Source organism: Suncus etruscus, chromosome 11, assembly GCF_024139225.1.
Source record: "Suncus etruscus isolate mSunEtr1 chromosome 11, mSunEtr1.pri.cur, whole genome shotgun sequence".
NCBI lineage: Eukaryota > Metazoa > Chordata > Mammalia > Eulipotyphla > Soricidae > Suncus > Suncus etruscus.
In genome coordinates, this window is record NC_064858.1 from 95,323,217 (window position 1) to 95,395,305 (window position 72,089).

Genomic DNA, 72,089 nt, shown 5'->3' on the forward strand with positions numbered 1-72,089 from the left:
CTATTATGAAAAATAAAGCAATTTAAGGTGCCAGTTGAGACTGGTATTATAAAATCTGACTCAGTAACTAGTTTCTCAAAAACAAAGATGATGCTTTATGTGGTAACCAGATTTCAAAATGATATCACTTGTCATAGTTGTTAAATAAACTTAATGAAACACATTATACCTCCATGGCAATAAGCCAAATTTAAGCAAAAGCCACTTCCCCATTTGTACAGAAAAAATTTAGGATGAAAGGAACTTAGTTTCCAAACTTATTATCAGTAGAAAAACACCATGAAACTTGTACATTCCCAAAGAAGGAATACATATGGCCAAAACAGGCATAGGAGAAAGTGATCATCTTCACTCATGACAGGGCAATGCAAACAAAATCAGCAATGCAAGTGAGAATGGGAAATTATTCAATGTATTAAAAGTTTTACAATGGAGGTGTTGTGTTGATTTGGTTTGGGTTGGGTCCAAAGATTAAAAGAAGCCTTGTCAGAGGAAAAGGTAGAGAATTACATAAACACAACACAAACACTTTGATGTCACTTGTCTTGCTTTTATGTTCAGTGTGAATGAGTTTATTAAAAAAAAGGAAAAAAAAAAAAAGGAAATTGGGCCCGGAGAGATAGCACAGTGGTGTTTGCCTTGCAAGCAGCCAATCAGGACCAAAGGTGGTTGGTTCGAATCCCGGTGTCCCATATGGTCCCCCCGTGCCTGCCAGGAGCTATTTCTGAGCAGACAGCCAGGAGTAACCCCTGAGCATCGCTGGGTGTGGCCCAAAAAACAAAAAACAAAAAAAAAAAAAAAAAAGGAAATTAAAAAAAAGAAAACACTGACTGCAGAAGTTAAATTGGAAAATGGGTGGGCACCATGTAGACTGGCAAGCTTAAAACTTATTTTCATTAGGTTGGAATAGGGCTCAAAAACTGATCACAATTCAACTGAATTTCCAAATAAAGAGTTTACTTTAAGAAATACCAGGGGCCGGAGAGATAGCATGGAGGTAAGGCGTTTGCCTTCCATGCAGGAGGTCATCGGTTCGAATCCCGTCGTCCCATATGGTCCCCCGTGCCTGCCAGGAGCAATTTCTGAGCCTGGAGCCAGGAATAACCCCTGAGCATTGCCAGGTGTGACCCAAAAACCACAAAAAAATTAAAAAAAAAAAAAAAAGAAAAAAGAAATACCAAAGAATTTGCTTAAGGAAGTCAACAAACTATTAAAAATTCATATTTTAGGCTTTGTAGATTAGAGAAGAGTCTCTGCCACAACAATTCTACTCTGCTGTGAGGAACAAAAGACTTGAGGTGACTGTCCATTTACCTGCCCCTATTGTCCAGTCTGTTTTTTCCCTGTGTTAAAGTTAGAAAAAGGTAAAAGCTGGACCAGAGTGATAGTTCAGTGGGTAGAGAACTTGCCTTGCATGTAGCCAACCTGGGTTCAATTTCTGGCATCTCATATGATCCCCTGAGCCTGCCAGGAGTAATTTCTGAGTGCATAGCCAGGAGTAAACCCTGAGCACCACTAGGTGTGGCACAAAAACAAAACAAAAAGGAAAAGGGTAAGAGAGAAAAGAGAAAATAAGGTGAGTGGAAAGTCTGATATGAAAGAAGATAGTGATTTGAGTCAGGAAAAATTAAAGTATCATTCACACAGAGGCCAGTGAAGGACGGACATTTGGAGGTGAAGGAGAAATAGAGAAAGACAAAATAATAAATTTTGTACACATGTAGAAAATCTAGTGTTACTTTTGAAAAAAGCCACAAAAAATACTGAGGGTTATTTATAAACAAAAGGACTTAAAAATTAAATTTGATCGATTTTCCCCTATGAAGTAAAAAATATTTCAATTAAGGTACTGTTTAAAAATATTTTAAAACAACATGTAAAAACACAACAAGGGCAATAGTTCAAAGGGCTAGTTTGCATGATTTGCATGCAGAAGATCTCAGGCTTGAATCTCCTAGCTCCAACCCCCTGCATGACTGGTAGCAGCCCTTGAACACTGCTAAGGTGGCTCGAACACCAAAAAAAAGGGGGGGGAGGAGTGGAAAAATATTCAATGAGCTAAGGCATGCTTTACATGCCCAAGTTTAATCCCTTGGTTTATTAAATATTATATACAACAAGATATTTAATCCCCTAATACCATATGATCTCAAGCACTACCAAGAGAAACCTCTGAACAACAAGCCAGGGAGTAGCCCGAGTATATATATATATATATATATATATATATATATATATATATATATATATATATATATATATATATATATATATATATATATATATATATATATATACACCCAGTGTGATTCCTAAAACCAAAAACCAAAATGAAAGCAATATGCAAGAAAAATCAACTTAAGGGGCCTACACAATAGCACGATGAGTAGGGCGTTTGCATTGTAAGCAGCTGACCTAGGTTCAATCTCTGCATCTCATATGGCCATATGATCCCCAGGCCTGCCAGGAGTAATTTCTGAATGCAAAGCCAAGAGTAACCCTTGAGTACCACCAGGTGTGAGCCCAAAAACACCAAAAACCTACCAACCACCAATAAAAACTGGCTTGGGAAGACAAAGAAAAATGAAGGATGCAAAGAAGAGTTCCAAAGAGCACACTGACTATTTGGAGGCATCTAGAAAGAAAAGAGCCTATTTTGCTATACTCTCAACCTCTGACTCTGAAATTTAAAGCACTGGGTTTAACCCATAGCCTTTTGGTCTTGCTAGAGATTTCCTGATAAACATAACTCAGCAGACACATGTCCAACTGTGGTAGCTCTACTTATTTCCTGGTCCTTCAGTCTACCCTAACAGGTGATTACTACCTAACAACCACTTTCCTTTCCAGAAATTACTAACTCTGATATTCTTCCCTGATACCATCAGCTTAGTGAATACCCTGGTTTTTTATGACAAAGGTGGAAAAGTAAGGATGAATCCATTTCTTGGTTCCTTATTGGTCAACCTTTCAATTGAGAATTTCACTAAAAGAACCTCCAAATCAAGGAAGTCCTCTGGCACTTTAGTTGTAATATGACTGAAATATGCTTTTCAGATCTGGTCTTTCAAAGAAATGAAAGTGTGAGAAGAAAATAAGAACTACTAACTATTGGGAATAATTCCATTTAAGCAAAAAGTGAAGTTTTCCCCCCTCCTCTGTCCCCTTCTCTTTCTTCCTCCAAAAACATTCAACAGCCTCTTTTCAATCCATACCTGGCTTTACATATCACTCACATCCAGGAAGTTCTTCTTTACATTCAACTCAAATCCCTTCTGCCATAGTTAAAACCCTTTTCCTCAGTGGAATTCAAAACAGCTGGTTCCCATTCTCTTTATGGCAACTCTTCTTAAAGATTCATAGGCTTAGAAGGACGTCCATACCAACTTTACCTAAAGCAGTTTCCTTTTCTTAAGCTACCTTTCCTTTCTTTCTTAATATTCTCTGGAATATTTTCCTAGAATTACCAATAAACAGCTTTCCAGATGGTATAGAATTGACACATTAAAAAATTGCAACAGCTGAAGGAAGACAGTTCCTATGCAATTACTCGGGTTACCTGAACTATTAAGTCAGTGCTTTTGCAAAAGATACATGAATTTGAAGTTTAGGAAGAACAAAGACTAGAACAGGCCACCTATTTTCTTCCAAGAGAAGTAGGAATGATCAAACTTTGGCCAACTGCCTACAGCTCTGCTCAAGAATACTGCCTTTTGGTGTAAGCAAGGTGAACTGTGTTAGAACTTTGACAGATAACACCTTATATTGGTTTCTCAATGACATTTGTGACTTTGCCTTCCTGACATTACATATCTTAAACCGTTTTTACTCTAACCAGGGGTCTCAAAATCGCGGCCTCCGGGCCGTTTGCGGCCCTGAGTACAACATTTTGTGGCCCTGCCCTAAAGTAATCTTTTTATGTTTTGTTTTGTTTTAGTTGTTTGGGTCACACCCCGCAAGGTTCAAGGCTTACTACTGACTTTGCACTCAAGGATCACCCCGACTTTGCCTCCTGCGGCCCCCAGGTAAATTGAGTTTGAGACCCCTGAGTCTAAACCATGTTTAAAAAGGAAAATGAAAAACTTGGAGCAATACAAAAGATCTTCAGCTGATTTTTTGGGGGGAAATAACATATGTTCTTGAACATCTGTACTTTTCCAAGCTATTTTTTCCCTATTATTGTCAAGAGAAAAGAAGTTTCGTGGAATATTTCTCCACAGAGGCACAAGTCTACAATATTCCCTGTTGATTATATATAAAAGACACAAAATATTAGTTTATTAAAAGCAGCTTCAACCATTGCTGTACAAAGCAGCTCTCCGATGGAACAGATTTATGAAGTAACAGCTGAAAGGTATGCAGATCACAAGATACATGACAAATGTACTTTATTACATGGATCAGAAATACCATATGTACTAGCAGTTACTGTACATTGATACACAACACCCAACTAAGACTATTTAAAGGTTTTTCTAATATTGAAAACTATAAAGACAATGTGAGAGTGAGAAAGTGTTTCATAAGATAGCATAATGCCAAGACAAGTCATCGCTTTAAGAAATTAAATGCATTCAGCATATTAATAACTTAATGTATTATGAAATGATGCCATTCTTTAAGTTAAAATGTGAAGGACTGAACCCTACTCCTTGGTTAAGGCAGATGTTTATGGCATTTTTCCATATATAAAGTGGAAGATTTAATAACATTAACAAATTGAAGAGTCTACTGTTTTTATGTCTACCTAATAAAACTTAACTTTGTAATTAAATGTGCCAGAACATTATATAGAGCTTAATAATCATGATGTATTTCAGACATGACATCTTCCTGCATTTCTTAGTTGGAAAGGTCTTCAGTAGTTTTGAGTCAAATTGCAAATACAGCCAATACAATCCACTTTGTTGCATTCCATACAAGTCACCTTCAACCTAAGCTTGATAGAATAATACTCCAGAGGTTGCTGTTCATCTCCCAAAATCTTAGATAGAAAGTTCTGATTCAATGACAGTCTGTTTCTCTGAAGCTTCCTGCATTCATTTTTAGACTCTCATCTTGCTCACTCCTTCAGTTACATGATTTGTGGCAAAACCTATCCTTCCAAAGCTATTTCCTCAAGTGAAAATAGGGAGTAGGAGGTTACTGACCATGTTGCCTGATTTTACAGATTATATAAAGTAGTATAAGCAAAACATTTAACATAGTAAGCACTTTTCTGTTGAGAAAAATAGGGGTAGAGGGATAAGGAGAAGCCTCAAAGGGCTAGAATGCATGCAAGCATCTGGAGCCCCAGATTCAATCTTTGGCATGGTTGTCTGGGAGAGAACATATTATGTACGGCCCAAACTGCCAGATATGGTTCCCTTCCCAAAATAAAAAGGTCTACAATAAACTTTGGCATGAGATTATGTAAAATTTTAGTTTTTGTTAGGAGGCACGAAGTTACCTTGCTGCCTGGAAATAGCAGTAGCCCTTAACCTGGCCTGAGATCCTTATGCCAATTCTGCCAATTCTTCTTATAAATCTGGCACAAATATACAGCAATGGAGTTCTTATACAATGGCAAATTAAAAAAAAAAAAAAAGAATTCTATGTTGGGGGAGGAAGAGTCTGAGATATACGAGGCCAAGTTTAATTCCAAATGGTACATGACTTCCAGAGCACCAATACAGGTGATTCAAATAACTACTGAACCTTGACTGCTAAGATTAGTAAGCATAAAAGGGAAGATAATACTAATACCAAACTCCTAAGACTCCTAGGTGAATTAAATGGATCATTACTTTGAAAGTTAAAAATGAAGTAACTTAGACTGGACCCGAAATCAAAGTAAGCAATACAAGAAATAACTTTTGCTTCCATATTTTAATTTTAAATATAATTTCTTAAAAAAAAAAACAGAAAGTGAAAATATATTCGATTCCTAATATGAATTATCCACTCAATCTAATTCCAAAAAGATTTTAGAGCGTGGCTTGAGCTCCATCTTGTGGTTCTATAGCAATTCTCCAGTAAGTATCAGTCAAATAAAAAGATGACAGATTTTAAAGATGATCATCTAAGAGATTAAAGAACTATGCTATAGGTCTCAACTTGTATTTAGAAATAAAGCAACAAAGAAATGATCCAGCCCTGCACTAAATTTAGAACACCAATTTAAAATTTCTTCATGATTTGAAGGAGGGAAGAATTTTGCTATAGATGTAGTACAGGAACTTAAGAGGAGCAACTCACATACTTGGGCAAGAAAATATTCTTTTCTAGTCATTATACTTAAGTATGTGCTTTCCAAATAAACTTTCTGACAATGATTTTCTTAATTTTATTTATTTATTTATTTATTTTGGTTTTTGGGTCACACCTGGCAGCGCTCAGGGGTTGCTCCTGGCTCTATGCTCAGAAATCACTCCTGGCAGGCTCAGGGAACCATATGCAATGCCGGGATTTGAACCACCATCGTTCTGCATGCAAAGCAAACACCTACCTCCATGCTATTTCTCCGGCCCGATTTTCTTAAATTTTTTTTTATTTTTTTTTATTTTTTTTTCCTATTTTATTTTCTTAATATTTTTAGTTATGTTAATTTTGAAGTTAAATCTTTACTGGACAATTTTGATGAGGATCCACTTAAGATTGCCAATCTTCGAGAAGCCCTAGATGAAAACCTGAACCCATAGGACTCAAGTAAAAGGACATCAGTCACAGAAAATATGAACATAGCAAATAGAGCGATAGTACAGAGTAAGGTGCTTGCCTTGCACACAGCAGACCCTGGCATCCCATGATCCCTGGCATCCCATATGGTCCTGTGAGCACAGCCAGAAGTAATTCCTGAGTGTCAAACCAAAGCAATCCATGAGCACTGCCAGGAGAGCTTCCCTCCCCCCAACAAAAGTAAACACATAACCCTGGCAGTGGTCTCTGAAAATCCAGTTAAAAACATTTAACAGAGCAGTATTAGTTATGGGCTATAGACAGATCTTACTATCTTGAGATAGTATTTTTATTTTTTTATTTTTTCATATATTTTTATTTTTTCACTGATATGGTACATGATGTTAATTACTTTGCAAAGGTTTTTTCATCTTTACCCACTTGATCATGATGTATGATTTTTTTTTGATGTTCTATATTCAGTTTGCTAAGATTTTGTTGAGGAATTTTCTATCAATATTCATCAGGGAGACTGATCTGGTGTTTACTCTTTTGGTAGTATTATTTGTCACATTTGATTATCAGCAGGATACTCCCTTCGGGGAGAGTTAACGTTTCTTTGACATTTTAGAAGAGTTTGATGATCAATGGCAGTAAATCTGATCATTGAATAAATCTCACCCCTAAGCCCATCCCAAATTTAACAAAGTTGTCAACATTTGATCAATGGCAGTAAATCTGATTGTTGAATAAATCTCACCTCTAAGCACATCCACCCCACATTTAACAAAGCTGTCAACAGTTGATCAATGGCAGTATATCTGATTGTTGAATAAATCTCACCCCTAAGCACATCCACCCATTTAACAAAGCTGTCAACATTTAAATGCCAAGTATATAACATTACTAATCTAGACCAGGATCCTCAAACTATGATCCATGGGTCACATGCAGCCTGCGGGTGCTTTTGCCACAGCTGCCTGTCCTGCTTAGCAGCTAAATCATCCCAGGCCCTCAGTACACATGTCTAGAATGTGTGCTACACTCCACGAATCAGGCAGGGTTTCTCAAACTGTGGCCCCTGCGGGACACTATTGTTGGTAGTTGTTATTTATTTATTTATTTATTTATTTATTTATTTATTTATTTTGGTTTGGCTGGTTGTTTTGTTTGTGTGTGTGGATTTTGGGTCACACCTGGTGGTGCACAGGGGTTACTCCTGGCTCCGCACTCAGATGCTCCTGGCAGGCTCAGGGGACCATATGGGATGCTGGGATTCGAACCATGGTCCATTCTGTAGTGTTTTTGTTTGTTTGTTTTACTATAGTCTAGGCCTCCAAAAGTCTGTGGTACAGTGAAGTGGGCTCTGTTTAAAAAATTTGAAGACTCCATGGGGCCAGAGTGGTGGTACAGTGGTAGGGCGTTTGCCTAGCATGCGGCTGACCTAGGATGAACCACAATTCAATCCCCTGGCGTTGCCTATGGCCCCCCAAGCCAGAAGCGATTTCTGAGCACACAGCCAGGAGTAACGCCTGAACATCACCGGGTGTGGACCAAAAACAAACAAACAAACAAACAAAAGAGTTTGAGGACCTCTGATGTAGACAATTCTTACAGTGGGGATCAAAAAGTATAAGTAACCGGTATATTTAGGCTGATACTATCAACAGTTTATTGTTCCTTATAACAATAAGCAGATATCTTTAGTGACTTTATTTCACACATAAACATTATATACTTATTTCCTTATTATTGATTACAACTATATCCAAAGGCAAAAATTAAAGATCACGAGTGACATTTATTTTCCAACTCACTTTTATTAGCTTCTTCTGAGATAATTATTCCAAGTGTTTAAAAACGACCCACTAAGTAAGCTGAAAAGCCCATTACAGAAATATTTAGGTTTTTTTTAAGTATCAAATTTTTTGTTGTTTTGTTTGGGGGCCACACCCAAAACACTCAGGGGTTACTCCTGGCTATGTGCTCAGAAATTGCTTCTGGCTTGGGGGACCCTACAGGACTCTGGGGGATCAAACTGTGGTCTGTCTTAGGTCAGCCGGTGTAAGGCAAATGCCCTACCGCTTGTGCCACTGCTTCGGCCCCTAGGTATCAAATCTTATAGTAAAACTCCATAAGACTGTCCTATTGTAATTGTGTGGCAGTTATCTGTGAAATTATAATTCCTATAGGATCTTATACTTTCTATAGATAGAACTTTGAAGGGTGAAGGGTGGAGTCCCAGTCAGTGTTCAGGGCTCCACAGGTGACTCAAGTCAGGTGGCCTGCAGTTCAAAGCAAAGGCACTAAGATACAGGGGATAAACCTGTCCATCCAAGGGTCCTGTGGCCTTCAGGGTTGCACCAGGGAAACTAGGAAGACTACAGGCAGGAAGAGAACCCTGGCTGGGTGCAATGCTATGCACTCTACTATCCTGCAGCCTCTAGATGGCACTTTGAACTTGGTTTTCCTCTAAAGTAAACCAGCTCCTGAGTTTACAGATAGTGCCACACAAAACAAATCCTGAGTTATTCCTTGAGTCCTTAGCACCAGAAAAACGTCATGGCCAACATGAGGAGCACATACAATAAGTATGGTTGTTACAGTGAACATCTGCTGTTATTAAAGTGACATTTCAGAGAAAATGCTGTTTAAATGGCTTAACTTAAAAAAATTAAAAGTGGGGCCAGCGAGGTGGCGCTAAGACAAGGTGCCTGCCTTGCAAGGGCTAGCCAAGGAAGGACCGTGGTTCGATCCCCCAGCATCCCATATGGTCCTCCCAAGATGGGCAATTTCTGAGCGCTTAGCCAGGAATAACCCCTGAGCATCAAATGGGTGTGGCCCCCAAAAAATTAAAAGTGGTTAAAATTAGTAGACTATAACCATACAAACTAACAAAAATTTTAATACAAGATTTTCAACAGAAATTTGTAGCACTCTATTATTCAGAATACTGATCTCAAAGAGTCAAAGTTAAATAGGTCTCTTTACTTCAGAAATAGTTTATTTGACTTCAGGTTTCTTTACTTAAGTATGGTATACTAAGGTTCCCTGACTGGATGGCATGAGAAATTTGGGGACCACAGCAATAGCACAGTAGTGGTAGGGAGTGTGCCTTGCAAAACAGCCAACCCAGGGTGGACCCAGGGTTTACTCCCTGGCATCTCAGATGGTCCCCCGAGCCTGCCAGGAGTGATTTCTGAGGTCAGAGCCAGGAGTAACCCTTGAGCGCCGCTGGGTGTGGCCCAAAAACCGAAAAAGAAAAAAAAAATACTAAGGGGCCGTAGTGATAGTACAGCAGTAGGGCATTTGCCTTGCATGTGGCCAACTCAGGTTTAATCCTCTGAATTGAAGATGGTCACCTGTGCACCTTCAGGAGTTATTCCTGAGTGTAGATCCAGGCAAGTTACCCCTGAACACAGCCAGGTGTAGTCTCCCCATCCCCAAAGAATATACTGAACTAATACTTTTTGTGAACTTTAAGTGACTAGTATTTTCCAAAATTACATGTCCACAAAATTATATTCCTACTAGGCACTGAGAAAACTTGTGTCTAAGGAACATACATTGTTACAGCTATTTGGGGATATAAATAAGAGAAATTTCTGGAAAATATATGGGATCCACAATGGGGGTTTGAGGAAGATACAAACTCTAGTGCCTAGTTGCACTTAGGGATCATGCCTGGAGGTGCTGGGGAGTAGGGGGACCAGCAAGTGTGGTGCCAGAATTCAAACCAGGGTCATGGCTACAGTCGCACACTACACATGTGCCTTAAAATTCATACTCTTTGGGGCTGGAGAGATAGCATGGAGGTAAGGCGTTTGCCTTTTATGCAAAAGGTCATCGGTTTGAATCCCGGCGTCCCATATGGTCCCCCATGCCTGCCAGGAGCAATTTCTGAGCATGGAGCCAGGAATAACCACTGAGCACTGCCGGGTATGACCCAAAAACCACACACACACACACACACACACACACACACACACACACACACACACACAATTCATACTCTTCCAAGTCCAAGAGCCAAGATCTTTCCTGGCAGGATCAGGGGACCATATGGTTTGCCAGGGATTGAACCTAGGTCAGCCACATACCAGCCAAATGCCCTACCTGCTATACTATCTCTTCAAACTTGAAACAAGATTTGTTTTTATTTTTTATTTTTATTATTATTTTTTTAATTTTTATTGTGACCAAAGTGCATTACAAATCTTTCACTGCATCATTTATGGTACATAGTGACAGTGAATGAGGGGGATTTTTTTTATTTTAAAATAACCTAAGTTTTAAAATCAGAGTTAGCTCAAATCTGTCAGTATGTGGTTTTTTTTTTGGTTTTGGTATTTTTGGGCCACACCCGGTGATGCTCAGGGGTTACTCCTGGCGTGCTAAGAAGTCGCTCCTGGCTTGGGGAACCATATGGGATGCCGGGGGATCAAACAGCTAGGTTAGCGCTGGCAAGGCAGACACCTTATCTCTAGCGCCACCGTGCCGGCCCCAACATGTTTTATCCGTAGTAAGAACAAAAAATTACATGCTAATACTTGATAGAATTTTGATATCTAAAAATCCTTGTACATTAGATAGTATCCAATTACAAAATCAATTAGCTTTCATTCAGCAAAGAAAATCTTTTATTGAAGCATCCAAAATAAATGTGAGAAATTATGAATTGAAGAAAAAGATCAAGTTAAAATGAAAGACTTTACATTTGGTAGAAACTGAAATCAATGTACTATACATTTATTGAAAAACTGTCCATATTGCATTCTTCAATTTTTTAAAGGGCTACCAGGCCAAACCCTTAGCTGCTTTCGCTTTGCTTCTGCCTTTCTTTTTCTCTCGCTTTGCCTTCAGTTTTTTCCTCTGCCTCTGGCTCATCCATATGGGGTATTGTCCATGCTGGTCTAGAAGAGTCTTTTTGTTTCTCTTAATTTCAGTCTCCATTTTCATATCATCTGAATGAAAAATAGAAATGCTATTAACAGTCATGAATGAAAAAAAAAAACAGTCATAAAGACATATTAATACATTTAGAAAATAACCTAAAGGCACAATAGAAAAAAAGTCATTATTTCCTAAATATGAACAAACACTCCAGAAATTCCTTCTAGAGCACTCAATGGTATCACACCTGCAGCTGAGTATTCCTACAGCCATATACATATAGTGGTAGAATGCCAATGCTGGCTGTGTGCTTGGCAAAAGAACACTGACTGCTGAAATCCTGTTCTTAAAAGCTCTGTAAATTATAGTACCTAAAAAAATGGAATATGAAAATAGAAAAAAATAATTGGGTATCATCTATTTCCAGCTTTTAAACTGGGACATATCCCCACATGCAGTTACATGTGGGCCAGAAAAATACCTTACCTTTAAAGAAAAATTTCTTTAAGATTTATTATCATTAAATGCTTGATTATATATCTATTTAATAAATTTGTATACTTAGGTCACAATTTGCTGAGAGAAAGGGGGTCATGAGGAGAAAATATTTAATCAGATGCAATCTATTAAGTCACTAAGAAACGTTCAAAGAATGTCATACTTGTTTTTTGGTATAGGAAGCCTAAAAGAAACATTTTGGGTATATGGCTTTAGTTACTTCATTAAAAAGGGGCATGATTCTGGAGTTTTTTGATTTTGGGTCAGACCCAATAGTGCTCACTGCTTGCTCCTGGCCCTGTGCTCAGTGATCACTCTGGTGGGCATGGGGAACCATAAAATGTGCTGGTAATTGCAACCAGGTTAGCCATGTGCAAGGATGTCTTACTGTCTTATTCACTGTCTTACTACTATGGCTCCAGGGAAAAGGGTATGTTTCGGAACACATGTGAATTAAAAGATTTTTTTTTTTCCGGCAGTAGCACTCAGGGGTTACTTCTGGCTCTGCACTCAGAAATCGCCCCTGGCAGGCACGGGGGATCATAGGGGATGCTGGAATTTGAACCACCATCCGTTCTGATCCTACTGTGTACAAGGCAAATGCCCTACTGCTGTGCTACCTCTCTGGCCCTATTCTTCTGTTTTAAGTACCATGCCATGGTGATTCCTATAAATGTCCTATCTATTTCCCACCCCCACCCCCAAATTTTTTGGGGGGTCACACCCAGCAATGCTCAGGGTTAACTGCTAGCTATGCACTCAGAAATCGCTCCTGGCAGGCTTGGGGTACCATATGGGATGCTGGGAATCAAACCAGTCTGTATCAACTGCACACAAGGCAAATGCCCTACCACTAAACTATCTCTCTGGTCCCTAAAAGACTAATTTTCATATTTGGACCAAAGAGATAGTACTTGCCTTGCATACAGCCAACTAGAGTTCAACTTAGGGCATCAAATAAGGTGCCTTGAGTAGCTCAAAGTGTGGCCACAAAACAAACAAAATAAGATCTTTCTTGAATTAAGTAAGATAGCAGTCAGTAACATGTGTATCCACAACCTCTACTGGATAGGACCATAGAAATAAAAATAAAAATTAGAAATAACTGGTCACATCTAATAAAGTGACCTTGAGACAGATGAGCAAAGACCTGGGTACATCCTTATTCTTTTTCCACATAGAAAATCATAGAAAATAGCTTTATTAACAGAAGACAGGTGAAGAAGTGCAGTGAGGTCATGTTATGGCACGAGGTTATGTCAGAATGTCCCACCTCTGCCATTATAATAGGATATAAATCTTGCATGATATTTATTGTCTGACATTATTCTGTCTTTCATCCAATACAGTGTATATCCCAGTAGGATGGAAATAATTTCTCTGATATTCACCCATTTCTAAAGTAACTACAATAGTACCTGGTATATTTTAGCCATTTAATAACCAATTGTATTATTATTTTCAGATGGTCTCTAAGTTCTGGGGGAGTACTACAAATATGTCCCACACTCACATTAAGTTTACAACATTCTGCTAAGGGAAGAATAACCAAAACAAATTATAGCTTAAGACAACTGGTATTTTTAAGAGAAGTACCAGAACTATATTAAACTAAATCTGATACATTGTGATACAAGACAAAACAATACGCTTTTTTAGCATAGAAACAATATAGTCTAATTTATAATCTAGTAAAGCACATTGGTTAACATGTCAAAAACAAATAAGAGAGCAGCATAATGACCAGGATAGTTTCTTCTGATAATTTGGATACACTCAACCAGTATTTTAGAAATGGCCTAAGAAACTGGGTGGCTTTGAGGGATGGTTCTAATAGAGCCTCTAGTACTGCTGGCCACCTGCTTGAGCAAAGCTCTATTCCAAGTGGCCCATGGCATCCAAGTACTGCCAGAGATGAGCCCCTATATATATATATTTTTTTTTCTAATTGTGTGGATAGCTTAAAGAGGGGGAAACACATTGGGACCTCAGTGATAGCACAGCCAGGTAGGGTGTTTGCCTTGCACAGGGCCAACCTGGATTTAATCTCTGGCATCTCATATGGTCCCTGGAGCCTGCCAAGAGTAACTGCTGAGCACAGAGCCAGGATTAACCCAAGCAAAGCGGGTGTAGCCCCCCAAAAACAACAACAAAAAAATAAAGCGAAGGGGGAAAAAAAAGGAGAAACACCAATGTTGTGAAAAAAGGTAACCATTAAATGGAGACTCCCACATTTTGCTCTAGAAATATTCTAAACAATGTGTGTCAGACATTTCCCCCCAAAAGAGATAAGAACATTCCTCTCTGAGGATAATAAAAGAAAAAGACCTATCGGTTTCTGATATTCAAAATGTCCCACAATTAAATTTCCTAGGATCCATCTAACACTCTGCAAGAAAACAGTAAGTCCTCACTCTCCCAGAAATTTCACCACTTTAGTGCAGCACCTAAAGAGTCATCATCACACATTAGGAAAAAAAACTTCTAAAATGAAAGGAGAAAAAATAAGAAAGAATCCAGAAACTTTTCAAAAAGAAGTATATAAACTCACCTTTTATTTCATCTTCTACTGCACCTTCAGTCATCTGGCAACTTTGGGGTACCACCACAGTTGCTATCTCTTGAACATCTTTCATTAAAACATCAGTATCTACTTTAAGAATACTTTTAAGTCTGCTGAGCTCTTTGGGGGCATTCTTTTTTCTTTTTTCAGCCCGCATTTTCCTTTTCCACTTACTCCGCAAGCTCTTAGCCATCTTTTACCTGGAGGATTAAAAAGCATATGCTAAAAAACAAATATTTAGGGGCTGAATGATAGCACAGTGTGTAGGGCTATTGCTTTGCATGCAGCCTACCCAGGTTTGATCCCTAGCGCCTACCAGGAGCGATTTCTGAGCGCAGAGCCTGGAGTAATCTGATGAGCGCTGGGTGTGGTCTAAAAATCCAAAAACCAACCAAACAAACCAAAACAAAAATATTTACCTAAAAAATAATAGCAAGTTGAGGCCAAAATGGTAGCACAGAGGTAGGGCATTTGCCTTGCATGGCTGACCCAGGACAAACCTGGGTTCAATCCCCAGCATCCCATATGTTCTCCTGAGTCTGCCAGGAGAGATTTTTGAGCGTAGAGCCAGGAGTAACCCCTGAGCATCACAGGGTGTAGCCCCAAAACAAAACAAAACAAGCAAGTCCTTAAAAAATAAAATTAAAAAAAAAGTCTTCTCTATCCAACAGCAACACATGCAAAGTAAATCCTGTGACTGTCCATTTTTTACATTGGCACAATCAACTTATGTGAAGGTCAGCATGATAGTCTCTAATAAACAATCTCAAAACTACTTCCCTTATCTACAACACAATAAATCTCAAATCAAATGCCCTGTATCAATGACAAACCATAAGTAAATTCTAAAGGATTTTGGAGATTTCAAACACAATCTAGCCATTTTAATTTTAATTCACCACTTGATGCAAAGTATCATCATTTTACAGTTATGAAATGGCAAATTACAAAATGTTCGTATAAATGCCTTTTAACATGTCTTTGGATTTTTCCCAAATCTATTGAACCCCTCGCTCATTACCTACCCCATCAAGTTAATCTAGGTTCTCCTTGTCATTTCCACTCTGGCTTTCTCTTCCTCCTTTCATCCCAGTCCTAAATCCTTTCCAAAGTGGTTAGCTTGTGCTTTCAAAAACAAGAGCCTTTCGTTGAACTTATTAATAATTTCAACATGTCTATTTCAAACCTAGATTATTTGTGACCTGGATTCTCCCACTTTAAATTTTTAATTCAATTTCATTTCATACTTCATTCAGTTACATCTAGGAAAAAATCCAAGCAGAGTAGGTTAAAAAAAAAAAACATTAAAAGGCTGGAACAGGGCCAGAGAAAGATAGTATAGCTAGTAGGGCACTTGTTTGCCTTGTAAGTGGCCGACACTGGTTTCATCTCTGATATTCCATATTATTACACCGCCAGGTATAATTCCCGAGTCCAGAACCAGGAGTAAGCTCAAAGCCTCACCCGTATGGCCCCCAGACCAATAAATAATAGTAATGATAATGAAATAAAATCTGCAAGGACAGTGAGTTAAAGACGTCATTTCAATGCATGGTGTGTGGGCAATCATGTGTGTGTGCTCCTGCTTTATAAATCCCTTTCACAGCTCTATAGGTCGGATACCCCAATGCCTAGCGTTTGGAAGATAATGAAGGTTACACAGGCATGACCAGAGAAGTAAGATTTGGGGGTAAGTCCTCAACCTCAGACGTTCCCCTGTCTACAAAAGTCAAGCTCTACGAGGGGAAAGGAGAGAAGGCTCGTGGTAAGCAGCCTTGGGCGACAAAGGGTAACCTGAGCTGGACATATCAGCAGGAGAGAATCCTTGAGCACACAACGTGGGAGGCCCAATGACAGCCATCAAGACCACAGGGAGCCCCTTGTTCTGGGAAAGATCCTGCATCTCTCACCAGGACATAAAAGCATGCTTGCATAAGAACCAGGAGAGGAGCTCTAGGAGCACTGAGATCAAGTCCAAAAGTCCCTCGTCCCCACAGCCCAGGGAGGTAAGGAACATACCAAAAAAAGATCTCACAGACTCAGACCATACGCCACTCAGGATACCCACGCCACCGGACGTGGTGGCACTTCCTGCTTCCGGTGCGCGGTGCACGCAGGGAGTGACGCACTTCCTGTCCTCCTGGTGGGGATGCCGGTGGGCGTGCCGCCATACTTCCGCCCGTGTTGACTCCTCCTTTTTTGGGAGGAGAACTCGCTGGAGACTCCCCTCCGGGATTTTGCTTGCAACTTGGACTGCATTGTGAATTTGGGCTGGTAGGTCGGGATAGTCTCAGCGAGCGACCCTGGCTCAAGACGCTGTCAGTCAGGTAAGGGGGGCCAGAGGCGACCCAAATTTGGGGTCGCACCCTTCTTGCACCGGCCATGAATGCATGTCCTCGGATGCTCTGCGGATCTCATGGTCTTCTGGCTGCCCAATTGAGCGGCTCTAAGTGTTCCCATCCTAGATGACAGTTTTAGGAAAGTACACAGCAGAAAGTACTAATTGAGTGGGAGGGATCTTTGGGAAGGATGGGGTGTTTTTAGAATAAGGGGTGCGGTGTTGGGTTTATTGTGCTTGGAAAAACCATTACAAAAAGCATTGCAAACTACAGAATCAAAAGTTTTAAAACTTAATCACAAATAAAGGTTACCAAATTCCATGTAAATACTTGCAGTGTATTGTCAATTACACCTCAAAGCTGCAAAACCCACCGAAAACTTTACTGGGGTGTGGGATAATTAATGAACCCAACGGGGGTGGGGGGAGCTTGCATTGCTCGAAATGAGTAAGTTCCATAACCACTTAAGCATCTTCAGTTGTAGCTCTGACCCCCCCACCCCCCATTCTCCAAACCTTACCTCCTTTATGGGGATGTGGTCCTGGTGGTCCCCAGCCCTGTGGTATGACTGAGCTGCCAGCCTTGCTTGCTGAGCATCATCAGTAGTGGCCCCAATCGCCTAGATCCACTGCCTGCCACCCCCTCCACACACACACACAGCTTAAACAATAAATGGCCTTGGCATGCTTTATATACTTGAAATTCTTAATTCATTCTCTCAGTTTTACACTGAGTCTGCACTGTGATACATAGTATGCTGGGAGACTACAAACCCTGCTGCAGCAATAAAGCTTATGGGTCAAAATGGGCATGGCTTCATCACCATCACAAAAGGAGTTTCTGGGACTGCAGTACTGAGGAAGGTCTGAATACCTAATAGGAATGTGACAGCTGCATCTGAGATGTATACTTTACTTCCTGCACTTAACAGAGGGGGCTCCTGCAGAGAGGCATCTCTAAGGAACCAATGATCTAAATAATCATAGAGTGATTAGGAAGATTCCTAGAACTCATGTGGCAACTCCATGACACCCCAGCAATGTTGATAAAACTACAAAAATTAGCCAGAAATACCCACAAAACCACGTTTCCCACCAATGTAGTTCCAAAAAGGCCTGCAACTAGCTACTGATAACATTAATTCCCGAATTGAATCCAGATCTGCCTAAAAGGAAACAGACAGGGCCCACAGTGCCCCCTTTCTCCCTATTAGTCAATAAAAACAGTTCTCAGATAATGCTTTTTGTCTTTTCTTCCTCTGCTATATGCTGTATCTTTCATGGACTGTTACCTTGACTAGTTAATGTCACCTGAATATTTCTAGAATCTACATATTTTCACCTTCTTTTGCACTTATATATCCCTTTCTATCCAAGTCTGTTTCTGCTTCTAAGTGTGTGCCCAATTTATGCAAGCACATAGCTCTTTATACTCAGACACATTCAGGAATGTATATAATTTTTATGGTAAAAAAAAAAAACTCATAGAATTCACCAAATTGTATTGCTTACAGCCCATTTGTGATATATTATACCCCTAGTTTTCAGACTTACGTGATCTTAACGTCTCTTTATAGTCTAAGAGATGATAGTACTTATGACATCAAAAAGTAAATGTTTGGGCCTGGAGAGATAGCACAGTGGTGTTTGCCTTGCAAGCAGCCGATCCAGGACCTAAGATGGTTGGCTCGAATCCCATTGTCCCATATAGTCCCTCATGCCTGCCAGGAGCTATTTCGGAGCAGATAGCCAGGAGTAACCCCTGAGCACTGCTGGGTGTGGCCCCCCCCCCCAAAAAAGTAAATGTTTGGGGCCAGAGCAGTAATGCAGCAGTAAGGTGTTTGCCTTGCATGTGCTGACCTAGGATGGACCATGGTTCAATCCCCTGGCATCCCATATGGTCCCACAGCCAGAGGCGATTTCTGAGCGCATAGCCAGGAGTAACCACACTGGGTGTGGCCCAAAACCAAAAAATTAAATTTTTTAAAAATAAATATTTATTATTTGGGGGAATGTAGGGGATACACTCAGCAGTGTTGGGACCATATGCAAAATAGTGCCAAGGATCAAACAGGGGGCAACTAGGTTATGTGCAAGGCAAGCAAACACCTTATACCATGTACTGTGGTCCCAATGTTTATTATTTTTAATTTTAAATCTTTTCCAAACCAGAAAATAATTTATTGAAAAGTATCATAGTTTTACATTTTTTAAATGCCAAGTCTGACAGGATTTTAGTCATTTTAGAATATTCTGCCTTTGGACTGGCAATAATAGTCATAACATCAAACATTTATTTATAGATAATAGCATCTTATTCCTTCTAATAGCCCACTAAGGTAATGCCAAGTAACTTAGCTTGGCACATTCACATCAGCATGTTGAATAGCAAAGTTTCTAATATCAGAAATGTTATACAATGTGCCATGTGAAAATTAAATATAACATTATGCCATATCTAAACTCCCCAGAAAAAAAAGAACCAGATAATAAATTTGTACTACCTGTTTCAGCATAATAGATAGGGAAATCTTATTTGGGTTTTTTATAGGCCAAGTTGTGTAATCCAAAAATACTTTTTTTTTTTTTTTTTGCTGGGTGTGGGACCCACACAGTGATAATCTGGGACCTATCCTAGGTCAGTGTTGGTGCTTATTCCTGGTGGAATAAGCCCAGGGACCATGCCATTATGCCATTACAATGATCTAATGTGTATGCAAAGTATGCATTCTACCCCAGTGAGCTCACCAGCCACCCTATATGCAAATTCTTACATTGGAGACTTTGTCTATTCAGACTGCCGTAACAAATTTTAGAGATTGGGAAATCAGGAAGAATAGAAATTCTGTCTTGGGAACTGAAATCTTAAGACCGAAAGGTTTAAAATGAAGGTGCCAGAAGGCTCAGTGTCCTCCTGACTCAGGGACTTTATTATGACTCTGTATGTCAAGGATGAATAAACTCTGTAAAATTTTAATGAAATTACGTCATTAGGATGAGCCCCAATCAATGACTGACATTATAAGAGGATGGCATTGGACAAATAGAGACCCTATGAAGACACAAAGAAAAGATGACCATCACAAGGCAAAGGAAGAAATTAATCTTGTTCATACCTTGGTATCTGACATCTGACTTTTTTTTTTGGTTTTTGGATTATATCTGGTGGTGGTGCTCAGGGGTTACTCCTGGCTCTGCGCTCAGAAATCGCCCCTGGCAGGCACAAGGGGACCATATGGGATGCTGAGATTTGAACCACTGTCAGTCCTGGTTGGCTGCGTGCAAGGCAAACACCCTACCACTGTGCTATCTCTCTGGTCCTAACATCTGACTTCTATCCAGAATGGCGAGGAAATAGTATATGGCACTTTGCTCTAGCAGCTTTACCAAAGATAATGTAAAAATTTCTTTATTTTGACAATGACAGATTGTTTTAGTATTTAATTTTCTCTGAAATGTAGAGCATGGGGTATCATTATGTGTTACGTGTGTGCATATGCACACCCAATGTTAAAAGTAACTTATTATTAACCTGCCTGGTAATGTGACAAAAAGTTATAAACCAATATTTGGACTATGAGAACAGGAAATGATGATTAGGCTGTAATGTTATCTGTACATAATAACACAGTGAGGGAACCTGTCAGACTTTCACTGGCCTCTAGTACACTACCAAAATTTTAGGGCCCGGAGAGATAGCACAGCGGCATTTGCCTTGCAAGCAGCCGATCCAGGACCAAAGGTGGTTGGTTCGAATCCCGGTGTCCCATATGGTCCCCCGTGCCTGCCAGGAGCTATTTCTGAGCAGACAGCCAAGAGTAATCCCTGAGCACCGCCGGGTGTGACCCAAAACAAACAAACAAAATTTTAAAATAAAATGTTTATTTACTGGGGCCAGAGAGATAGCATGGAGGTAAGGCATTTGCCTTGCGTGCAGAAAGACTGTGGTTTGAATCCGGCACCCCATATGGTCCCCTGAGCCTGCCAGGAGCCATTTCTGAGCATAGAGCCAGGAGTAACCCCTGAGAGCTGCCGGGTGTGGCCCAAACACCAAAAAAACAAACAAAAAAAAGTTTACTTACTAAAACATGCCAAGCTTTATGCCAGAATGTATATACCCTACCAGAAAATGAGATAAAAAACCATCAAAGACAAATTGATACTCTTAATATAATAAAAAGGGTTCATTTGCTGAGGGGTGGCCTTCCAAGCACTCAGGGACCCTGAGAATCAGTAATTCTCTGAAAAATCAGCTGTTCAGTGCTGAGGATACAGCAATGCTGCTCAAGCCTTGTGATGCTAGGAACCACCATTGTCACACCTAGTAGTTCTTAGAGGCCTCCCTGCATGTTTTACTCAGTCCTGAAGCTTTCAAACACCATTTGGGTCACCCCTGGCAAGGAAAGGGGTTGGGATCTAATGAGGCATAGCACGTGCTAGGCTTGGGCTCTACCATGAGCTGTCCTGTTCAAGTCTAGGAGAATATTTTTAATTGCAAATGAAAAAACAGCAAAATGATGGGGCTGGAGAGATAGCATGGAGGTGCCGGTGAGGTGGCGCTAGAGGTAAGTTGTCTGCCTTGCAAGTGCTAGCCAAGGAAGGACCGAGGTTCGATCCTCTGGTGTCCCATATGGTCCCCCCAACCAGGGGCAATTTCTGAGCCTGGAGCCAGGAATAACCCCTGAGCACTGCCAGGTGTGACCAAAAAACACACACACACAAAAAAAAAAAAAAAAAAAGAAGAGAGAGAGAGAGAGCATGGGGGTAAGGCCAAAAACCAAAAACAAACAAACAAAAAAACAGCAAAGTGAGAATTGAAAAGTAATTTCGATATCTCTTAACTGATAGTAAATTAAAGATAGAGAAATGAGTTGCCATAGTTAGGAAAGATTATAATCTTACTTAACAAGTGAATTTAGTACATAGTAAATATGCTTAGGTGTCCTTTGGGGTACTGGGGATTAAACCCGGGTCACCCACATGCAAAGCAGTCGAAAGGGATTCTAGGAATAGAATCCCGGCTCACCAGTGAGACTTCTGCTAAAAAATGAGCTACTGGCCTAGTCTGCTATTTTTATTATTGTGGCAGGCCAGTTGAGTTGGGCAGCAGTGAGAGGGGCTTCCGGTTATTCGATAGAATGGGAGCGAGTAGTCGGCGAAGAGTGGGTACTCAGAGACCCAGACGTACTCAAGAGTAGTCGGAATTGTCTGATTTGTGGGAGTTCTGCTTCATATTTAAGCTAAAAGTTATCAATAGTAGGAAGTTGGGTAGATCAAGTATAACATGTGTTTTGCTATATAACATTCTGTCTCAGCATAGTCATTAGACAATGATCTAAATGTTATATGTATAATGAAAGTTCTTTATCATCAGTTTCATTGACCATAAACAGACATCAGAAAAGTACTTATTATTTCCCCTTGGATATGATTCTTGGTAGTCAACTATTAATCGACAAAGTACAACCCATTGTCTATTAAGTATTATGCCAAAGAGCTATTGTAAAAAGTGGGCAGATGTAATTAGAAGCCCAACACACCTGTAGCCTACACAATACTAAATAACTTACTAAAAAACATAATTTATTCTACTAGCTTGGAAAAATATTATCGTAGATTATTTCATCAGCTTACAGTAAGGAAGGTATGTTCCAACAATTCTTGTTTTAATGCAAGGAACAAAAACTTAGTTGTTTTTTTTAAATGTACTTGGTATTGTTAATTTTCATACATTAATGTTTAGTAAGTTCATGGTTACTATACTGCCAAGTGCTAATCTAAGGCACAATTGGCTGGAATTCAGCCATCATGCCTGTAAACCAGGACTACAGTAATCATATTATACTTTACTAAAAATTTAGCCTTATTTGTAACAAATAGTAATTTGCACAAATAGTAACAGTATTTGATAGCTCAAATACACATTACATAACAAAGAACTCACAAAGGTATTTAATAATATTATTTTGTTTGTTTGTTTGTTTTGTTTTTGGGTCACACTGGGCAGTGCTCAGGGGCTACTCCTGGCTGTCTGCTCAGAAATAGCTCCTGGCAGGCACGGGGAACCATATGGGACACCTCGATTCGAACCATCCGCCTTTGGTCCTGAATCAGCTGCTCACAAGGCAAACGCCGCTGTGCTATCTCTCCGGGCCCCAATAATATTATATTTTAAACTTTATTTCTTATTAGCTGCTTCCAAAAGTCGCAACAGATGCAAGAACAGATTGATGATATCCAAGTAGAGATTGATGGAAGCTAACACATACTCTTCAGGGGAGAGCTTGTGCATTAGTGAGTGCGTGTCATAGATGATAAATCCACAGAACACAAGGGCCCCCAGAGCAGACAGGACCAACTCCACGGTCTCATTTTGCAGAAATATCTAGACAAGAAGTTAGAGAAATCAGTTTAGAAGAGCAGTCCTCAGATACGTGAGTTATATATACTACCAATATATTTAGTAACATTTTATATGCCAATGTTGAAAGTAGACGACAAAACAAATCACCCTTCTATGAAATCACCTCCTTGACTCTGAACAGGAGCAGTCCAAATATAGAATACAGAAACATGTTTCTTGTGATTTTCAGTGTCACCTGTCAAGCCCAGTGCTTCATAACGTACAAAGTATGTGGTCTAGTACTAAACGAGCCCTCAGCCCCTAAATATTTCCTCCTTAGAATTACATGTTATTTGTTATCAGTCCAGTGACTGATAAATTAAGACCAATTTTTTCAACGATAATTCTATATTAACATATAGATGTTGTAATTATTGTAAGTAAGTGTCCTATCATAAAAATACCTCTTAAAGCATTTTTGTATGTTGGCATGGCCAAATATATTTTGTTACCATTCTAAAACAACTTACCCCCAAGATTCCTGACAAAATTAAAATCCACAAAGCAGCAAACAATCTATGAAAACAAAATAATAATGATTTAGAATATGCTTCCTTACAGAAGTCACTGTGAAACCTTAAGCATTTTCTGAAAATCTATATCCATCCTATTATTTTCCAAAGCATAGTGAAATGAAAACAATGAACTATGTAGACCAGTGTTCTTCAAATTTTTTATAGTAGTTGAAGAGCACTAGAAATGACAAAAGCTATGAAACATTTATTTAGCGGTATACGAAACTAACTTCGGTATCAAAACTATCATTTTTAATTTTTTATTAGAATAAAAAATATATGAAATTTCTATTAAGTGTCTTAATTCAGATAGCTATGCAAATAAAGAAATCTACCTATTTTGAACCAAATAACAGTAGCAAGTCACTATAGCTATAGAAATCCATGAAAGTTCTACTTATTCGAGGGTTTCATTTTTTATTATCCTATTATTATTTTTGGTTTGAAAGGGCCACACCTAGCTGTGCTCAGGACTTACTCCTCACTCTGCTTAGTGGTCACTCCTGGCTGTGCCGAGAGTTGAGCTGGGGCTGGCCAAGTGCAAGATAAGGTAAGCTTCTTACCCCTGTGTTATATCTTCGGCCTCTCAATTTTTTTTGTTTTGGGGCCACACCCATAGGTGCTCAGGGGGTTACTCCTGGCTCTCGGCAGGCTGGGGAGAACAATATGGGATGCCAGGATCGAACCCAGGTCAGCTGAGTCCAAGGCAAACACCCTACCCACTGTGCTATCACTCTGGCCCCATCACAATTTTATTTTGCATGTAAAGAGCATGATATGAAACGGTCAAAGAGTCAGTCCTGTTATATTTTAAACCCCCAAAGATTACTGGAAGCACATTTGATACGTTAGGCTACAAAAAATTTAGGGACCACAATTGCCCTATAATTTTTTTAAGTTTTTGAGCCACACCAAGTGGCGCTCAGGGGTTACTCCTGGCTCTGTGCTCAGAAATCACTCTTAGCAGGCACAGGGGGATCATATGGGATGCTGGGATTCGAACCACCATTGGTCCTGGATCGGCTGCTTGCAAGGCAAATGTCCTATTGCTGTGCTATCTCTTTGGCCCCACATTTGCCCTATCTTAATAAAAACACACAATGGCCCCTATGGCACCAAGCAGCATAGACCAGTGATTTCTAAGACAGAAAACAAAGGAGGTGAGCTCTAAACTGGTTAGAAAGTTTCACTGTCAGGGTCAGTAACCCATATGGATAGTCTTTTAGTTTGTTTTCTTGAGTTGAGACAAGAATTGGAAGGTCAGAAAGAGACCGCTATACTCTGCAGGGCAATGTTCTGAGTGGAGCAAGCTAATAAGAGAGCTAGATTTGGCTCTACTTGGTGACATATGCAGAGTTACACCTGAGTCTAGCTGAGCTAATGGGGTGGGAAAACAAAATCAAGAAGCAGTATGTAGAATCCTCAAAGCTCAACATAGACTGAGGAATAGATGATACCAAAGTAGAAATATCTCCTAGGGCTTTGAGTAATTTGTGGAGGATACTGGCTCAGTAATAAGACCAAAGTAGCCCTAAACTGAAAGATAACAGAACTTATATTTAAAAAAAAAAAGCCTAAAATATTCAGTGTTCTAGAGTATATCCTTCCTAGAAAAAATGTTTAAGGAAAAGTAACAAATTATATTACTTCATCAGTGGAAAACTTCCTTGTGATGACATGTCTGTAGTATAGCTGTGGCTGGAAAATAGTGGCTTGTATACATAGAAGACGTTCAGAGATTTTGAAAAGTCAAGAGGTGGGTAGACTTAATAATGTGGTTTAAAATTAGGACCAGAGTGATAGCACAGTGGTAGGGCCTTTGTCTTGCACGCAGCAGACCCAGGACAGACCTGGGTTCAATCCCAGGCATTCCATATGTTCCCAAGCCTGCCAAGAGTGATTTCTGAGTGCAGAGCCAGGAGTAACCCCTGAGCACTGCCAAGTGTGCCTCCCCCCGCCCCCCAAAAAAAGTCTGAGGGTGATTGATCATAAAAGGGAATCTGAGAGGCAAGGGTTAATAGGAAAGAGTAAAAAGGGTAAGGCACTTGCCTGCCAAGCTGCAGACTTTGGTTCGATCCTCAACACTACATAAGGTACACTAAGGACCTCCAAGAGTGATCCCTATACCTTTCAGGGTTAATTCCTGAGTGCAGAGCCAGAAGTAACCTTTGAGCATTGCTAGGTGTGGCCAAAAAATAAAAACAAACTAGGCTTGTTTTTATTTAACCACTCTGGCTATCTCAGGGACCATGATGTGCCAGGGGCCAAACCCAGGACCCCAGTACTATCATGGACTGGATGTTCACAGAAACATCTTGAGCACTAGATTTTTACCAGAGAAATAGGGATAGCCTTTTTTAACAGCTCCAAGACCTGAATGATTAAATTACATTCTATTCTTAGAGCATGCAAGCCCAGCATCTCTTTGTTTAAGTTTGTATCTTTTTTTTGTTTGTATGTTTGTTTGGGGGGCCACACCCAGGAGCAGGGCTCAGTTCTTGGAAAGTGAGGGAGGCTCCTATATGGAGGTGCTCAGTGCCAGGACAAACGTCCTCTTTCAGCCAAGTGAGCTCTCTCTCCCACCTTCATGCTTTTAAGAGGGAAAACAAATGGCAAGTCACTTCCTTTCTCCTCATAAGTTTTGGCCCTGATAGTCAGAATATTCTCCTTATCCTCCAGTCGTAAAAGGCAGTATCTAAAGCTAATCATCTAGTACTTCTCCACACTGTACTACTATTAAGATACTTCAGAGTAATGAGGATATAACTTACCCTGCTCCAAGTCTACTGAAATCTCTCTTTGATTGTAGAGTATAGGTAGTCAGAACAAGAAAAACTGCAGTAGTCAGCATAAACGCTTGCATAACAACATGTACATCATAGAAAGTAACTGTCAAATGAAAACACTCATTTTAAAATGCACATACACTCAACATCAAACAGCCTTTTGCCATTTAACAGAACTATTTTGTCTCTACTTGTCAGTAAAAAAAAAAACTGATGCCTGGAATTCAATCATGAATTACTCAATTGTGAATTCCTTTGTAATTTGGGAATTCACTGTGATTCAATAAATTGCTTCAAAAAACTGAAAGGATTTAGTGTTAAAATATTAGGACAACAAATTATATCTATGATATAATTAATTGGCGCCTACATATTTAGTCATTCAAAATAAGGCTATCACATTGTTAAGTTAAAGTATTACCTATATGGCTGGTTATAAGTTTGGGGTTTATGACGGTGATTCAACCAGCCCTGTCTCAGCTGCAGTTTATCACTTGCTGGTTCAAATATCAAACTGGATGGCACTGGTTTCTGGAGCTCAATGGGAATTTCTGTATTTCAATAATTCTAGTAATTACCTAGTTAATTAGACTAAGGAGGGAGAGTGAAGTTATCTTATCTGCCACTCTACATAGACTAGAAACTAACTCTAATTTCTTTATGCCCAAATCTATATGTTTTATTGATACGTTATATAGTATGCACAAATAATTTTTAAAATTCCTTTTATTATTTTGGGCCGGGCGGTGGCGCTGGAGGTAAGGTGCCTGCCTTGCCTGCGCTAGCCTAGGACGGACCGCGGTTCAATCCCTCGGCGTCCCATATGGTCCCCCAAGAAGCCAGGAGCAACTTCTGAGCGCATAGCCAGGAGTAACCCCTGAGCGTCACAGGGTGTGGCCCAAAAACCAAAAAAAAAAAAAACAAAAAAAAAAACAAAATTCCTTTTATTATTTTAGAATGCCCATCTGGTGTGACTGATTATTATTTTAACAGGATGCTAAGAACACATCCTCTTTCTAGGAGGTGCTTTGAAACCAGAATTTATTTTTGAATTTTTTGAATTTTTGAAATTTTGAATATTTGAAACAAAATTAATTTTTATCTTTTTTTTTTTTTTTGGTTTTTGGGCCACACCCATTTGATGCTCAGGGGTTACTCCTGGCTATGCGCTCAGAAATCGCCCCTGGCTTGGGGGGACCATATGGGACGCCAGGGGATCGAACTGCTGTCCCTCCTATGCTAGCGCTTGCAAGGCAGACACCTTACCTCTAGCGCCACCTTCCCGGCCCCCCAAAATTAATTTTTAATGACCTAACTAAACAAGCTCTTTCTATACCTATTGTTCCTGAGTAACTGTTACTTTGATCACTATTGGTCACTTTGATCACTTTAAATTGGAAAATAGTTATGGCTATGTTTATAAATAATAAATACAAATAAAAATACTCATTCCTATCATTTTTCTCATTTCTTTCTGATTTTGGACCATACCTAGGGTATGGACAGGTTTGCTCAGGTACCATATTGTGCCCCAGATATCAAAATGGGCATACATAAGTTTGAGCTGTTTGCCTATAGAGCGTTACAATTTACTTTTTGTTCCTATTTTAGGAATTTTTTTTGGCATGCCATATTTTTAAAAAGGAATGTTTTACTCAGCTGTATTCATCTTTAAATCTAGCTTTATTGGGTCTGGAGCAATAGTATGGAGGTAAGGTATTTACCTTGCACATAGCAGACCTGATCCCTGGCATCTTATATGATATTCTGAACACCACCTGAGCAAAGCCAGGCATGGCACAAAAATTAAAAAAATTATTCTTGGGTCTGAAAGAGATAGCACAGCGGTAGGGTCTTGCTTTGCAAGTGGCCAATCCAGGATAAACTGGCTTAAATCCCAGCATCCCATATAGTCCCCCGTGCCTGCCAAGAGTGATTTCTGAGCGCAAAGCCAGGAGTAACCCAAGTGCTGCCAAGTGTGACCCTACCAACCAAACAAAAAGGATTATTCTTACTAAAAAAGCACAATTTAAACTTACCAATAGAGGCCAACGTCAGAGATTCCAACAGTGTCTAAGAAAAAGAAATTAAAAATTACTTAAGTTGGGGCCAGGCAGTGGCGCTAAAGGTAAGGTGCCTGCCTTGCCTGCGCTAGCCTTGGACGGACCGAGGTTTGATTCCCCCGGTGTCCCATATGGTCCCCCAAGCCAGGAGCAACTTCTGAGCATATAGCCAGGAGTAACCCCTGAGCATTACCGGGTGTGGCCCAAAAACCAAAAAAAAAAAAAAAAATTACTTAAGTTGGGGCTGGAGAGATAGCATGGAGGTAGGGTGTTTGCCTTGCATGCAGAAGGACGGTGGTTCAAATCCCGGCATCCTATATGGTCTCCCAAGCCTGCGAGGAGCGATTTCTGAGCATAGAGCCAGGAGTAACCCCTGAGCGCTGCTGGGTGTGACCCAAAAACCAAAAAAAGAAAAATTACTTTATACTAATCAATGTGGTTCCATAAATATAATTTTATTATAGATTTTGAGGCATTTGGGATACATACTGAGCCCTCCATAATAAAAACAATATACTGATAATTTCTGTTCTAATTCCATCATTAGATTTTTCACATCTGTAACACAAAATATATAAAAGTAACATACAAATTTTCTCATGCTGATGAACATTGTAATTGCCAAATGTGCACATTTATAAACACCTAGCACACGAGCACAGTAAACAAAGTGTTAATTCTCCTTTTTCCTAGGACCAGTTGTTTTATGTGGATACATTCAAATTAGATTCCACCCATCTTCGTTGCTGGATCTTATCATTGTACTAGTCTAGTCGGCAGAATGAGGAACAATCCAAAGTAGGAAGCCTACCACAAATGGCAGGGGAGTACAGTTAGGGCAGAGAAGAGACCACCATGACAATGACAGTTGGAAATGATCACTCTGGACTAGCACTGGGCGATGAAAGGACATAAATTATTGGCATGACACCTCTTCAGTAACAATATTGCAAACCAGTGTCTAAAATCGGGGTGACGTTGGTAGGGTGTCTGTCCAGAGGCAGGCAGAGGAAGAGTGTGAAAGGGAAACTTCAGACACTGGTGGCAGGAAATGTGCACTTGGTGAAGGATATTGGACACTATGACTGAAACTCAATCATAAACAACTTTGTAACTGTGGAGGAAAAAACTAAACAACTATTATTTGTTTGTTTGTTTTTGGGTTTTGGGCCACACTCAGTAGAGCTCAGGGGTTACTCCTGGTTCTGTGTTCAGAAATCACTCCTGGCAGGCTCAGGGGATTATATGGGATATCAGGGATTGAATCCACATCTGTCTGGGATCAGAAGCGTGGCCTACACTCTACCTCTCTGCTATGACTCTGCCCTCTCCAAACAACTGTATTATTAATGACCTTCTAATTATGGTGTTTAAATAAATTAAACATTTTTAAAAACAGAACAGTTCTGCTCTCCTATCATTCCACTCTGCTTTCACTTGGGTAAAATCTGGATACAGTAGTGAGATTTCTTACACTGGGCAGTGTTTTGTGACTGCCTATATCATAGCAGATGCCCACAAATGTACAATGTCATTAGGGTTCACATTAAAGAGGTCTTGTTTAAACTACTGGAATTTTATTAATCTATTCCACAAATAGCTGAACTCATATTCTACGTACAAGATTAAAGAATACTAAGCTTTGTCCTTCACCTTCTCTTTCAATTATCATTACTTTATATGTTAACTACAATTGATTTTAAAGACTATCATGAAGTCAGGAGCAACAGTGGTAACTAAATAATCATATCCCAACAGACATACTTCCTAGAACACATTCTTTCCTGAAATCAAGAAATCAAAGCCAGGGCAAAAATTGTATTAAAAGTTATAAATAAACGCCAGAGAGTTGGTAAAGAAGGTAAGATGTTTGCTTTGCATTGTTGACCTGGGTTTTACAACAGGCACTGCTTATGGTCCCCCAAAGTCTACCAGGAGTGACACCTGAACCCAGAGATAGAAGTAAGCCCTGAGCAGCATCACATATGGCACAAAGATCATTAAAAAATTATATATATTTAGAAAATGTGAAACCACTGCTATATTTTTATAATGCTATTGGGAATGTCAGGAAAATTGTAGCAAAGATGACAATTTTTTTTCTCAGCTACATGCTTATACTACATTTCTGACAATCTATGGCATCTATGACATAGTTTAGTTAAGAAATCTTATTCTGGAGTAGAAGTAAGATTAGGAAAACATCGTAGCACTTCTAAAAATACCCCTTTTAAAATATAATAAACATGACTCTGAAGGTATAAGATACCCTTCACCCTTCCTTAGCTTGACGAAGGAGGAAAAAATCCTGTGTAAGTGGCCTGAGTTACCTGAAATGTATTTTATATGCTTCCTTATTTGTTAAATAAAACTTAGCTATAGTTAAGATCAATAATTATAATGCTAACTTATTGCTTTATTGTGTGCTCTTCTAAGTGGTCTCCTTCCTGAGCTAAAATTGTTTCATAACTTTTACCCTGCTAAACTAAAAACTGGCTCATTCTCTTTTCACAAATCAATCCTTGTTTTACTAAAAGGAGGAAAGGGTTATAGAGTTGAAGAGAACTCAATATGACCCTGTTTACTTTTGCACCTTCTGTTCTTCTAGGACACAGCTGTTAGCACCAGATGTTGGCATCTAACCCAGATTCTTTGTCATTTAGAAATTTCAGCTCAGAGAATGAAGCAATGACAACTGAAGTGTTAATGAACTATAAGAGGGCCTTATGTATAGGGCAGCTGGGAGGGAGAGATGAGATTATAATGAGAAAAGACAGCCAACCTTTGCTGTTAGGGTTCTTAAAACAGCTTCATTCCTAGACTTCCTTTTGTTCTTGAGTCTTGCTTTGGTGAGTTGCCCAAGTCTTACACCCTTACCTCCCTCCTTGAGATAACCTCAGTGAGGTAACTTGGGATGGCAAATTGATTCTTGTAAAACCAAAGAGCCTAAGATTTTTTTTAGAAAAACTAAATTCTTTAATTGAATCACCATGAGATACACTGAACCTAGGGTATATTCCTAGGAGTAGAATTGTTGGGTCATATGGGAACTAAATCTCTATAAATTTTTTTTGTGGAATATCCATTTTGTTTTCCAGAAAGGCTGGACCTGTTTCCATATCCACCAGTAGTGAATCAGAGTCCCTTTTTCCCCACATCCATGCCAGCACTAGTTATTCTTGTTCATTTTGGGTTTTTTCCCATTACTTTTTTAAAAATAATTTTATTTAAGCACCATGATTACAAACATGTTTGTAGTTGGGTTTCAATCATAAAAAGAACATTCCCCTTCACCAATGCATCTTCTTCATTTTAATGTGTGCCAGTCTCTGTGGTGTGAGATGACATATTAACTGTTGTTTTTATTTGCATCTCCCAGGTGATGAACGACGTGGAACACTTTTTCATGTGCCTTTCGGCCATCTGAATTTTTTTCTTTGAGGAGATTTCTGTTCATTTCTTCTTCACATTTTTGGATGGGGTTAGATATTTTCTATTATTAAGCCAAAGAGCCTAAGACTTAATTGAATAACCTTTCAAACTTCTAAAATCCAGAGCATTTTTTCAAAGTGTATGAATATAAATTCATTATCAGGTATTTTCAATTTTATTGTAGTAAAATGCATTTTAATCTGATAAAGGATTTAACGATAAATACTCTTAGTATTTGTTTTTTGTGTTTTTGTTTTGTTTTGGTTTTGGGTTTTTAGGCCCTCTTGGCAGTGCTCTGCGCTCAAAAAACGATGAACCACATGCTCGGTCTCAGAGCTCTATTCAGAGTAATTTTGCTAATCAGGCCTTATCCCCTATAGACGGGGTAAATGTTTCTAACTATGTACCCTATCAGATGGAAGAATTAGATCGGTTTAAAAGAGCATGTAAAGAGCATGGGCCAAAATTGCCATACAGTGTGGAGTTATTAAGACTTTGGAGTCATAACTCATCTTGGACTTTGTATGATTTTAAAAGAATCACTGAAATATGCTTGTCGTCTAAACAGCGAACTGAATGGGAAATGTACTATTCCGAAGGCGTAAAAGCTAAATTATATAGCCCGGATGGTATGAAAAAGCAAGTGGCAGGTGTTACTCTATCGTATGAATTATTGATGGCAGAAAATCAATTTGCAAATATTCAGACACAAGCAGCTTTACCTAAGGAAATCTTAAATTTAATTAGGGAGATTGCATTGTCATCATGGGAAAAAATTGATTCTAACAGCATTGGTAGAGGAAACTTTTTAAAAATTACCCAAGGCCCTTATGAGTCATTTGCAGAGTTTGTAGGTAAGATTAAAGATGCTCTGAAGTTACACATGGAAGATAAGGAGACGAGAAACTTCCTAGTAAAATCTTTGGCCTATCATAATGCAAATTCAGCCTGTAGATTAGTATTGAATACATTAAATGAAAAGTCAGATGTGAATGATTACCTTTATGCCTGCCGGAATGTCTATGTGGAACCCCAACCCCCACCCCACTCAGACTCAGTACAAACCTTCCCCCCTGCTCCTAGCAGGCTCGGGGGACTATAGGGGATGCTGGGAGATAGAAACAAGGTTGGTCCCAAGTAGGCCGCTTGCAAGACAAATGCTCTACTGCTGTGTTATTCTCTGGCCCTTAATATTTGTTCTTATTTTTTTTTCCTAGTGTAGTTATTTTTCTAACTGCACTCACCACTCTTTGTAATGAGCCGGTCCTTCCGGCCCTTAACTCTGGGCATTATAACAATAATGTCTTTTATTTTCCTTAAAACTCATAGATCAGTGAGATTATTCTATGTGTGTGTGTCTCTCTCTCCCTCTGGCTTATTTCAGTCTTATTTCAGCTGGCTTATTTCAGCATAACAGATCCATGTATATTGGAAAACTTCTTGACTTCATCGACAGCTACATAATATTCCATTGTGTATATGTACCACAGTTTCTTTAGCCATTCATCTGTTGAATTAATATCTGTTCTTTTTGTTTGTTTTTATTTTTGGGCCACACTCAGTGGTGCTCAGGGGTTAACTTCTGGTTCTGTGCTCAGAAATTGCCCCTGGCAGGCTCGGGGACCATATGGGATGCCGGGGTCCGTCCAGGTCAGCAACGTACAAGGCAAATGCCTTGCTGTTGTACTAGAGCTCTGACCTTTACATTTTTAGGTCAGATCCCAAAGCCTTACTGGATGTGAGAACAAATATATTTATTCTAAATATATATAAAAGAAGCTTTATCAGGTCACTCTGGTCATATTCTAAGATTGTGGTTTTATAAGTGATGATTTTCAAACTTATCTCAACAAACATGATTTAAAGTTGAGTTGTTCCAGCTGACTTTTAAAACAAGTAAAGCACAACAGTGGAGCAAAATGGCATTTTGGCTGTCATCCTTGTGCAGGAGCCATGTTAATCTTCTCTATTGTTCCAATTTTCATATATGTGCTGCTGCAGTGAGCACGCAAAATGGCATTTTAAAAGAATAGAGTGATAAGATAAATAATATAGAGTGATAAGATAAATTTGAATAGTTACAATTTTCAATATAAGTTCATGAAGTTACACCTAAGAATATAATTTTTCCCAAGAAATCAACATATAAAGAGGTTGAAAATATTATGAGTATATACTGTTTTGATATTTTTAATTTATGCATGTGAAAATTTTATTTCAAAAAAAAGCTAACTATCCAGCCAAAGATAGTGGCAAAGTCAGGTTATGTGACTCTTAATGTTCTTCCCACTACATCTATTTTATATTTTTTGTTTTTCCCATTATATAAAATAAGTGAATAGAAAATCAATTAAAGGGCCGGCGAGGTGGCACTAGAGGTAAGGTGTCTGCCTTGCAAGCGCTAGCCAAGGAAGGACTGCGGTTCGATCCCCTGGCATCCCATATGGTCCCCCAAGCCAGGGGCAATTTCTGAGCGCATAGCCAGGAGTAACCCCTGAGCATCAAACGGGTATGGCCCAAAAAACCAAAAAGAAAAAAAAAAGAAAATCAATTAAACTAAAGTATTAGATATTATGAAATATGAGAAATTACTAGTAATTTCCTAAACTTAAGCTAATTTTGATGATTATGCTTTCAATCAAATAATAATAAAATCTGAGGATAAACATCAAGGTAATAAGCATTATGAAAATACTCACAAATCCACAAAGCAGGTACAGATTCAGGGGATGCTTATGTCTGTTTAAAGTCAACGCGAAAATCAAGCCTATGGATCCGAACGTTGATGCCAATATTAGAACAGGACTGAAAAGATACAATGCAGAAAGACATTTTCAATTGAAAATATCGAAATTTAGGGGCCGGCGAGATGGCGCTAGAGGTAAGGTGTCTGCCTTGCAAGCGCTAGCCAAGGAAGGACTGCGGTTTGATCTCCCGGCATCCCATATGGTCCCCCCCCCCAAGCCAGGGGCAATTTCTGAGCACTTAGCCAGGAGTAACCCCTGAGCGTCAAACGGGTGTGGCCCGAAAAACCAAAAAAATAAAAAAATAAATAAAATAAACCAGAAGTTATCTTATTTGTAGGAATTAATAAAATTTTGAGCACTCTGGTGTAAAATGTTAAAAGTTAATTAAAAAAATGAACAACTTTTTATTCATATGCAGTAGTTGAAACAATTCAAAATTATGATTACCTCTCCTGTATAAATGTCCGCATGCAGTCAAAGTATAAAAATACTGCAGTTGTTGCCGTAGTTAAAAGAAATTGTAGAAAAAGGATGCTGTAGACTTTTCTTAGAAATGCTGGAAGAAAAAAACACATGACTTTTAAATATCATAGATAGAACAAGAATTATCAAAGAAACAATTTTATATATATTCATAAATTTTCATACATATAATGTATTAATACCAAAATAAGAATCTTTCAAAATAGTTCAAAATATCTAAGTTAGGGACCAGGGAGATGAATTGACCCAAACTGAACTGATACACAATTCAGTTGTAGCCAGGGATTAAGCAGCATGGCATTGTCAAGTGTGGTCTGGAATGGCCCCCATGTTCCTTGAATCTTGCTTTGGGGAGTCTCCTCAAAAGTAATATGAGGGGCCGGGCGGTGGCGCTGGAGGTAAGGTGCCTGCCTTGCCTGCGCTAGCCTAGGACGGACCGCGGTTCAATCCCCCGGCGTCCCATATGGTCCCCCAAGAAGCCAGGAGCAACTTCTGAGCGCATAGCCAGGAGTAACCCCTGAGCGTCACAGGGTGTGGCCCAAAAAAACCAAAAAAAAAAAAAAAGTAATATGAAGGGGGCTAGAGTGATAGTACAGGAGATAGGGCATTTGCCTTGGACGTGGCAAGCTTTGATCCCAGCATCCCATAAAGTCCCAGAGCCACCAGGAGTGATTACAGAGCTAGAAGTAATCCCTGAACAATGCCAGGTGGGGCCCCAAGACAAAAACGAACCAAAAAGTATGAATAATTTTAATGGGGCCAAATGTTATTTTATCATAGCAGCATAGAATACAAAATGTTGAAAACATTATAGAGAAATATTCCATGTTGAAACTGAAAAGCTGTACTCCAAACCACATGGTTCGATTAAAATTTTAAAGATACCTTAATTTCCTTTCACAGCAATAAAAAAAAAATAGATAAAATTAACTTTACTCATCTATCTTTGTATTTTTCAGTACTTTCCCCTCTCGTTCTAAATAATAAATCATTCCAAAATATTTTACTATCAATATGCTTAAATCAACTAAAAGGTTTAATGATTTAAAAAAAATCTTTAAATCTTCTGATATGCAAATATCATCAATAAAAACCTACTACCACCAATTTCAGAAATTAAACTGTATATTTTATCTTCTCCAGAGCCAACAACTTGTGCGCATCGTTTCCCCCAGCTCCCACTGATATTAATCACCTTTCAAGATTCGTCTTTCCTCATTCTGAATTTAATGTCTCTCATTTGCCACAGGACTCCAGACATAATTTTGTTGTTATTATTTGGGGGGAGGAGGGCTAGGTCGATATCCATCTGAGCTCAGGACTTTTTCCTGGGTCTGTGCTCAGAAGATTATATGTGGAGCCACCATTATACCTGGGTCAGCTAGTGTGCAAGGCAAGCGTCCTACTCGCTGTGCTCCAGCCACTGGGATGCTAGTCAAAGCATTCTATTCTCTTAAAAGTCTATAAAGATTCAAAGCTCCTGGAAGACGAGAGCTAAGATGGCCAAATATAGAGAACTTTTGTTTACCTCCAGTGATCACAACAAATCTTTATCAAACCTTGAATTAAACTACATAAAAACTGACCTGTAATGAATGGTTTCCACTGCAAGGAACAAAAGAAATAGCACCCAGATCAACTAGACATAAAAAAATGCCTTCACTGAGAAAGAAAACCTATTTTCAGGTAACTCACTGTAATTGAGCAGCAATTTCTAAGGTGTACATTATTCCCCTAGGGAGGGAGGAAAGGTGGGTGGAGGGGGAGTTACATAGAATACCCCAAACCTATGATCCAATACTTAAAACAACTGACAAACTATAGAATATAAATAAGTCAGGAAGAACTCTGGAACTCCCAGAGTATAGCTAGTGAGTTAGCAAGGGGACCCCACTAAAAGCTATGTTCTCTTGCCAATTTAGAGTGTATACTCTGTCGCCAGCTAAAACTGAAGCCTCAGGCCAGAGAGATAGCATGGAGGTAGGGCATTTGCCTTGCATGCAGGACAGTGTTTTGAATCCCGGCATCCCATATGGTCCCCCGAGCCTGCCAGGAGCAATTTCTGAGCATAGAGCCAAGAGTAACCCCTGAGAGCTGCCAGGTGTGGCCCAAAAACCAATAAACAAACAAACAAATAAAAAATAAAACTGAAGCCTCTTAAGCCCACCCTATGTATGTAAAAGTGGCCTGATGGTTGCCATGTACCAGCAACTTTTAAATTCTTTTTTTTTTTGGTTTTTGGGCCACACCCGTTTGACACTCAGGGGTTACTCCTGGCTATGCGCTCAGAAATCACCCCTGGCTTGGGAGACCATATGGGATACCGGGGGATCGAACCACGTTCCATCCTACGCTAGCGCTTGCAAGGCAGACACCTTACCTCTAGCGCCACCTTCCCGGCCCCAACTTTTAAATTCTTAGTTGCTACCTTGACCTGTTCAAACTCTTAAAGCCTAAGCCAATTTCTTAGCAACCAAACTCCAGGTCACCTGCCTACATGAACTTTGGAGCCTGGGTCAAAGGTTGGCATCAATCTATAGCTGTGAATTCCTCAGGGTGTTGTGGAATACCACATATTCCGGGGAGAAAAAAGGCTATCACCCACACTGAAGAATGAGGACACCAGCCTGGAAAGAACACAACTGCACAATGCGGAGCGCCTAGAGACTATGCAGCATGCGTAATAATGTTCACTGAACAAAAGAGTGCTGATAAAAATCTTCCACACTCTTGCAGAATATTTAAATAAATTAATTAAATAATTTAAATTAAAGAACATTTAAATATTCTTCCAGGATATTTAAAACAAAACAAAACGAAAAACATACTAAAGAAAGGATCCATGCACAATTCAGAGAGCTCAATATGAAAAGGATCATGGTACTAGAAGGGCAAAGCCAAAAGTCAAACCAGTATAGAGATAGTATAGTATAAGCTTAACAAACATATAATATAAAGACCAGTATATACCATTCCAAAAGACCAGCAAAACGAAGAAAATTAGAAGCGAAAACAAAAGAGCCACAACAGTTGCACTATTGGGGTTCCAGAAAGGGATGAGAAAGATACAGACCACTTATTTGATATTTTTTTGTTTTTTGGGCCACACCTATTTGACACTTAGGGGTTACTCCTAGCTATGCACTCAGAAATCGCTCCTGGCTCGAGGGGACCATATGGGATGCTGGGGGATCGAACCATGGTTCCTCTTAGGCTAGCACTTGCAAGGCAGATGCCTTACCTCTAGCACCACCGCTCTGGCCCCAGAACACTTATTTGAAATAAATACTGACCACTGTCTTCTCCAGTCTGAAAACACTATGTTTGCAACATAAGCCCTTAACAAACTCATAAAAAACTAAAGGGGTTTGAAACGTTACCAAGTTTTTAGAAGGAATCTTTTTGTCCCTAGGAGACACCCATGCATGAACTCTTGATTTTAGATTCACTTTCTTTGTAACCTGGTTTAGAGTTGGGGGTTTTCTTTGTTCTTGGCTTGGTTTGGTTTTAGGGCCACTCTTAGTGTGCTCAGGGATCAGTCCTGGCATGCTCGGGACCAGATGGGGTACTGAGATCAAACCTGAGTCAGCTGCATGCAAGGCAAATGTTCTATCCACTGCACTATTCTGTTCCAAGCCTTGCTAGATTTGGATCGAGCTGCTTTTGCTGCCTCTCAACAACTGACAGATGAACTACACAAAATAACTGTCTTTAGAACTCAGATCTCTTTTCAATAGTTAGGCCAATGATGTAGAATTTCTTGGGAGATAAATGAAATAGAAATCAATACCTAAGCACTCCCTGATACATTGAATCAATGAGTGTCAGAGATTCTCAAATTTGTCCTATAGTCTGCTTTTCAAGAAAAAAAATATACTTGGGCCCGGAGAGATAGCACAGCGGTGTTTGCCTTGCAAGCAGCCGATCCAGGACCAAAGGTGGTTGGTTCGAATCCCGGTGTCCCATATGGTCCCCCGTGCCTGCCAGGAGTTATTTCTGAGCAGACAGCCAGGAGTAACCCCTGAGCACCACCGGGTGTGGCCCAAAAACCAAAAAAAAAAAAAAAAAATTATACTCAGTGCCCCCCAAAAATTGACCTTGTCTAACAAAAATCTAGCTTCTTGAAGCAAACAAAGCAGTCCCATTTCTTTGCATATGAAGTTACTATCCTCTCTCCTCTCTCTCTCTTTCTCTCTCTCCCCCTCCCTCCCTCCCTCCCTCCCATCCTCCCTCTCTCCCTTTCTCTCTCTGACCCAATGACAACAATGGGCAATATCACCTTCTTTCAGAAAGACACATAACTTGAGCAAACAGGAGAGCATTAACCTTATCAAGAGATCTGCAGCTGACTTTCTTAAAAGGCCCTATCTGACCTTGGAAGATCATTTCCAGCTTTTCCATTTTAAAAATAAAAATGTTTTATTTAGGGGCCGGATAGCACAGCGGTAAGCATTTGCCTTGCACACAACTGATCCAGGATGGACAGTGATTTGAATCCTGATATTCCATATAGTCCCCCGTGCCTGCCAGGAGCAATTTTTGAGAGCAGAGCCAGGAGTAACCCTTGAGCTCTGCCGGGTGTGGCCCAAAACCCCCTCAAATGTTTTATTTGCTGCCATAGCTGCAAGATATATATTTTAATTTTGATATTATATACTTTGTGTAATTTAAACCTAACCCTAAGAGATAGAGTCTTTAAAAAAAAATTTTATTTAGGGGCCTGAGCAGTGGCACAAGTGTACGGTATATGCCTTGCCTGTGCTAGCCTAGGATGGACCAAGGTTTTATCTCCTGGCATCCCATATGGTCCCCCAAGCCGGGAGCAATTTCTGAGTGCATAACCAAGAGTAACCCCTGAGCTTCACCAGGTGTGGCCCAAAAAGCAAAAAAAAAATCATTATTCAAAAAAAATTTTATTTAAACACTGTAGTTATAAGGTTGTTCATAATAGTTATTTTTCCCCACAAATAAAGTTGTTCATGATTTTACAGTCAGGAACATTCACTAGTGTGCATTTTCTGACATTAATGTCCTCAGTTTCCCACTCACCCTCCCTGATGCCCTCTTCCCTCGCACACACCACCCTCCCCTGCCAACTTCTGGGGCAGGCATTTTACTTCTCTCTCTCTCTCTCTCTCTCTCTCTCTCTCTATATATATATATATATATATATGTATGTATGTATTTTACATATATATTATATTCTTATGTACACATATTCTTAATTGATAGTAAAAGCTAATCCTTAACATTGTATGGAACTTTTTACAGTTCAAAGACTGTTTATACAGAAAGATATCTGTATATCTGTGTACATTTGTTATTTGTTTGTTTGTTTTTTGGCCACACCCGACCGTGCTCAGGGGTTAGTCCTGGCTATCTGCTCAGAAGTAGCTCCTGGCAGGCACGGGGGACCATATGGGGCACCGGGATTCGAACCAACCACCTTAGGTCCTGGATCGGCTGCTTGCAAGGTAAACACCGCTGTGCTATATCTCCGGCCCCATCTGTGTACATTTGCGTATGCACAAGTACATAAAAAAAAAAAAAAACAAGGCACACTGAGGTATTAGGTTCTGAAGGTAGTAGTAGACTAGAGGGTGGTTTCTATGTTTGGTTCTATATGTGCAATAAAATGGTGATTTTTTTTTTTATGTTTAGTTATTGGGTTTGTTGCCATACACAGAGGGAAGTGCTCAGGCTTATTCCTGGTTCTGTGTTCAGGAAGGATGCTGATTCAGTGTTTTGCACAACCGCCATTTCCTGAGTCCTTTGCCTGACAATTGCAGAACTAGTACAACTGCTACTCTCAGCCCTAAATTCTACTCTCATCACTTTCTTTACTTCAGATAATCACAATCACTAATCTGGCTTACTTATTTAGGATGTCAGCCCCATCCATATGAGAACTCTTTTTATTTATTTTTTTTGGGGGGGGGTTTCGGGCCACACCCATTGAGAACTAAAACTTTTGTTTGTTTTTGCTTGGGAGCTGCAGTACTCAGACCTTTCTCCTGAATCTGTACTCTGGGATCACTTTGTGGCAGGGATTGAGAGACCATATTCGCCAGGGAATGAATCAGCCACAGGCAAAGCAAAGTGCCCTGCCCTACAGGACTAAAATATTACCTAATTTTACTGGGTAACTAATAAACTTCCAATGCAGTTCTGCAAATGAAGGGAAAGACCTCCATAGAGCTAAAGAAATACACATTAAAAGCAAGGTAATGTGTCATTGTCACAATACACCAGGTCATATTTGTCATGTGTGATGTTCAGGGGTTGCACATTTGGTTGTGCTTGCACATTAGTGGTAAGGGTCCAAAAAAATATTTAAGTATCCTTAAATCCTGGAGAGTCAACATGTTGTAATCTCTTCAGGGAGTAATCAGACTTCAAATGCAATCGATATTAGTTTTTAAAGTGATTTATTTTCTAATGTCATCTTCCTATACATTTATTTAGGAGTGACATTTTAAAAGCCTCTAGGGCTGGAGAAATAGTACAGGTAAAGGCACTTTTCCTTGCATGCAGCTGACCAGTTCAATCCCCAGCATCTCACATGGTCTCCCGAGTACCACCAGGAATAATTCCTTAGTGCAGTGCAATGGCATAACCCCTGAACACTGCAAGGTATGGCCCCTCAAAACAAACAAAACTCCCTAAAAGCCTCTGGACTTTCTTTCCCGCCTCACCCCTTTCATTTGGTGGTTGTAACCACTGTTGCAATGTCCATGGTTGTAGACTTTTCTGCAGTGCTCACAGACCAGGTCTGCCAGAGATCACACAAAGCTGGCACACCAAGCCATATTCTGTATCGTTTTTTTTTAATTTTGTATGTGTGTTTGTGTGTTTTGAGGGCCACAACCAATGATGCTCTGGGGTTACTCCTGGCTATGTACTCAGAAATTGTTTCTGGCTTGGGAGACCATATGGGATGCCGGGGATAGAATCACGGTTCGTCCCAGGTCAGCCGCATGCAAGGCAAATGCCCTACCGCTGCACCACTGCTTAGACCCCTAAACTGCTGCTACTTCTTAAAGTAAAAAGTATATTAAATGAAAATTAAAAGTTGTGAGCCGGAGAGACAGCATGGAGGTAGGGCTTTGCCTTGCATGCAGAAGGACGGTGGTTCGAATCCCGACATCCCATATGGTCCCGAGCCTGCCAGGAACTATTTCTGGATTTCTTTTTTTGTTGTTTTGTTTGTTTGTTTGTTGTTGTTGTTGTTTTTGGGCCACACCTGGCAGTGCTCAGGGGTTACTCCTGGCTGTCTGCTCAGAAATAGCTCCTGGCAGGCACAGGGGACCATATGGGACACCGGGATTCGAACCAACCACCTTTGGTCCTGGATCAGCTGCTTGCAAGGCAAACACCGCTGTGCTATCTCTCCGGGCCCCTATTTCTGGATTTCTGATCATAGAGCCAGGAGTAACTCCTGAGCGCAGCTGGGTGTGACCCAAAAACAAACAAACAAACAAAAATAAAAGTTGTAGAAAAGAATGTATAAATATAAAATCTATTATTTTATATATATTTATTTTATACATAAAACATTATATTTTATATATAAAATAATTCTAAGTTATTTGTATATAAATAATTACATATAAATATATAATAAATATGTAAAATAATTCTAAAATAATTCTAAATCTTTGGAATATAAAGCTACAGTCTACAATAATGTTGATTTGAAAACTACATATAACATGCTGCTAAAGCAGATTAGTTTAATAAAATATATGTGTTCCATTTTGTAATATGAATTATAAATGTGGTCAAGATAAACAGATATTATTTATTCAGACACTTTTTCGATTTATCATTTTTTTCATCAATTAAACTTTGAAATTTTTTGTATTTGGGGGGTACAGTCAGTGCCACTCAGGTGTTACTCCTGGCTCTGCATTCAAATATCACTCCTGGCAGCCTCGGGGAACCTTATGGGATTCTGGGGATTGAACTAAGGTTGGCTTCGTGCAAAGCAAACACCCTACCCACTGTGCTATAACTCCAGCCCAAGCTTTGAAATTTTAGTATTACAAAAATCTTAATATTACAAAAGTATTTCCCAGAAAATGTACACACTGCAAACAGTTTAATTTGCTTCTGCCAAACACTAGGGCATTTTTATTTTACATTTTTATTAAGGGACCAGTAACAGACAGAACCACTTTAAATATATGTGTAGCCAATGTAGATATCAGACCAATTTCCATAGGACTTAAGAAAACGACACCTGAATACTTTAAATATTATAAATATATGTCTATACATTTATAAATTTATAAATACTATAAATGTTTATTGAGTTTCTGGTATTTCATTCAGCACTGCTGGGGCTGGAGTGATAACACAGTAGGTAGGGCATTTGTTCTGCACGCAGCTGATGTGGGTTCAATCCCATATGGTCCCCCAACCCTGCCAGGAATGACTTTTTGAGCACAGAACCAGGAGTAATCACTGAGTTCTACAGTGTGTCCAAAAAACAAAAACCCCAGAAAATATTATTAACACTACTAAAATGATGTATCTTAAAATAATGAGATATATGGAGTTAATAAATGTAAGAGAGTCTATATGCAGATAGGCAAAAACAGCATTCATTTCTGAATTATGAAGTCTGGTTTTTAGTCTTTCAGCCTCATCACAAAGAACTTTTATTTGAGAAAAGTGTTTTGAAACTTAGCTTTCTATAAAACATGTGTATATAATCTTAAGAATTGTGATTTAATAGGGGAAATAACAATATTATTACAAAAAAGTTAGCGTTCTTGTATCTATATCAGTCCTCCATCTCATATTTCACTTCCTGTTGTGGAAGGGGTAGTCAAACGGGCCACACCCAGTGAGGCTCAGGAAGCCATGCAGTGCTAAAAATTAAAACTGAATCTCTCTTGTGCAAAGCATATGCTCCAGCCAGCTGAGCCATCTCTCCAGCCTCAAGTACCCCCCCCCTTTTTTGTTTTTGAGTCACACCCGGCAGCACTCATGGGTTCCTCCTGGCTCTATGCTCAGAAATCGCTCCTGGCAGGCTCGGGGGACCATTTGGGATGCCAGGATTCAAACCTCCGTACTTCTGCATGCAAGGCAAGCGCCTTACCTCCATGCTATCTCTCCGGTTTGTTTGTTTTTGGGCCACACCCGGCGGTGCTCAGGGGTTACTCCTGGCTGTCTGCTCAGAAATAGCTCCTGGCAGGCACGGGGGACCATATGGGGCACCGGGATTCAAACCAACCACCTTTGGTCCTGGATCGGCTGCTTGCAAGGCAAACGCCTCTGTGCTATCTCTCCGGGCCCTCGTGTACCTCTTTTTTAAACACCATTTCCTACACTCTTTTACAAATAAAACACTGCCTTTTTCATACTCCCCTCCCAACTTATTTCTCACCCCCACACTCCTTACAGGTGGCCTTCATCTTGCCAATATCTACATTTATTATTTTTGTCAGTTCACCAACTTTATATATACTTACACGCTGGTGAAATTATCCAATACTGTGCTTTTCCTTTCAGTTTTTCACTGTACACAATCCCTTTCATCTTCCACAGTGCCATGAATGGCAACATTTCATCTTATTTTTTTTTCCAGTAGCTAAGAAATATGCCACTGTATGAATGTGCCACAATTTAATTCAATCCTTTTTTTATGTGCTTTTCAGTTACCTCCATATTTTTGATATTGTAAATATTGCTGCAATAAACATTGGGGTAGGATATAACTTATAGTGCAAGTGTGAATAGATCCATTACTTCTTGCTTTGTTCCAGTTTACAAAATTTTACCTCCTTCCTAAAGTGCTTCTAAACCTCAAACATTAGAATATAAATTGCTATCACACTTTGGCTATTGGTTAATCTAACTAATACTACAAGGACAACTGTGACTTTTTAAAACCTTTACTTCTACTGCTTTGGTATATAATAGAAAAGACTTGGGCCCGGAGAGATAGCACAGCGGTATTTGCCTTGCAAGCAGCCGATCCAGGACCAAAGGTGGTTGGTTCGAATCCCGGTGTCCCATATGGTCCCCCGTGCCTGCCAGGAGCTATTTCTGAGCAGACAGCCAGGAGTAACCCCTGAGCACCGCTGGGTGTGACCCAAAACCCAAAACCAAAAAAAAAAAAAAAAAAAAGGAAAAGACTTGCCTTTTTATTTTTTTAAATGTGGTTTATTTGGGTAAAAGATAGTTTAAGGGGCTAGTACTCAAGCTTTGCATGCTAGATGCTCGGGTTTGATCCCTGGCATGACGTGGTTCCCAGAGTACAGAGCTCGAAGAAACTCTCTCCCCGCAATATTTTCTAATCATCAGATGTGTGTTAATGATTTCAGTGTTTCAGTAATGGCCTTACCTGAACTCAACAACTTCCAACGAATGCCTTCTATTCACTTATTTTATTTCCTAAAATGATTGTCATTTTCTATCATTGTCCTTCTCAGGAGCAATCCCTCCTCTTTATCACTTCTGGGACCCTCATTCCTCTAGTACCTATAAGCCAACCAGGAGTCATTATCAACTCCCAGTAGTTGTAGTATCTCTCAATTCTTCTACCACATTTTCACTGTTACCATTCACTTAGCAGTTGAAACCTAAAGGTACCTTAAGCACACAGAATACAAGCTAAGTTTTGGGTTTTAAATTCACAGTACAAGCTCAATTTTAACACCAATATTCCTCAGACATTTAAGCAAACTATAAAACAGAAGCATGGATAGATCCTGATGCAAAATGCTCAACAAAATTCTAAAAATCAAAACTAAACATAAGATTAAAAAAATTATACCCGTGGCCCAGTGGTTTACAGTGGGGAAAAATAACTGATACAGAAAGCATTTGCCAGAATTCAACAACCAGCCATGTTTAAAACAATGAAGACAATTTTTAAAAGGGAAGAAACTATTCCAATAAAAAAAAAAATAATGCCATTTAGGGCTTGCCCAAAGGTGGCCTCATATTTAACAGTGGAAAAACGGAGTGCTTTCTTCTGAGGAACAACACAGAGATGCCTGCTTTGTCACTTCAGTTCAGCAGAGTACTGAAAAATTTCTAGCCAGCACAATAATAAAAAAAAGAAATGGCTTCCTAATTGTAAAGAAGTAAAATCATCATGATATGATCATATATGTAGCAAATCCTAAAGGTTAAAAAAAACAAATTCAGCAATCTTAAAGAAAAAGAAGAGGAATAAAAAGCAACTCCATTTGCAACATTATGAAAAAGAATGAAATCCTTAAGAATATAACTAGAAGGAAAAACTTATACACACTGAACACTACAAAACAGTGCTGAAAGAAATTAAGCAAAACAAAGGACATCTAGTATCCAAAAACTAAAAATCTATTATTAAAGATGCCCATACTATACAAAAATGATCTATAAAGTCAACGTAATTTCAAAGACATTTTTTGGTGTAAAAATACAAAACAAATACCTTAAATTCATATGGAATCTCAAGGAATCCCAGTCAAAGTAGTATTGAAAAAGAGAAAGCTAGTTCCACACTTCCCATTCCAAAGAAGCTACATTAATCAAAAGCTAACTCTATAATAAGAGACAAAGATCTAACAATGAAATAAGGAAGCTGGAATGATAGTACAGTGGATAGAACACGGTCTTGCATACAGTAGATACTGGTCTGATCCGCAGCATGTCATATAGTCTCTTGGACCCCACCTACTCTAAGCACAAAGCCTGGAGTAAGTACTGAGCATGGCCCAGTGCTGGCCAAACCCTTCCCCCCACTCCAAGAAATTAGAATAGAGACTCAGGGGGCCGGGAAGGTGGTGCTAGAGATCAGGTGTCTGCCTTGTAAGCGCTACCAAGGAACAGACCGTGGTTCGATCCCCCGGCGTCCCATATGGTCCCCCAAGCCAGGGGCAATTTCTGAGCACATAGCCAGGAGTAACCCCTGAGCGTCAAACGGGTGTGGCCCAAAAACCAAAAAAAAAAAAAAAAAAAAAAGAATAGAGACTCAGAAATAAATTCTTACATATATGGTCAAATGATTTTCAATGGCTGTCAAGACCATTCCATGAGGAAATGACTTTTTTCAACAAAACAATGTAGAGGAAACTGCATATCTATGTGTCAAAAAAAGAAGTTGGACTCAATTTTAAGTCATGCCATTTCCAGAAATTAATCCTCAATGAATCAAAGACCTAATATGGATGAAGATCCAAAACTTTTGATAAAACATAAAGAAAAATTTCAAAACACTGGATTTGAAATGATTTATTGAATGTGATACCAAAAGCAGAAGCAACTAAAATAAAAAAAAGTACATCAAAAAAGTAAAACTGTGACTCAACATCCACAATAGGAAAGACAGTGTTAATTGGTGCAAACTGCAAATCATATATATGTGATTAATGGTTGGGTATAAAAAGAACTTGTAGAACTCATCAACAAAAAAAAAAATAATTCATTCAATTAAAAATGGGCAGTCAGGCAAGGGAGAGCACAGGATCAGGAGACTGGCACAAACCACAGAACCGTTTCCTGCCCATATTGCCTTTGACAAAGAAAAAGTGTTGAATATGAAGTTAACAATCTATCATGTCTTTGTGAGGGAGTCTCTCAAAGTACAGGGTATATATTCCAACTCCCAATTCCACTGAGGGAAAAGATAGTGTACGTGGAACCCTTCCAGTCCTCAAGGGATATGCCCCTTTATCTGGCTGGTCATCTGTGTTCATCAATGTTCATTTTTTTGTTCATTTTTTAGTTCATTAGACAAACAGAAATGTTTCTGAGTTCGTTGAACTAGTCCAGGCAATTGAGCAAGTCCGAGAAAGGGAACATGCAACCTCCTATTTGTAACCAAGTTAGACCTTGTGGCTAACTTGGGAATTAAACTTGTGTAACAGGGCATCAGGAAGTAGAAGCATTCTGTGGGCCTGCAAGTTCAAGTTCTTAAATTATCTACCTGAGTAGATGGTGAAGAGTTCTACTGAATTCAACTGTGGAATACCCACTGATGTCACAGGAAAAACCTATGACACCTAATCTGGTGACAAGAAGTATCAGTAGTAGAGTTCTGTATGAATCATGGAGGACCAAGAACGGATTCTCCACTAACTGGGGAGGGGAAGACCAAAAAAATTTTCCCCCTAAAACACATGAAGTCCTGGAAATGTCGTTTAGGAGTTATATAGCCAAAAGAACTGATAAAAACCGGTCTCACGTACTTATACATTTATATTTATTACATTATTTTTCCTGGTGGAAACAGTCTCATTGTCCACTCGCTTTAAAAAGGAAATTCCCATATATGCTAAAGACAGCTGCCTCTCAAAACATGGGCACTGAAGCAAAAGGCCAATTTCCAAGAAGTACAGAGTTGCCAATGGACAGGGGAAGGGTATGTGGAAAGATGTTTGACGAATAGTTTTTGCCATCTAAAACCCAAATATTCTAGAGTTTAGCTGCCACAAAGCTAACTCCTATTCAACTATTCCCATAAAAAATTGGTTAAAATGGAAACCTGTCTTTCTGCTGGTGCTTCAAAGGAATTCATTGTTAGTCATTAATTTTCAAAAATATTCTTTCCTTTCTCTTCCATCTCTTTAGTTTTTCTTTCAATTTTATTTATTTATTTTTTTATAAAAAGTGTTGCTTTTGGTCTCCCTAAAAAATGTCTTATCAGTTATGTCAACGATGTGATGCATCTTCTTTAAGAAAATAGATGGAAAGTTGTGTCTCTTACATCTGAAAAAAAGGGGGGGGGGCAAGGATGTTCAGGTAGCTCCTGGGGTGCACGGGGAGCAGGGCGCAGGGCGTAAGGCATAAACCTAGGCCGGACCTAGGTTCGATTCCCAACATCCCATATGGTCCCCACAAGCCAGGAGCGACTTCTGAGAGTAACTCCTGAGCGTCAAACGGGTGTAGCCCCCAAAAACCAAAACAACAACAAAAAAAGTCTCATTGCAACCGCAGCCCCCCCAAAAGCTGCGTCACAAACGGACGGGCGCGTCCCCTGGCGCCTCATGACCAAGGGCTTTCCCAGGTCCTTAAAAGAAAAACAGAAAAGTTGGGAGCGGAGTGATTGACACGAGCGCGGCCCAATCGCGCCTCGAGATCAAGCCAAGTCCCGTCCCCGTTTCCGGTCCGCCCGCAAAGGCCCCGCCCCGGCAGCGCCGAGCCCCGCCCTCCGAGAAAGCGCCCAAAGAAACAAACCCGCTTCCCGCGCACCCCGAGCCTGGGAACGATTTTTCCCCGGAACCATTTCGAGGCCGGCGCGCGCTCCCGGAGGCCCCCGGGACCCAGCGGCAGGCGCCGCGCTGCTCGGAGCCCCCCGGACCGGAAGTCCGGCTCCAGCGAAGCGAGTGGAGCCAGAGGGCCCAGGGCCACCTACCCATTCGGATGTGCACGCTCGCCGACGCCACCGAGCTGCCATAGTTGAAGTCGTCCTCGATGGAGGAGCACGAGGAGAGGCTCGGCGTGGCCATGGCGGCGGCGCAGACCCCGGACCGCCTCGGCGGAGCTTCGACCGAAACGCCGTTTGCGACGGAACCCGAAACGGCGTTTGAGCACTTCCGCTGACTCGGCCCAACGGGCGGCGCCGCGTGGCGGCCGGAACTCAGCCTGAGCGCACCGAGCCCGGCCGCCAGGGGGCGCCGGGGAGCGCGCAGGCTCGGAAGCCCAGGCCGGAAGCGGCTTTGGGCAGAGATTGGTTTGGCAGGTTTGGGACTTAGGTGGTGGGAATGTGGCACCGGTGAAGCGGGGTGTTCTTTCCGTGACTGAAACCCAACTCATGTCTGTGATCAAGGTGTTTAAATAAAATACACATATTAAATAAAAGATTGATTTGGGAGCAGATTTTCTTTTCCTTTTTCGAGGTGTCTGATTTGGGGAATTTTTTTTTTTGGTTAGATATTTAGGGTTTTTCATCAGATCATTTTGATCAGAATTTTCCTCAGCTATTTTTTTTTTTTTGGTCTGATTTTGAGGATTTTTTTTTTGTTTGGGTCAGATATTTAGGGTTTTTTTTTTTTCATCATATCATTTTGATCAGAATTTTCCTCAGCTATCTTTTTATTTTTATTTTTTTGGTCTGATTTTGAGGATTTTTTTGTTTTGTTTGGGTCAGATATTTAGGGTTTTTCTTTAATCAGATCATTTTGATCAGAATTTTCCTCAGCTATTTTTTTTGGGGGGGGTGTCTGATTTTGAGGATTTTTTTGTTGTTTGGGTCAGATATTTAGGGTTTTTCTTTAATCAGATCATTTTGATCAGAATTTTCCTCAGCTATCTTTTTTTTTTTTTTTGGTCTGATTTGGGTTTTTATTTTTTGGTTTGGGTCAGATATTTAGGGGTTTTATTTATTTTATTATTCTTATTGTGACCAATATGAATTGCAAGTCTGTCACAGTTGTATTTAAGGTACAGATTGACAGTGAAATGGAGCAATTCCCACCACCAGGGTTTATAGCCTCTAGATGAACTCCTTCCAGTTTATTTTTTTTTTCCCAATAGAACCACATACCTTGAATCATCTCGTTCTGCCTCATAAATTTGAGGGAGGTGGGGAAATGGATGGCATCAGGATCAAAGAGTCATATAAACATTGAATGGAAATAAAAAATAATTAGACTCAAACACCAAACCCAAAATCAATGACAACAGAATTCATACCCAATCTATAACAAGCTATACACAGAAGGGAGCAGTTACACTTGCAGTCTGGGGTGCAAAGTAGGGAGATATGGAATGTATGCTGGGAACAGGGATGGCGGGAAGACAACACTAGTGCTGGGAATGCCCCTGATTTACTGTCACTATGTACCTTAAATATTACAATGAAATATTTGTATTTCACTTTGGTCACAATAAAAATTAACTGATGATTCCCAAATATATAATTAGGATATCTTCAACTATATTTACTATATCTGAGTTTTGGAAGTCATTGAAAATTCAGTATTTATACCAGAAAACATTGCCAAAAAAAAGGAATTCAAAGGTAAGTACACTCTTGGCAATGTGGCATATTAATTTCTCATCTCTGAGTCAAATGATGGCAATGATTTCCATGTTTGGGTCTTCAATCTTCTCTCTTTATATTTTTGGGACTTTATATTTTTATTGAGGTGACATGACTTAATAAGTTGTTCATAGTTAAGTTTCAGACATACAATTTTTAAACCAATCCAATTACCAGAGTTAACTTCTCTCCACCCTTGTGTCCAGTTTCTATCCACTCCCCCAAGCCAGCCTCCTTAACAGGCACTTTTTTTTTCCTGGTAAAATACGCGTGGTTTATTAGAGACAGACAGACGGATGGACCGACCCTTGATCCTTTCTGCGACAGCTGAAGAAAGCAAGAGGTGGTAGAAGCACAGAAACAGAGTCCAGTTCTTGGGGGAGGGGGAACAAAGTACAATTTCATCACCCCAGTCCCCCACCACCCCACAGGCCACCATCAAGAGGGAAGGGAGGGGAAGGGAAGGCTGTGAGAGCAATCCTGGAATGGCTACTGGCCTCATCTCTAGCCACCCTCCTGCCCTTGGCTCACTATTGGGAGGTCACCTTCAGGGGTGGGTTTGAGTGAGCCAGAGGAGCAGGAGGCAGCAGGGAATAGGGGTCCCAGTTGGGTGCCCCTTTGCCTCCTGCAGGCCTACAAGGTCTGATACCCCGGAGACAGCCCTGCCATGACACCAGCTTGGGAAGGAAAATGGGTCCCCGGATGGGCCCCAGCAAGAGATGCATCTGCAATGCCAGAGCCAGAGCCCTGTTTCCCACTCCTGCTCCAAGGCTGCTTGAACAGAAAGACCCCAACGAGCTTCCCCAGACAGAGCCTGTTACAGATAGACACTTCTGCTCCCCAACCTGACCAGGTGAGCCCAAGTCTGTGGTTCCTGAGGAGCCCATTGGGGCCCAGTGAAGACCTGCACTGACCAGTCCAGATAGGCATGCACAGCTAGCACTGGGGCCACCCTGTGGGAACCCCAAGTGCCCAAATAGTCCACAGTTACCTTCTGGTAAGCACCACACACTGCGCCTCAGCTTCTTTGCATTGTACTGCTATCTTGGGGTAAGCCCAAACATCCTGTCCCTGGCACAAAAGCCCATGTTTGCACAATGGGGCTGGACACCCTGATGCAGAGGCCTGGGCAGACGGACAGGAGGGTGAGGGGCCTGGTGAGCAGAGGTCCCCCAGGTCACACCTGACAGGCTCCTGCTCATTAGGGTGACCCAGACCGTGATTTTATTCCTAAAACACCCAAATTTCCTTCCTCGGGCCCCATTGACTAGGGCACCCACATCAGCACCCTCAGTTTGCTTCTCCGACTCTTCCACTCTCTGCTCCAGGCCTGGGGTCGGGTCAGGGCTGCAGACTCCTCCAGAGTATCCAAGTGAAGTACAAAAAAAATAGAAATTAATCAAAGACATAAAGCCTCTGCTTTCCAGAAAGGTCCGTGGCAGAGTTGGAGCACTGGGTGGCACCTCAGGCCATGGCCTTCTAGTCTCTGGGGGGGATGGTTCGAACTTCCCATTGGTCCCTTCAGCATCTTCTTCACACTTTCTTTTTTTTTTTTTTGGTTTTTGGGCCTCACCCGGTGATGCTCAGGGGTTACTCCTGGCTATGCGCTCAGAAGTCGCTCCTGGCTTGGGGGACCATATGGGATGCCGGGGGATCGAACCGCGGTTCGTCCTAGGCTAGCGCAGACAAGGCAGGCACCTTACCTCTAGCGCCACCGCCCGGCCCCTTCTTCACACTTTCGATCACTTCCAAAGTGATCACCACAAAATCCATCTCCAAGTCATCATCTTCCTGGCAGCTGGAGGTAGAGATTGTCTGAGGTGGGGCTGAGGACCAAGAGTACCAGCTTGACCATAACAGGTACATTTTTAAGCATGGTTAATCTTGGTGGTTGTAGTTTTCATTTCACAAATGCTTTCATTTGTGTTGGTTCTGGGATTCCAAAAAATAGACAGGCCATACCTCTATAGTCAGTCAGTCATATTCAAAATGAAACTTAGTGGAAGGTCACTTGTTAATTGGTTAGTACAAATTTGTAATATCATGTTCCTCATAGTCCAAGACAGAATACAGTAGGCAGGGAGCTCTGGTCCATGCATCATCCATGTTTCTAGACTTCATCTTGTGGCATGGAGAATTTTAACAACTGATCATTAAAATTCTGAAAAAAGAATGAGTGTATTTTTTAATAATAACATAATGAAGACTCCATAGAATAGCAATATCATACCTATTGCATGAAGCTATAAAAATACTAATAGAGGGGCCAGAGTGGTGGCACAGCATTAGGGCATTTGCCTTGTATGCAGTTGACCCAGGGCGGACAGTGGTTTGATCCAACGAAGTCCCATATGGTCCCCCAAGCCAGGAGAAATTTCTGGGCGCATAGCTAGGAGTAACCCCTGAGCATCACTGACTGTGGCCAAGAACAAAACAAAACGAAACAAAAAAAACCTTAAAAATACTAATAGAAAATATAGCAATCCTCCCAAGTCTATTGCAACATTATTGGATTCAAATGCTCACAAATAAGTAACTGAATAAAAAAGTATAATGTATAATGGAATGCTACTTTACCACTTAAAAAGATGAAATTTTGCACTTTGAGACTAAATGAGGGCCCGGAGAGATAGCACAGCGGTGTTTGCCTTGCAAGCAGCCAATCCAGGACCAAAGGTGGTTGGTTCGAATCCCGGTGTCCCATATGGTCCCCCGTGCCTGCCAGGAGCTATTTCTGAGCAAACAGCCAGGAGTAACCCCTGAGCACTGCCGGGTGTGACCCAAAAACCAAAAACCAAAAAAAAAAAAAAGAGACTAAATGAATGAGCCTTAAAGTGGGAGGTGGGTATGCTAAGTAAAATAAGTAAGTGAAATATTTACCAGGGATTATCAGATGGTATCAGCTATGTGTGGAGTGTGAATTATTAATAAAAAACTAATAAGAAACAACAAAATAAACTCCTAGACTCAGTGAAAACTATGGTGGTTACCAGAGAGAAAAAAATTGTGGGAGTGATGAGAAAAAAGATTCTTATTGGTGGTGTGATGGCTTTAGAACTTTGATGGTGGAAGTGGTAATAATGGCACACAAATAAATATCCAGTGGTTGGCAAGCTGCGGCTCGCGAGCCACATGCGGCTCTTTACAACTTTTATTTTTTTAATTTTTATTTTGATCATATTGGCTTACGTATCTTTCACAGTAGAATTTTAGTTACATATTAACATTGAATCAGGGGAATACCCATCACCAAATTTGTCCTCCCCCCTTCCCCATTCCCTTTCTGCAACCCATATCTCCCACCATCACCCCCCGGGCTGCTAGAGTAGATGGACCCCTCTTTGTCTAGCTTACTATTAGTGATCATCTATCTGTTTGGTCCTGGTATCCTCCTTTGTTTTCCTCTCTATTTGAGAGGCGAAGCTAGAGTTATGTGGTTTTGTTTGAAGGAAAGAAAAGCAATAGAATGGGGTAAAAATAAGAAAAAAATAAAAAATAAAGAAAAATAAAATTAAATCAAATAAGCTGAAAATGGGCGGAGTCTTTCTAGATGCTTTCAACCTCATTTTGAGAGAGGACATGGAAAAGGTAATTGAAATACCACAACTATACAGAAAGAATTATCAAATTAAGTATCCAGTGAGCACTACAGCAATAAAGATAAGCACCACACAATAGTCTCGGTTCTGAAATCAAACCATGCCAGAGTGCAAAAAGAAATAGAAAGATAAAATAAAATTGGAGACATCAACCTTAATATCTACAACAAAATTAAGATGTCAAAAAATAGATCAATCAATAAATATATGTGTGGAAAAAATGATTATTTTGTGCTTTTTTTTCTTTTTCCCCATGCATAGGCACAGTAACTATTGGGGATATTATAGAGGGAATTCCCATGGCCTAGGAGATACAGGGTTTCTCCATCCCTGAAGTATACTGTCATGGGATTAACTATATACTCCTTACATGATCATTTACTCTCCCCTCGGTGCTTTTGTGGTGTATGGAAGACTTCTGTTTCGCCATGGATGGTAAAATCAGACCTCTGTATCTAGAGATCTTGGTGTCTGTACAGCTCAAGGAATAGAGCTTATGATGAAGTCTTTCTTTGTGGTTCTAGCAGTTGTTTCTTCAGTGTCGTTTTAATCCATCTTCTGTAGTTGGTGGTCTTGGTCATTGTGTTGCTCCTAGGATGGAGCCTGGGATAGAGTCTTTCATTATGTTTCCGGAAGACCCATTCAGTTGCAATTGTCTCAGTCAGATCTCTGGAATTGGAGATCTTGTTTGTTGAACAGATCGTAGACCAAAAGCTAGGCTATACCTTTTTGTTGTTGTTGTTGTTGTTGATCCCGAGATGCGTACTGTCCAGTCCTGGTTGTAACAACCAGTCATCTGTAGATAGCTATCTTGGCTTTTGCACAGATCAAAGGTTGACATGTCTTCTGATATTGTCTTATCGTTGGCTAGTGAGGAAGGACAACTTGCTCTTAGTTCAAGTTGTTCCCATTTCTTCGTTGTCAGATTATCAATTTAGAACTGGTGCATGTTGGTGTGAGGGCAGCATTATGGATACCCTGGAGGGGATTTGGTTCCTGGAACTATTGTGGAAAACTCTGTCATTTCTATGTCTGGGATCCAGGAGTCAAGGCTGGATGGTCGGTGCCAAATTCCCTGGGGTCTAAGTTGGTTCCACATGGCATACGCTCAGGGTGGGAGATGCCCCTGTGTTGTAAAAAAGTATGAGTTCTTATCCCTAGTAGATAAGAGCTTGTTTTTACATGTAAAATTCCCCCCCCCCTTTTTTTACTATGCCTTTTCAGGAAGTAGTGGTGCTACATTATATTGCTGGTGGATTTGGGGGTGGAGAGAGAAGAAAACAGACAATAAAAACTAAAAATATATATGCTCACATATATCTAAAGAAATAAAAGTTTCTTTTTTAAAAAATTAAATAAAAGACGTAATTAAAGGAATAAAGTGGGACCAGGAGAGATAGCATAAAGGCAAGGCGTCTGTCCTTTCTGCAGAAGTATGGTGGCTCAAATCCCGGCATCCCACATGGTCCCTCGTGTCCACCAGGGGCGACCTTTGAGCATAGAGCCAGTAGCATCCTCTGAGCATCACCAGGTGTGACCCAGAAGAAGCAAAAACAACTCAAATCAAAAAACAAAAACTAAAAAAAAAAAAAAAAAAAAAGAACAAGAAAAAAAAATAACAAAGAAAAAGGGAGAAAGTGATACAGGAGATTACATTTGGGGGAAAAACAGGATAAGAGGTAGTGTGTATAGGTCTATACTTATGATGAAAATATAGACTTCCCCATTGTCTTTTGAGATTTCCTTGGGGAGTGTGGGCTCCAGGCAGGGAGGTCTTGGGTAGAGTTCTTGCAGTGGGAGTCCTTTTGGAGCTAGGTCTGGTATCAATCCACAGTCCACATTAGGGAGAGGTGATTAGGAGGGCCACACTGCATGAGTCAGTCGGGGTGTTGGTTGTATTTTCTTGCCGGGAATGAGGTGTGAGTTTGAGTGGGTGTCTCTTCACTTGGGTACTGGGTACTGGTTCGTTGGGGTAGGAGGTCGGTCTGGATGCCTAATGGGTTAAGAACTGAGGGTAAAGAGTTATAATATGGTGGGGATATCAGGGATGGGATTTAGGGGTGAAGGGATAGTCGGATTTCTGAAGGGGGAGAAAGAATAGTACATGGGAGGGGTTATATAGGGTATAGGTATGGGTTGTTTGTGGTTTAGATTTGACTCTTAAGGAGGATTCCTATCTCTGTGTGCTCCTGCCCACATATAAACATTTAGAAGTTAGCTTAGGTATATATTAATGTAGAGAGGTGGGGAGGGTAAGAGATGCGCTGAGTACAGAAAGATAGCTAAGTATAGTACTTGTAAGGAAAAGAAACTAATAGGTCAACTTTTGGATATGTATAGGTTTCGTGTCTCGAGTACTAACCATTGTGTTAGTGAGGGCTATCTATATAGGTGTTTACCCTTTGCAGTATTGTCCTCAGCACCCTATATGTCAGCTTTCCTTTCCTATAGAGGAGGTAACCGTGTGGTTTTAATTCGACATGGATTGAATTGATGATAATGAGGAGGAGAAGGTAGAAGAAAAAGAGGGAGACAAGAAGAGAGAAAAGGAAAAACAAAACAAACCAACAATCAAACAACAACAACAACAAAAATATGAAGTAATGAGAAGAGAGGGTAAAAGAGCCAAGGGCATGTTAGTTTGCTTGAACGTGTTCCATGCTTAAGCCCTGTAGTATAAATCTATAGGTCACAGTTGTTGCTTTGGTAGTCTGGCTGTTCATGTGCTTCATGTCCTAAAAGAAGGCATAATCTAGAGATAAAGGGTTTGTTAAAGAGTTTTATCCGGACATTTTCATGATGCAAGCTGAGTATAGTGCCTCATGTGACTGAGCATTGAGGTACCACCGTAGAATGTTCACTCTTTGTGTTCAGGAACCCCTATGGACAGAAAAACTGAGAGGTTATTTTAAATGTGGTAAGGTTAAGGCATTCAAACATATTGTTTTGAAATGTTTCCATTGGAGTCAGTAATTTCCTGTCATAATCTTTAACTATAATCCTGTATAAGATCCCTACTAAATTATTATAGGCCTTTGTAGTAAAATGATAATTACATACCTGTTCTCTCTACGCTGCTGTTTCTGGTTTCTTTATGATATAATGTGTAGTTGGGCTTTGTGTTGTTTTTCTTCCCTTTGTTTTGGGCTCTACTCCCCAGTATATGGTGATTATTACAGTGTTTGATGTTTCTATCCTTTTACACCCTGTTATTTGATCACAGGGTATTGGTTGTATATCTGGTGTATATTCTGGGTACTTCAGAATAGTGCTATCATTCTGTGTATATCTTTCATCTTCTGGCTTACTTCGTATAACATAGTATTTTCTAGGTCCATCCATGTTGCTGCAAAATCTATGATTGCATCATTTCTAAACACCATGTAGTATTCCATTATGCATAGATACCACATTTTGATGATCCACTCATCTGTTGTTGGACATCGGGGTTGGTTCCAAGACTTGGCTATTATACTGAGTGCTGTGATAGTGAGGTACAACATACTTTGGGATGATTGTCCTTCCGAGTTGGAGATAGATACCTATGAGGGCAATTGTTGGATCAAATGGCAGCTGAATTCTGAGTTCCCTGAGCACTCTCCAGACTGTTTTCCATAGGGGTTGGACTAGGGGACATTCCTACCAGCAGTGGATGAGAGTTCCTTGCATACCTCATCCTCGTCAACAGAGATAGTTCACGTTATTTTTGATGTCAGCCATTCTCACTCTTGTAAGGTGGTATCTCATTTTTATCTTGATTTGGATTTCCCTAATGATGAGTGAAGATGAGCATTTTTTCATGTGTTTGTTGGCCATTTTTCAGCATTCCTTGGAGAAGCATCTATTCTTTTCATCTCCCCATTTTTCTATGGCTTTATTTGGTTATGGGGGACTCAGCTTTCTGAGTGCTTTGTATATTCTGGTTATCAGCCCTTTCTCTGACGTGTTGAGTGTGAAAATTTTTTCCCATTCAGTTAACTGTCTTCTTGTTTTAAGTTGGGTTTCCTTCGCCATGCAGAAGCTTCTTAGTTTGATGTAGTCCCATTTGTTTATGTTTTATGCTAAAGTCTTTGCCATTGGTGTTCATTCCTCGAAGATTTTTTAAATATATAGGTCTTCGAGTGTTCTGCCTATTTTTCCTCAATAAACTTTATAGATTCTGATCTAATTTCAAGGTCTTTACTCCATTTTGAGTTGAATGTTGTATAAGGAGTGAGGTATGGGTCAATTTTTAGTTTCTTACAGGCAGTTTTCCAGTTTTACCAACACTATTTGTTGAAGAGACTTTCTTTGTTCCATTTCAAGTTCTTGGCTCTATTGTCAAATATTAGTTGACTGTATATCTGGGGATTTATGTCTGGAGATTCTGTTCTAATCCACTGGTCTGAGGCTCTGTTTTTGTTCCAGTACCATGCTGTTTTGACCACTATGGCTTTATAGTATAGGTTCAGGTTAGGTAAAGAGATGCCATCCAGCTTCTTGTTTTTCAGTATATGTTTGGCTATCCTGGGTCTTTTGTGGTTCCAGATGAATTTTATGATTGATTGTTCTAAGTCTGTAAAGAATGATGCCTGGATTTGAATGGGGATTACATTGAATCTATATAGAATTTTGGGTAGGATAGTCATTTTGATTATGTTGATTTTACCTATCCATGAGCATGGGATGTTCTTCCATTTTCTTAGATTCTCTTCAATTTCTTTCTGAAGTGTTTTGAAATTTCCCTGGTATAGGTCCTTTACTTCCCTTGTAAGGTTGATTCCTAGGTACTTAAATTTTTTTGATACTATTTTAAATGGAATGGTATTCTTAGTCTCTTTCTCCTCTACTTCGTTATTTGTATAGAGAAATATTATTGTCTTTTGTGTATTGACTTTGTAGTCAACCACTTTGCTTTAATTGTTTCTAGGAGTTTTGCTGTGGACTCTTTAGGATTTTCTTTTTTTTTTTTTTTTTTTTTTTTTTGGTTTTTGGGCCACACCCGTTTGACGCTCAGGGGTTACTCCTGGCTATGCTCTCAGAAATCACCCCTGGCTTGGGGGACCATATGGGACACCGGGGGATCGAACCGCAGTCCGTCCTACACTAGCGCTTGCAAGGCAAACACCTTACCTCTAGCGCCACCTTCCCGGCCCATGGATTTTCTATGTATATCATCATATCATCTGCAAAAAGAGGTAGTTTGAGTTCCTCCTTCCCAATTTGGATTCCTTTGATTCATTTCTCTTATCGTATTGCTATTGCTAGGACTTCTAAAATTATATTGAATAAGAGTGAAGAGATTGGACAGCCTTGCCTAGTTCCTGATCTCAGGGAAAATGCTTTCAGTTTTTTGTCATTAAGGATAATGTTGGCTGTGGGCTTTTCATAGATAGCTGTAACTATTTTGAGGAAGGTTCCTTCTAGCCCTATTTTGCTGAGTGTTTTCAGCATGAATGGCTGTTGGATTTTGTCAAGCACCTTCTTTGCATCTATTGATATGATCATGTGGTTTTTGTCTTTCTTGTTGTTGATGTGGTGTATGATGTTGATTGATTTGCATATGTTGAACCAATCTTGCATCCCTGGGATGAAACCCACTTGGTAATGGTGTATAATTTTTTGATATAGTGCTGAATTCAGTTAGCTAAAATCTTGTTAAGTATTTTTGCATCTATGTTGATTAGTGAGATTGGTCTGTAGTTTTCATTCTTGGTGGTATCCTTGCCATCTTTGGTAATGAGTATGATATTAGCCTCATAGAAGGAGTTGGGGAGGATTCCTGTCTTTTCAATGGTTTGAAAGAGGCCGTGGATCAATGGTAGTAATTCATCTTGGAAGGTTTGATAGAATTCACCTGTAAAGCCATCTGGACCTGGACTTTTGTTCTTAGGGAGTTTCTTAATTACAGCTTCAATTTCGTCTGAAGTGATTGGCCTTTTAGGCTTTCTAGATCTTCCTTTTCCAGTCTTGGAAAATGGCATTTTTTGAGGAATCTGTTTATTTCTACTGGGTTCTCTAGCCTAACTGAGTATAGTTGTTCATAATAAGACCTTATGATATTCTGTATCTCTTGGGGTTCTGTTGTAATCTCTCCCTGTTTATTTGTTATTCTACTAATTTGGATGTTTTCCCTCTTTTTTGGTGAGTTTTTCCAGTGGTTTATCTATCATGTTAATTTTTTCGTAAAACCAACTCCTAGTCTCATTGATTTTTTGTATTGTTTTTTTTAGTTTCTATGTTGTTTATTTCTGCTCTGGTTTTTATTATTTCTTGCCTTCTTGTTGAGGTTGGATTTCTTTGCTGCTGTTCCAGTTCCTTAAGGTGATCCTTTAAACTGTTGATTTTTGTCATTTTCCTCTTTCCTGACATAGGCCTGTATTGCTATGAGTTTGCTCCTAATTACTGCTTTTGCTGTGTCCCACAAATTTTGACAAGTTGTCTCTTCATTATCATTTGTCTCAAGAAATCTTTTTATTTCTTCCTTGAGTTCCTCCTTAATCCAGCTATTGTTGAGCAGCATGTTGTTTTATCTTCAGGTGTTGGATTTACTTCATTGCATCTTCTTTTTTTTTTTTTACTCTGTTTTCCACTAAGCATCTTTTTATTTTTTTATTTATTTCTTTTTTATGTGTCAAAAAAACTAGTTGCTCTTATTTATTCAGGGTAACAAGCTCAAATGATAACTGAATATAATAAAACACTTTCAAAGAATCTAAGGAAAATGTTTGCCATTCCAGGCTTAGCTATCATATTTCTCAGCCCTCAGATACGTAATTTATCACAATTTTTGCATTTTTGAAATTGAGGTGTGTTTCATATTTGAAGTGTCATCATCTAATTGACAACATTTTTCTTAGTAGATCATCTAAGAATAGAATATCTTAAAATGGAGGAAGTCTTGGGTTAAATAAAGTAGAATAATCCCATTCTACACATAGAGCATCTTTCTTGGTTTCAGTTCAACAAATAAAAGATGAATTCAGACAGAAGAGCTATGTCTGGTGGCAAGTACCTATCTTGTTTTTCTAGGCTGCAACAACCCTGTGGCACATCTGTTTCTGAAATAAGACACAGCATCATTAATTTAATCTGTCTTCTATGTGACCCATACCATCTGGTGCCACCATTGTATACCTCCATAGCTCTCTTTCTCCCCACCATGTGCTATTACTGAAGCTAAGCAACACAAAACCAAACCAGTCTGAGCTTTATAAAGATTCTTTTTGGTTTATTTTTGCCACACCCAGCAGGGTTCATTGCATCTTCTTACAGTCCATTTTGACCTCTGTTGCATAGTGATCTGATAGGGTGCTTCTAATGATCCTTACATTTGTGGTTTTGTGCAAGTTGGATTTATATCCCAGGACATGGTCTATTCTGGAGAAGATTCCATGAGGGCTTGAGAAGAACATGTATTCTGTTTTCTGGGGGTGGTGGGCCCTATATAAGTCTATTAGCCCTTGATCTTCTAATTTTTTATTTAGGGCTCTTGTTTCTTTGCTATTTTTCTGTCTGGTGGATCTGTCCAGTGATGATAGTGGAGTAATGAGATCTACTATTATCACATTTCCCTTCATGTGTTTCTCCAGGTTAGCAAGCAATTGCCTCACATATTTTGCTGACTCTACATTAGGTGCATAAATATTTTTTTTTTTTTTGGTTTTTGGGCCACACCCTGTGACGCTCAGGGGTTACTCCTGGCTATGCACTCAGAAGTTGCTCCTGGCTTCTTGGGGGACCATATGGGGTGCCGGGGGATCGAACCGCGGTCCGTCCTAGGCTAGCGCAGGCAAGGCAGGCACCTTACCTCCAGCGCCACCGCCCGGCCCCAGGTGCATAAATATTGATCAGGGTTAGTATCTCTTGATCTAGTGTTCCCCTGATTAGTATATAGTAACCCTCTTTGTCTCTGATCACTTTCTTGAAGTTGAATGGAATTTGGTCTGATTAAGAATGGCTGTCCCTGCTCTTTTTTGTTTTCAATTGCCCTGAAAAATTGATTTCCATCATTTTATTCTAAGCCTATGCTTGTCCTGTACTTGTAGGTGTGTTTTTTGCAGGCAGCAGAAGTCTGGTTTATGTTTTCTAATCCAGTTCTTTACAATGTGTCTTTTAATGGGAGAGTTTAGTCTGTTAACATTTAGGGAAATTATTGACATAGAAGGCTGTTGTGCAGTTGAGTTATGTAGGGTGGTTGTTGTTACAATCAGGGGTTTGGATTGTTTGTTCATCACTGAGTAGGTCATTTAGAATCGGTTTTGTTTGCACAAATAATGCAAGTTCATTTTTGTTTGAGAATGTTTTTAGGCTACCATCATATATGAATGACAGTTTTGCTGGGTATTGTACCCGAGGTTGGAAATTATTTTCCTTCAATCGTTGAAATATTTCATTCCACTGTCTTCTTGCTTGAATTATTTCAAATGGGAGATCTGGTTTGATTCTTAAGTCCCTTCCTTTGTACTTGAGGTTTTTTTTCCCGTACTGCTTTAAGAAGTTCATCTTTCTCTTTGGGTTATTTGTGTGTGTGTGTCATTTGGATTACTATATGTCTTGGTGTTGGTTTATTAGTATCTATTTTATTAGGGATTCTTCACTTCCTGGATTTGCACAGAGTCCTCTTTCCAAAGGGTGGGAAGTTTTTTGCTATTATTTCCCTAACTACTTATTCTTTTCCTTTCCCTGTTTCCTCCCCTTCTAATATACCTACAATTCTTAGATTATTTCTTTTGTCTTTGTTCATTAAGTACTGGACTTTTCCTTCCAGTGCCTTGCCTCTTATTTCCTTGTTGGTTTCTTGGTCGTTTTTGGTTCTCAGTTTTTCTTCGAGTACTTCTATGTACTTCTCCAACTGTGACTCTGCTCGTATGGCTTTTTACGGTGTCTGTTAATTCCTTTAATTCCTTTTGTATGGAGTCTCTCATGTTCTGTATCAGATCTTCTTTAATTTGGCTAATTTGTTCATCCATGGATTTCTTGTACTCGGTGGCTAGCGATTCTCTCATTGTCTTTACCATGGCTTGCATTTCCTTTCTCATGGCTGCTTATAAATCTTCATCTAGCAGTGGTCCTCAAACTATGGCCCACGGGCCCCATATTGTATTTGTATCTGTTTTGTTTCTTCATTGCAAAATAAGATATATGCAGTGTGCATAAGAATTCATTCATAAGTTTTGTTTTTACTATAGTCAGACCCTCCAATGGTCTGAGGGACAGTGAACTGACCCCCTGTTTAAAAAGTTTGAGGACCCCGATCTATTGGATCTGTGTGTTTTGGTGGACTTGAGAACTGATTAGGTTTTCTCTTCATATCTACAGCTGTTAGGGTGCTCCTCGGTTTACCTATGTTTTTTTCTGTGTTTATTGATGTGGCTTGGAGAGCAGTGCCTTCCGATTTCGGTCTGCCTTTTACTACCTGTGGTGTGGGGTTGGGTGGGCTGGCTGAGGTTTGGCCTCTAGTGTGCCCTCTATGGAGCCTGGTTAGTTGCTCCCCCCTCTTGCTGCCAGCCAGTGCAGTACCACTCCTGGCCACAATGGTGGAGGGCTCTGTTGAGCCAGGCTCCCTTGTCCTCCTCCCCTACCTGGAAGTCAGCGGAGCTCCGCCCCCCCTCCAGGCCTCTGCTGGAAGCCCATCCGGTCTGTAGTCCCAGTGGCTCTGGAGACCTCGGAGACGCGCAAGGGGAAAGGGTGGGGTCAGTGAAAGTTCCCTGCCGACCTGGGAAACCTCAAGGACGCAATCAGGGGAGGGGCAGAGACAGAGGAAGATCCCTTATTGTCTACCAGACCCAGAAACTTCAGGGACATGATCTGGCAAGGGGCGGAGACAGAGGAAGTTCCATACCATCTGCCAGCCCCAGAAACCTCAGGGACATGATGGGGAGGGGTATAGACAAAGGAAGTTCCCTACCGTCTGCCAGACCCAGAAACCTCATGGACACGATCCTTATTTTATTTTATTTTTTGGTTTTTGGGTCACACTCAGCAGTGCTCAGGGTTTACTCCTGGCTCTATTCTCAGAAATCGCTCCTGGCAGTCTCAGGGGACCATAAGGGATGCCGGGATTCGAACCACCAACCTTCTGCATGCAAGGCAAATGCTTTACCTCCATGCTATCTCTCTGGCCATAGGGTTTTTATTTTTTACTTTTTTTTTTGTTTTGTTTTATGGTTTTTGGGTCACACCCAGCGTTGCTCAGGGGTTACTCCTGGCTATCTGCTCAGAAACAGCTCCTGGCAGGCATGGGGGACCATTTGGAACACCAGGATTCAAACCAACCACCTTAGGTTGGGTCAGCTGCTTGCAAGGCAAATGCCGCTGTGCTATCTCTCCAGTCCCTAGGGTTTTTATTTTAATCAGATCATTTTGATCAGAATTTTCCTCAGCTATTTTTTTGGTCTGATTTGGGGGCTTTTTGTTTGTTTGTGTCAGATATTTAGGTTTTTTTTTTTTAAATCAGATCATTTTGATCAGAATTTTTCTTGGCTATCTTTTTTTTTTAGGTCACATTTTGGGGACTTCATTTTGTTTGGGTCAGATACTTAGGTTTTTTTTTTATCAGATCATTTTGATCAGAATTTACTCAGCTCTTTTTTAATTCTTCAAGTCCTGAGCATCATGCCTTCAACAGATGCCAATGGTAATCACATAGTTTTCTGAAGGAGATCATTCATATCCCAGAAGAAAGACAAATAGAACCCAACCAAAGAATTTCCACTCTGGATGTAGGTAGATTCTCAAGGTAGGGACCACTGGAGCAGGATGCAGGTGGCAAAGAGGAAGACTGCCTAAAGGTCTAATGTAGAATGCACTTGGGCAGTGTCTTGAGCAAAGGCAGAGAAGACAGAAGATAGGAGAAGATTAATATATATTTGAAAAATAATAAACCTGATGTTGACAGATGTCTTTGAATATTTTTATTTACTTCAATGCAAGAAATGAAGTGGGGGCATTACCAAATTAATATCATCCCAGGGAGAGACCCTGGGAGTATTTTTTTCCACATGTTTACTTTGATTCAATCACATTTCCCGATCCTCTAGTTTTTCCGTAACACTCAGATTACCAATTGCAAAACAGATTCCAAGTGGATTGTGAATCTAAGTGCAAAACAATAAAAATATGAGGCAAAGGCAAAACAGCTTTGAGAAAAGAAATATAGAAGAATATATGTTTTAGATAAAACCTAAAAAGATTTATGAAACCAGATCCAAAGTCAACTTCAAAGGGGAAAATATTGCCAATTTGAACTACATTAAAATTCAAACTATATTAAAAATAGCTACTTCCAGTCATTGAAACACTACCAGAGTGAAAAGCAAGTTAGAGGTAGGGGTAAATATTTTGCACGTGTAATCTAGAATGTAAAAACTCTTGTTACAAATCAAGAAGAAAAGGGACAGTTAATAATAATGAAAATTAGGCAGTTAATAATCTCTCACACTTGTATATGTGTGCTTAATAAATACTAAAAACATTTACCATCATAACAGTATGACAAAACAAATGAATGCCACAATTATACTAGCTCCACACCTGTCAAATAGTTAAAATCAAGAGCACCTGAGCACACCTGGGAGCTTCTCCACTCCCTCCCGAAATTGATTAATAATAAACAGTTATAGAATGAAAACAAATAATGTATAACCATGGTTTATTTTGTTTTCAATTCCTCTTATTCAGTAAACCAAATGCAGAAAGTGTTGGTTAAATGTGCACCTAAAATGCAACAAAAATAGCTATTTGGGAGCTGAGCAGAAAGCACAGCCTATAGAGTAATTGCCTTGCACACAACTGGTCTGGATTTGATCCTAGATATTCCATATGGTTCCCTGAGCACAATAACCCCTAAGCATTGCCATGTGTTTCCCCTTTCAAACAAGTAATTTAAAAAATACCTATTTGAGTTTAGGGGAGAGAGCTCCTAGGGCTGGAGTACGTACCTTGAACTGTTAGATCAGCACAGCCATGCTGAATATCACCAAACGATCTTCAGAGACTCTAAACTCTACTTGGGAGCCACAGTACCCCCTGCATCATCATGATCATGATCATCATCATCATCATCAATCATCATGCTATTTGTGCAGGCTTCATAATTTCAGTAAGAACTAAATACATGTTCATATATAAGCTTTGACATACAAATGGTATAATTTGGTAATTCCACAAGAGAGATTATATGTAAAACTGGCATTGTGGGCCACAGATATAGTACAGTAGATAAGACATGACTGGTATTGTGTATAATCCTATGAGCATTGCCAGAAATGATTGCTGAGCACAGAACTAGAAATAAGCCTTGAGCACAGCAGGGTGTGACCTAAAACAATAAAAAGGCATGGCACTATATTAAAATCAATGAAAAATTTTGCGCAAATATTTTCTACAGGATATGATATTAATTTTATTCCTGGGGGAATAATTAGAACACATCTGACTATACTCAGAAGTTACAGCTGGTGGTGTTCAGGGAACCATATGCAGTGCTAGGAATCCAACCAAGGTTAGCCAAAGGGGCCGAATCCAAGGCAAGTGCCTTATCTCCAATACAATCTCTCTGCTCTCTATTTATTACTTTTAGTATAACCCTTTCCTTCTTTCTCAGTCTATGTCTCTGTCTTGTCTGTCTCTCTGGATTATGGGTCATACATTGTGCTCAGTAGCTATACCCAATACAGTGCCTAAAACCACTCGGGGTGTTGTCAGGAGACCATGTGGTATCAGGGATCAAGGAAAGTTAACTAATTATTACTATAGACAACATGGATAAGCTCACCAGACATAATTTTAAACAGAAAAAAACAGGAACATTCTACATGCTATGAGAAGCCATGTAGAGTTGGATATAAGAAAAAATAATTTAGGGTTATAGACGACAGGAAATGATCTCAGGGAAAAAAGAGATAATTATCAGGAAGTGCTTAGAAAAATTTCTGGTATTTTGATAATGTTCTCTTTCCTGACTGATTAAATAGATTCGCCGTGATAATTTATCAAGCTGTGTATTTGTTTCTGTATTTTGTGTATTATACTTATTTTCTTAATTTTTGTGAAAAAATTTTCTAAATAAATCTTAGTTTGTATAAAAATTCTGACAGTGAAGCATTTGCTCAGAGCTATGGAATCCGTTAACTTTGTCTTATTCCTCCAGTGCACAACAAAGTGTGTGATCTTGCTATACAACACAATGACAAAGAACTGGAGAAATGAATATTGAAAACTTATCTTCATCTTTTTTTTCTCTTGGTGGGCTGTGGGGCAATTCTCAGACCTTGTTCCCAAATTATCAGGGACACACAAGGCTATGGGGGCCACATAGTGCTGGAGTTTAAACCTGAGGACTTATGAGGATAAAGTAATAGTACAATGGGCAGGGAACTTGCTTGTATGTGGTTAACTCTGCTTCTATCCCCAACACCCTATAGAATCCCCTCAGCCTGCTAGAAGCAATCCTCAAGCAGAGTATGGTGTAGCCACTAGCTCTGTGGTTATAGGTTCTCTGCTCTTTCTCACTGGAGTATAAGTAGATTTGATGATTACTAAATATGGGGAAGAATATTAGAAGTCTAGACAAAAAGAACGAGTGAATATAACCACTTGAAATCAATTTTATAGAAGCTTGACTATTGTGAAAAGTAATGTGGTGCAAATACATAAAATGTACAAGGAGAGAAAATTGGGCGAGAGAGGCAGTAGAATTTTGAGGCTAGCCCTTTTGAGTTAGGTTTAACGTATAAACACAAATCAAATGGACACCCACTTTCAAGAGTCTTCATATAAAACTATATACATGTGGTATAATGAAAAAACACTTTTGGCCATAGTGCCTGGTTCTTGCAACAGAGCTTCAAAGCCCTTTGAGATTCCGCAATACCAGTAGTGCTTTTTTAGTGGCTCTCTTTCCTCTTTCTTCCATATGCTAACTCAGAAGTGACTTATGGTGGCACCTAAGATAGTTAACAAGAAAGGAACTGACCATGCTGAATAGTCCAGGTCTCACATAGTCAGGTGGTTGAAACATTCATAACCATGACCATAACCATAACCTCCTTAGAGAATGAATTATATCAAGTGGCTTATGAATACATTGTGCTCATGTAATGAAACTCCAAATGAAAACACTGAAACAATAAGGCTCTGGGAATTTTCTGGCTGTTGAAAACTTAAGTGTATGAAGTGAGTTGCATGGAAGCTTCCACCTGAAGCTCCTAAGTATACATCATGACTCCTGTACACCTTCCTGCAACCTGTTTTATTTCTTCATCTGTGTCATTTGTGTCTTTTATAACATTTTAAGTATAACTCTTTTCTGGATCCCGTGAGTTATTGTACTAAAGGTTTTGGAGCCAGGTAGATGACTCAAAAGGTTACCTAACATGCATAGGAACCTAAATTAAATCTCCAGCAAAAATATGGGTGACCAAGCACAATGGCGGGTGTGGCCCCTCACATTGCTGGGCATAAGTAGTCCTGTATATCCAGGTACAAACCTTAACTGTCAGGCCTGTACAACTGGGCCAAGTGTCTCTGGAATTGGCTCCCAGAATCCCTGAACATAACTTGAGAGGCTCCCCAAAATAATAAGATTCTGCATATCAAAAAGCAGACCATTTTAGGTTTGAAAGATAGTACAGAAGTCAATGTTCTTGCTTAGTATATGATTGAACCCAATTTGACCCCTAGCTCCACATCTAGTCCCCTGATCACTGCTAGGAGTGATCCTTGAGTATAGTGCCAGAGTATGCCTTGAACATCACTAGGTGTTTGTTTTCCTGTCCCCATTCCCAAAAGACCATTCCTATAAAACCCAACATAAACCAAAATGATAGGGCAAAGAAGCCATTACTATTTGTATGAGTAAAAAAAAAAAAAGAAAATAAGCTTCCAGGTCATATGAAATAATACAGAAAACCTATCTTCAATAATAGCAACCTATAGCAGGAATGCTTCAATAAGTATTCATATTTATAAAGTATTTCCTTGGTAAGAAGTTTGCCAGGGTCACTTCACTGCCTCTAGAACAATTGCTACAAAACAAATAATGCAGTTTTCACTTTTTGACCTTTTGTCCTAAAAGGGAAAAAAAAAATCCTCTTCAGATTTCATTTAAAAACAGTATTGCTATAGGCCTTTTGTGAATGGGGAAGTGGTTTAACACAAACTTTCCACACAAAAAAGGAGATACCTGTATCAAATTCAAGGGGAAGTTGTGTAGACCTTTGCCCACACATAATTTGCAGTCAAACAAAAACTTGTACTTCAGGCAGAAGTATAAATACCTTTGGGAAGATAGTTGATACTTACAGGTGGGATCTAAAGTGGAGTCGATCTTGTACTGCAACTTTAAAGTGTACTCTGCAGTGATTTCAATGGACTTTTAAATTAGCCTGTGGGATTTAGTAGCTTTGTGTAGGAAGTGGATTTAATGGTGGACTGTCCAGTTGGGAATAATCCCAAAGGATTATTATCAGAACATAGTCTGTAGAGTACTGAAACAGTACCTGGTATCCGGTGAGTGCTGGAATGGTAATTATTGTTAAATCAGAAGAGGGAGTGTGGTAAACTGCTGTAAGGAGTAACGGCAAAGAAACTAAAATGACTATTTCATATCTGGAGAAAACAATTAAGCTTTAGAACCTGTAACCGGACAGGCTTGAGGATTAACTTCTTGATATAAAACTTTGGAAAACCAGTTCATTAGTTACTGGGGCATGCGTAGTGAATAGAACTCTTTCACTTCTCATTAAGTCCAAACTACATATTAATTTGCATGACCCTAGCTGCATAATTAGATAATAATGATACAACCTATGAACAAGCAATTAGTCCTTACACACATGCACAACTTTAGTACTACTCAGAGTTAAGGAAGAAGAGCAGAAATAGCAAAGGAAGGTGAAGGTGATCAGTAAAGCCAATGTAAAAGAAAATGGAAGTCAAATAAAGTTTCTATAAAGAAAGAGATGATAAGGACTGAGGACTTAAAACTATTATATTTAGCAGAGGTATGGACACAGGTGACCTTGAGAGAACAGTTTTAGTATGAGAGATAGCTCAGAGTAGTTTAAGATAATGTAATGGGTATAAATTTGAGATAGTAAAATGTTTAATTATACAATACACAAAACAGAGGCAAATTAATGTGGCTGATTGATGGAAGGGGAAGTGGCATCAAGATTGTTGGCCTAGTGCAGTGCAGATGTGGGCAGAAAGGGACTCTTACTCACTGCTGATAATGTCAACTGGTACAATCTTCTTGGAAAACAACATGGACTTTCCTCAGAAAACTAGAAATTGAGCTTCCATTTGACCCAGAAATACCTCAACTGGAAAGATACCCTAGGGATCCAAAAACACAATGCAGAAAGAGCATCTGCACTCCTATGTTCACTGCAGCACTATTCACAATAGCCACAATCTGGAAACCACCCAAGTGCCCAAGAACAGATGAGTTGAAAAGAAACTGTGATACATCTATACAATGGAGTACAATGCAGCTGTTAGGAAAAAAATGAAATAAAAAAATTATAAATAGATAGGCATGCATAGTATGCTGAGTGAAATGAGTTAAAGGGAGAGGGATACATAGAATGGTTGCACTCATCTGCAGGATTATATCTATAAAACAATATATAACTATATGTATATATGTATATATGTACTATACTATGAGAATAACACCCAAAGACAAAAGAAATTCTGGGTGGAAAGTGCAGACAGATCTGGGGCCACTATGACAAGAGTAGTTGGGAATGACCATTGTATAAGAATTGGCAATTAGGGGGCTAGAACCATAGCACAGAGAGTAGGGCATTTGCCTTGTATGTGGCCAACATGGATTTAATCTCCAGCATCCATATGCTCTCACAACCCAAACCTGCCAGGAGTAATTTATGAGCACAGAGTCAGGATAGCCCTTGAGTACCATGGGTTTGTACTCCCCCCAAAAGAACTGGTAATTAAAACAAAGTGATATGCATGATAACCCTTCAGTAACCATATTACAAACTATGGTGCCCAAAAGGATAAAAGAAGAAAGAGAAGGAAAATGTCTGCTATAGGAGTGGGGTTAATGGTGGGATCACAGAGAGTAATGGGAAATTGGTAGTGGGAAATGAACACTAGTGTAGGCATGGGTGTTGGAAC

The 72,089-nt window shown here is 39.8% G+C and overlaps 2 protein-coding genes and 1 non-coding gene across 3 annotated transcripts; all 3 read right to left on the reverse strand.

Moving 5' to 3' along the window:
• Window positions 1–11,274: 11,274 nt before the first annotated feature.
• Window positions 11,275–14,806, reverse strand: LLPH (LLP homolog, long-term synaptic facilitation factor). The gene is made up of 2 exons (XM_049782787.1): window positions 14,600–14,806; window positions 11,275–11,621 (listed from the first exon to the last, which is right to left on the reverse strand). The coding sequence occupies exons 1-2, from the start codon at window positions 14,802–14,804 to the stop codon at window positions 11,452–11,454; spliced, it is 375 nt and encodes a 124-aa protein (XP_049638744.1). The 5' UTR covers window positions 14,805–14,806; the 3' UTR covers window positions 11,275–11,451.
• An 8,305-nt stretch (window positions 14,807–23,111) lies between these two features.
• TMBIM4 (transmembrane BAX inhibitor motif containing 4) lies at window positions 23,112–49,897 on the reverse strand. The gene is made up of 7 exons (XM_049782773.1): window positions 49,735–49,897; window positions 35,343–35,451; window positions 34,848–34,953; window positions 28,693–28,726; window positions 26,639–26,756; window positions 23,823–23,868; window positions 23,112–23,334 (listed from the first exon to the last, which is right to left on the reverse strand). Exons 1-7 carry the CDS (start codon window positions 49,826–49,828, stop codon window positions 23,128–23,130), a joined length of 714 nt encoding a protein of 237 aa, XP_049638730.1. The 5' UTR covers window positions 49,829–49,897; the 3' UTR covers window positions 23,112–23,127.
• Window positions 34,052–34,156, reverse strand: LOC126023719 (U6 spliceosomal RNA). The gene has a single exon (XR_007500802.1). It is a non-coding gene; the product is annotated as a U6 spliceosomal RNA (small nuclear RNA).
• Window positions 49,898–72,089: the final 22,192 nt, after the last annotated feature.

What these genes read in the sequence shown, in the direction of transcription:
- LLPH (XM_049782787.1), bottom strand. Translation starts at nt 14,804, where the DNA reads ATGGCTAAGAGCTTGCGGAGTAAGTGGAAAAGGAAAATGCGGGCTGAA. An exon ending in AGTAGAAGATGAAATAAAAG is followed by an intron (nt 11,622 to 14,599) that starts GTGAGTTTATAT and finishes TTTTTCATTCAG; the next exon opens with ATGATATGAAAATGGAGACT.
- TMBIM4 (XM_049782773.1), bottom strand. Translation starts at nt 49,828, where the DNA reads ATGGCCACGCCGAGCCTCTCCTCGTGCTCCTCCATCGAGGACGACTTC. An exon ending in TGTACCTGCTTTGTGGATTT is followed by an intron (nt 28,727 to 34,847) that starts GTGAGTATTTTC and finishes TCTTTTTCTTAG; the next exon opens with ACACTGTTGGAATCTCTGAC. An exon ending in TTCAGTAGACTTGGAGCAGG is followed by an intron (nt 23,869 to 26,638) that starts GTAAGTTATATC and finishes TTGTTTTCATAG; the next exon opens with ATTGTTTGCTGCTTTGTGGA.